Raw genomic sequence first — 72,089 nt, forward strand, 5'->3', positions numbered from 1 at the left:
TACACATTTAAAATTTTTAAATGTAGTTAATGTACATTGTATTTTTTACACACTTAAATTTAAACTTTTAAAATGTAGTTAACTTAAATGTGAGTACATTACAGGAAATTAGAAATTATCAGTATAAGAAAGATTGAGCAATGTTAAGATAAAGTTACTCATATATTTTTTTTAGTTCCAGGAATTGTGTATGTGTGTTTGTTTATAAAGAGAGAGAATTGGGGAAAAAGAGAACTTTCCTCTCTCCTTCTGCGTTCTTCGGACCAGCCTAAGGATTAAGCCAATATGAGACAGAGTAAGAGGAGAAAATCAAATTTAATTCTCTAGTACAGGAATCCCCCACACATGGGCGGTTCAGAGACACAAAGCTAAAATGAGATACATCCTGTGCTAAGGGAGGGGATAGGGACCTGGGACTTCCAAGGACAGGAGAGTCAGTCACAGGAGGGTAAGAAGAAGAACAGGTGTTTGGTATTTAGATGGTTGCCCTGCCATACAGATGAGACCATTTAGGTAAAATTTATTTCCCATAGTACCTCTTTTCTGCAAAATATTCCCAATTTAAACTCTTCTTGGTAGTTGAGGGAGGGGCAGGAGCTTCTCTTGAACCCGCAAGGTCTCAATTGCCTTTAATTGAAAATAACCCTCATGCAAAAGTGGCACATTTTGGGAAGGCTTATTCTTAAACCTTACAATACCATTTTGGGGAAAGAAATTTTTTTCTCTTATCTCATAGATTCTTGGCTTAGACACGCCTGTAATAAAAAGATGAACGGACAAAACAAACAGAAGTGTAATAATAGCATGTTGTCAGGGAGGAAGAAATTTTCCTCTGCCTTTTTAGGTTCTTCTGGCTGATCTAAGAAATAGATTGCTATAAGGCAGGTTAACAGGAGAAAAAAAAAATTAAGTTTAGTAACACGTGTACATGGGAGAGACCCAAGAAAACTTTACGCAGGCTAAAACCCTGTTGGAGTTAAACATTCAAATGAGGATGTTCTGCTTTTTTTACCTCTGGGTGAAGGCAGGAAAATACAGGTCCCAACTTAGGGTTCTATGCTCTTATGTCTGCATACCTACTTATGTATGTGTGTATGAGTGTTATCTACCTGTCTACCTGCTATCTATCTAGGTAAATGAATAAATAGATAGGACAGCAATAGATTTGGTAAATAAAATAACTGTCACTTACTGAGAACCTATTATGAGTTAGGCATTTTGTATACAATATCTCTAATCCTGACAAAGTAATTACTGTTGTGCCCATTTTACAGATGAGAGAACTGAGGTTCAGAAATGGTAACAGGCTCTTTTTTTGCTTTTTAGGGCTGCACCCACGGTATATGGAGGTTCCCAGGGTAGGGGGTCAAATCGGAGCTACAGCTGCCAGCCTACACCACAGCTACAGCAACGCCAGATCTGAGCCACGTTTGTGACCTACACCACGGCTCACGACAATGCCGGATCTTTAACCCACTGAGCAAGGCCAGGGATCGAACTGGCAACCTCATGGTTCCTAGTCAGATTCGCTTACTCTGCGCCATGACGGGAACTCCCAGAAATGGTAACTGTCTTGATCAAAGCCACGCAGCTACTAAGTGGGCCTGCTGGAGAGTTTCGCCTGATAGGTGTGAGCCCCAAATCAGTCCACTTTCCCTCTATCATGCTGCTTCCACATGCTTTCTTCTTCTGAGCAGAGGAAGTACAGCAAGCTTTGGGAGGGAAGAACTAATGGACCTCTTCCTTTATCATTTTGGTGCCAACGTGAGTATATGCCCTGTAAATTTGTCTTAAATGAAAACTGGAGGTTGGGGGAAAATGGGATGATATTGGTCAAAGGGTACAAACTTTCACTTATATGATAAATAAGTTCTGGGATCTAATGCACAACGTGTTGATTATAGTTAACAGTATTGTATTATATACTTGCAAGGTGCTAGGAAAATAGATCTTAAATGTTCTCACTGCCAGAAAAAAATGGCAGAGTTCTTTTGTGGCACAGCAGGTTGAGGATCCAGTGTTGTCACTGCAGTGGCTTTGGTTTCTGCTGTGGTGTGGGTTTGATCCCTAGCCTGGGAACTTCCACATGCTGCAGGCTGGGCCAAAAAAAAAAAAAAGAAAGAAATGGCAATTATGTGACAAGAGAGAGGTGTTAGCTAATGCTATGGTATGGTAATCTTACTGACATATTTAAATATATCAGATCAATAGGATATGCCCTTTAAACTTACACAATGTTAAATGTCATTTATATCTCAATGAAGCTGTGAAAATAAATAGATTAATATTGATTACATAATAGTACATGATTTAAGTGATGAAAAAGATAGTTAATCTAGTTCAATTGAATGTCATTTGACGTATTTCTTCAGGTAGACCTGGCTTTTTGTGTGGGGAAAAGAGCACACGTAGGGAAATTAGGAGTCATCGGTTTGTGATACTGATATGTAACAGGCATGATGCCTCTCTTTGCACAGATCACTGGCAAACGTATGCTAAGACACAAAGATTCATGCAGAAATGCGGAAAACAAAAACCAACACTTAAGGCCCAGTTCTCCAAACAGAAGAGGAAAGTCATAGGAACAAGAGGCAGCACAATTTCACTGAGCATTTGTCCACCTGGAGTATCAGAATGTTTGTCTAGCACAACATAGATAATCTGTTGCATATGTTATCTGTGTTCTAATACAGTAACACAGACCAGACAGTGTTTGTCTGCATGCTATGGGTGATCTATTTCTGCTGGAAAACTTGTAGCAGGGCTTCTTATCAAGGAGAAAATGCAGCTGTTTTTTGATGATAAAAATTGCTTTCCAGGAGTTCCCTGGTGGCCTAGTAGTTAAGGACTCAGAGTTGTCACTGCTGTGCTCACATTCGATTCCTGGCCTCAGAACTTCTACATGCCGCCAGCATGGCCAAAAAAAAAAAAAAATTGTTTTCCACTGACTGATTTCACTAATCAATCTTCTGCAAGGAATATCAAGAATAAAAGATGGGCACACTGCTGCTCACATGAAGAAAACGTAACTCACATGCAAAACACAGGAAGGCAACTCTTGAGAAAACGTCTTGGAAGAAATAAGTTGAGAAGTATTTCTAGTTTGCCAATTCACACTGAGTTTTGGGGGCACCAAAGGTTATGAAAAGTACAGAAAAAGACCTTACTGTGTACAGCTCTATATTTTTCAGATGTTTGATCACAGATTCCTCTTTTTTTATTTTTTACCTTTTTTTAACATTCAGTGTTTTTTATTTTTGAGACTCAATAGTATTCATAGTGGAGTCATATATTATTCTAGATTACCTTTTCTTGTATAATTTAAATTTTGCCCTTCTTTTTAAAATTTACTCTCATTGCTTGTTTTTATTTACCTCTCATTAACTTATTCCCAAGTCCTGATAGAATTGTAAATTTGAGTCTGTTCAAGCATATCACATATTCTGTTAGACATTGATCCTTCCATAGATGTGCTGCCATGGAGTCCGTTGACCTTTGTTTACTGTCCACATGGTGGTTTCAAGACCTGCTCAAATCTGGCACTCTGGGATGTCCCTTTCCCATCACTTTGAAAAAACTTTTTTGATTCCTCCATATGTGGCTCTCTGTTTCTTGAATTTAGGTCTTCCACTTTCATAGTTTATGTTCCAATTTTACTGGAATAAATCCTCCAGGAGCATTGCGGAAAAGGTAATATTTTTGAGGTCTTACATGTCTGAAGACATCTTTATTCTTTCTTTTGCTCACACTTGATGGATGGTTTAAGATTCCTCTTTTTTTAAATTATAGTTTTTTTGTTTTGTTTTGTTTTTGTCTTTTTGTCTACGGCGTATGGAGATTCCCAGGCTAGGGGGTTTAATCGAAGCTGTAGCCGCCAGCCTATGCCACAGACATAGCAATGCCAGATCCGAGCCTCGGCTGTGACCTACACCACAGCTCATGGCAATGCTGGATCCTTAACCCACTGAGCAAGGCCAGGGATTGAACCCGCAACCTCATGGTTCCTAGTCGGATAGTATAGTTTATTTTCTAATTTCTGCTATACAGAAAAGTGGCCCAGATATATACGTGTGTATATATATAATTTTTCCTCATATTATCCCATCATGTTCTGTCCCAAGAGATTGGACAAAGTTCCCTTTCCTATACAGTAGGAGTTCATTGCCCATCCATTCTAAATGTAATAGTGTGTATCTGCCAACCCCAAACTCCCAGACCATCTCACTTCTTCCCCTATCCCCCTTGACCCTCAAGTCTGTTATCCTTGTCTGTGAGTCAGTTTCTGTTTTGTGGATAGATTCATTTGTGCCACATTTTAGATTACACATATAAGTGATATCACATGGTATTTGTCTTTCTCTTTCTGACTTCACTTAGTATAAGAATCTCTAGTTACAACAGATAGCATTATTTTCTTCTTTTGATGGCCAAGTAATATTCCATTTTGTATATGTACCACATCTGTCAGTGGACATTTAGGTTGTTCCTGTGTCTTGGCTATTGTCGGTGGTGCTGCTATGAACATATGGGAGTATGTAAATTTTTGAGTTGTAGTTTTGTCCAGATATATGCCCAGATATGTGATTCCTGGATCATATGATAGTTCTATATTTAGTTTTCTGAAGAACCTCCATACTATTCTCCATAGTGGTTGTATCAATTTATATTCCCACCAACAGTGTAGGAGGCTCCCCTTTTTTCCACACCCTCTCCAGCATTTGTTATTTATAGACTTGTTAATGATGGCCATTCGGACTGGTGTGAGGTGGTATTTCTTTGTGGGTTTGATTTGCATTTCTCTAGTAATTAGTGATATTGAGCATTTTTTCATGTTCCTGCTGGCCATCCATATGTCTTCTTTGGAGAAAGGTCTATCTAGGTCTTCTGCTCATTTTTCAATTGGGCTGTTTGTTGTTTGTTGTTGTTGAGTTGTAGGAGTTGTTTGTACATTTTGGAGATTAAGCCCTTGTTGGTTGCATCGTTTGCAAATATTTTCTCCCATTCCATAGGATGTCTTTTTGTTCTTATGGTTTCCTTTACTGTGCAAAAGCCTGTAAGTCCAATTAGGTCCTACTGGTTTCTTTTCATTTTTATTTCTATTGTCTTGAGGGACTGACCTAAGAAAATATTTATAAGGTTGATATCAGGGAATGCTTTGCCTATGTTCTCTTCTAGGAAATTTATGGTGTCTTGTCTTATGTTTAAATCTTCAAGCTATTTTGAGTTTATTTTTGTGCATGGTGTGATGATGTATTCTGATTTCATTGATATACATGAAGCTGTCCAATTTTTCCAGCACCACTTGCTAAAGAGACTTTTTCCCATTTTATAGTCTTGCCTCCTTTGTTGAAGATGAATTAACCATATGTGTCTGGGTTTATTTCTGGGCTCTCTCTTCTATTCACTTGATCCATACATATGTTTTTGTACAAATACCACACTGTTTTGATTACTGTAGCTTTGTAATAGTGTCTGAAGTCTAGGAGTTATGCCTCCTGCTCTTCCCTACCCCCTCAGGATTGTTTTGGCATTTCCAGTTCTTTTATGGTTCCATATAAATTTTTGGATTATTTATTCTAGTTCTGTGAAAAATGTCATGAGTAATTTGATAAGGATCACATTAAATCTGTAGGTTGCTTTGGATAGTATGGGCCATTTTAACAATATTAATTCATCAAATCCAGAAGCATGGGCTATCTTTCCATTTTTTTGAATACCCTTTAATTTCCTTTATTAATGTTTTACAGTTCTCAGCATATAAGTCTTTCACCTCCTTGGTCAGTTTTATTCCTATGTATTTTTTGGGGAGAGTGCAATTTAAAAACTTATTGTTTTTTACATTCCTTTGCTGCTACTTCATTGTTAGTATGCAAAATGCAACCAATTTTCTTTTTTGTTTTTGTCTTTTCTAGGGCCACACCTGTGGCATATGGAGGTTCCCAGGCCAGGGATCTAATCGGAGCTGTAGCCCCGGCCTACGCCAGAGCCATAGCAACACGGGATCCGAGCTGCATCTGTGACCTACACCACAGCTCACGGCAACGCCGGATCCTCAACCCACTGGGTGAGGCCAGGGATTGAACCCGCAACCTCGTGGTTCCTAGTCGCATTCGTTAACCACTGCGCCACGATGGGAACTCCCGCAACCAATTTCTGAATGTTAAACAGATTCCTCTTTTTGTCCAACTCTTTGTATCATGTCCACAGACAAATGTGTTCTGAGAGACATGGGTGAGACATGCTGATGTCAGGAAAGACAGGTCCCCAAAGGAGTCCTATGACCAGAATCATGTTTAGAAAAAGGATCCTGTAGCAGCGTTTGAGATAAAGTAGAGAGGAGAGGAGCTGGAGGCAGGGAGGGCAGATCTGTGCAGAGGGTGAGGGGTGGTGAAGAGAGAAAGATTAATGCTAAAGCAAAAACCAAGGGAGAAAGCACAAGGCCTGGAAACATTGGCTAGACTGCTCCCTCCTATTTATAAAACAACAACTATGGTATGAAATACATCTTTTATATGTGAAATTCCTTTTGTCACATTTTGGACTAGTGTTCACTATAACATTCTAGGAGGTTCCTTATTTTTTGGTTTGTTTGCCCTGAACATATAGGTGGTCCCTGACATATGATGGTTTGACTCAGGTGTTTTTGGCTTTACAATGGTGCTAAAGAAACACACAATCATGGCAGTTCCCATTGTGGTGCAGCAGAAATGAATCTGACTAGTATCCATGTGGATGCGGGTTTGAACCCTGACCTCAGTCATTAGCTATGGTGTAGGTCAGAGACGTGGCTCCAATCGTACGTTGATGTGGCTGTGGCATCAGCAGGCAGCTGAAGGTCTAATTCGACCCCTAGCCTGGGAACTTCCATATGCCATGGGTGCAGCCCTAAAAAAAACAAAAAACGAAAGAAAGAAAGAAAGAAAAGAAAAGAAAGAAAGAAAGAAAGAAAGAAAGAAAGAAAGAAAGAAAGAAAGAAAGAAAGAAAAAAAGAAAGAAAGAAAGACAGACAGACAGACAGACAGACACAACAAGTGGAAAGCATACTCCAAATTTTGAATTTTGATCTTTTCCTGGGCTAGCCATATGCCCTGTGATCCTCTCCTGAGATTCTGGGCTATAGCAGCTCCCATTTAAGTGTATTAAATGGTTAATACACTTAAAGTATCCTGTACTCACTCAGCCATTTTCAGTAGTGTTCAGTAAACTACATGAGATATTCCTTATAAAGTAGGCTTTGTGTTAGGTGACTTTCACTACTGTAGCTAATATAAATGTTTGGAATGTGTTTAAAGAAGGCTACACTAGAAGTTCCCGCTGTGGAGCGATGAGATTGGTGGCATCTCTGTAGCACCAGGATGCAGGTTCGATCCCGGGCCCAGCTTAGTGAATTAAAGGATTCACCATTGCCACAGCTCTGGCATAGGTCACAACTGTGGCTTGGCTTTGATCCCTGGCCCGGGAACTCCACATGCCATGGGGCGGAGACAAAAGAAAGAAAAGTAAAAAATAAAGGAAGGCTTCACTAAGCTATGATGTTCATTTTTGTAGTTATGTGTATAAGTATATTTTTTACTTATGATATTTTCAATTCATGATGGGTTTTTCAAGATCAAACCCCATCATAAATTGAAACTATCTATATATAAAATGTATTTTCATATTTTATTGGAATACGATACTAGTTCATGAATTTAGTCACTGTCCCTAATAAAATGCAAATGAAGGGCAGGAGGGAGAAAGGGATTTACAAAATATATTCCTAAATTCCAAAATATATTCCTAAATCCTCATTTCTGACCATGGCTAAGGACGTACCAACCTCTAAGGAATCCCCCATACCATATTCCATGCCAGCTCCCCCACACAAGTGAGGCAGGACTTGACTCCTAACCTCCAGGAGAGGCCAGAGGGATAGTTTCTCCTCATCAGAGTCTGTGGAAGCTTATTATGTACCATGGAGCTGCAATGGCAGAATTAAGATGAAATTTCCATTAAGGGACCAGAGAAGAGAAAAATGCCACACATCACTGGAATTTCTAATTTTCCAATAATAGGGAATATTCACTTCTAAGCAAAGTTTAGTATCATTAAATTAATTTGAAAGGGTTACCTTAAAAAATCAGTCATAAACCTGATCATACTACATATATCTCTTACTCAAACTCTGTCTAAAATTAGTACCAGAACATTCTAGGCTCAGTGGCAGGTAGTGCTCTAGAACTTTTGTTGCCACTGCACCTAATAATTCTATGCCTGGTACTTACTCCAGGTTGAGTGCAGTAGATTTGTTCTATTCTTACCTGAGGGCAAAACTGAATAAGAAATGGAAGTTGCTGAGTACCCATCATGGTTCAGGGGAAACAAATCTGACTAGCATCCATGAGGACACAGGTTCGATCCCTGGCCGTGTTCAGTGGGTTAAGGATCCGGCTGTGGTGTAAGTGCAGACATGGTTCAGATCCCACGTTGCTGTGGCTAAGCTCCAATTTGACCCCTAGCCTGGGAAGCTCCATATCCTGTGGGTTCGGCCCTAAAAGACAAAAGGAAGGAAGGAAGGAAGGAAGGAAGGGGGGAAGGATGGAAGAAAGGAATGGAAGTTGCATTTTGAATTGAGGAAACGTATAAATGATTTTAGAAACTTGAATAATGAGAACATAGATTCTAAGTCACTCATAGAAGGCTTAATTTTTTTTTAACCTTTTCCATGTTGGAAGCAAGTTTTAAAAATGTGCTATGAACCTGTTATAAAGCATTTATAAAATGGCATTACAGGAGTTCCCGTCGTGGCGCAGTGGTTAACGAATCCGACTAGGAACTATGAGGTTGCGGGTTCGGTCCCTGCCCTTGCTCAGTGGGTTAAGGATCCGGCGTTGCCATGAGCTGTGGTGTAGGTTGCAGACGCGGCTCGGATCCTGCGTTGCTGTGGCTCTGGCATAGGCCGGTGGCTACAGCTCCGATTCAACCCCTAGCCTGGGAACCTCCATATGCCACGGGAGCGGCCCAAGAAATAGCAACAACAACAACAACAACAATAACAACAACAACAACAAAAAGACAAAAAAAAAATGGCATTACATAGATTATTCTCATGTCTTTTGAATGTGATAAGGACAGTTTTTGGTGATAAATTATTATAGAAAAGACAGTGCTATCAATTATTCCTTACATTTTAGTAGCATATTTCTCAATCTTTCTTTACACTAAAGTATAAAAAATAGTTATTTTGTATTGAAAAAATCAGTTGAAATAATAATTTCATTTTTTTCGAGACTAAATGGAAACATTTCACCTTTTAAAAATTCCATTTATATGTGTTGATGCAGATGAAAAGAACATGTTTGAATTCTATGCGAAAACCAGCCTCTAGATACAAAAGAGCTCTGTGAAAATATAAGTGAGGTAGAAAAAACTGAAAGTTGGAGATGGTACACAGATAATTTTAAAGCATCCTTTCTAGTCCTGTGCCAGGAAAGTGTCTCCAAATATTTATTCTCGCACATGTGCAGTGTATTTATGCCATCTTCTGGCAGTGTTCCCTTCAGCTAGGAATATTCAAATTAACAGGCTGTACTAGCATCAAATGATCTGCTATTCCCACGTAGAATCACTAGTTGTCACTTTCTAGGTTGAAAGCAGCGCTGTAAAAGTGGAATGAGGCCAAAATAATGGTACTTCTTAGTAAATAGAAAGAGGATGATTTTACTACATCTCTCTTCTGACAGCCTGCTAGTCTAAGTATGCCAGAAGCGATGCTAAACACTCAAAAAATAAAATAAAATAAACAAACAAACAAAAAACCTCCAGTGTAAAAGCTAAACACTTGCAAAATACCGAGTGTTTATGAGGGATGGAACAACCAAACTTCAATTTCGCACAAGTGCTGGTGAGAGGATAAATTGGAGAACAGGTTGGCATTATCCAATGAAAGTTATTAAGAGCATAGCTGATAATGCACATTCCACTGTTCAATAGGTAATGCTTATCCACATGTACTGAGCAGTGCTTACAGAATGTTCTAAGCAATACTGTTCTTTTTTGGCGGCTCCTGCAGCATGTGTAAATTCTTGGGCCAGGGATCAAACCTGCGCCACAGCAGCAACCCAGGCTGCTGCAATGACAATGCCGGATCCTTAACCCACTTCACCACCAGGGAACCCCAGCAGCACTGTTCTTTAAGGCAAGACAATGGAATGAGCCCAAATGGCCTCCCGTGAGTGAATGGACTAACTCATTCACTGGAGGAAGATGCGCCGGGATATTACACAACAGAAAAAGTCAATGTACAGCCGCCGCATGCATCCACACAAAGGCCCAAAAAGAGTCGCAGGAAAAGACATGCTCTAGGATTATATCCACATAGCACTCAAGGAGGTCAACCTGAGTAACAAATTGTTGATGGGTTCAACATATAAGATAAAAGCAAGAGAACAAGTCACGTGCATTTGGACGTGAGTACTTCTAGACCGAGGACAGGGAGGGGAGGTCCCCAAGGAGGGTACCGGGGACTCTGAGGTGCTGACACTATTCCGTTCTAAATTTGGTATTGGGTACACAAGCACTCATTTCATTGCCACGGCTTAAGCGGACATACTGCTTTTTGTCATCGTGTGCCGTTTCTCATAATAAAAAATATGATTGTGAAACCAGTGTGTCTCGGGGTTGGCAATCTTCTCAAGAGGAGAACTCTGTCTAGTGCAGCCCTGTTTCTCCAGAGTGGGGGAAATCATTATAGGTATTTACTGTGATTTGGACACAACATCCTGTAAGGACCTGCCTTCACAAAATTGGTTCTGACGGATAAGTTTTTAAACACATGGTTATACTTGTTTGGCTAACAGTGTTGAGGATTTTCCCCTGTATGTTCATGGGGGCACGTTGGCGTATTGTTCGCTTGTGACATCTTTGTCGGATTTGGGGATTAGGATAATGTTGGCCTCATGGAACGAGTTAAGAATATTCCCTCAGCGTCTATCTTCTGGAAGAGATCTTAGAGAACCGATAAATTGGTTCTTCAAATCATCTGGTCAGATTCGTCAGTGAACCCATTTGGACCTGGGCCATTCTGTTTGGGATGGTTATTAGTTGTGATTCAATTCCTCGGATAGCTACTGCCTTACTCAGATTGTCTACCCATTACTTTCAAGAAGAAAATGAACTCAAGGTACAAAGGAGCCAACCTGGATTTAGACTCCACCTAGATTTCTTTCAGATTATTTGTAAGTTTTAACATGGCTCTTCCCACATTTAGTTGGACAATGGTTTTTCTTTTTTTCTCATCTTTATGGAAAAGTACACAACTTAGTGTTCATGGCAGCTACTCTCTCTTACATGGTTTCACGATTGATTAAGTTACGCAGTTAGGAGGACATGGACAAGGAGGGTGAGGACGACCCTAAGGAACACCGAGTATTCTAGGCGAATCTCCAGCTCCCCGAGGGAGTGGCCCCACCACGGCGTAGCCCAGGAGCCCCGAGTCTTGAGGGTGCCCTTTGCATAAGTTGGCTTGCTTCACCGAGACAGTGGAGAGCACTTGTTCATTAGGTGCCCTGGGTGAGTAGACAGGTTTGTTAATGAGCTCTTGGTACGTTAAATACCATATAAAGTATTTCTGTAGAAAAGGGAGCCGAGCTAGAAAGCACAGGAGGCTTTCTCTCAATCTCCCAGGCTTTGGGTTGTCTCCTTGAACACGAGTGACACCACCTGTACCCACCGCAGGGCTCTTCTAGACCAGGGACTCTCTTGGGATGCCTTGGGGGGATGGGTGAGGAGCAGAGGGAAAGGGAGAGGAAACCCTATTTATAGTGCATTTCATCACCTTTGTAGCTATGAAGTAACATCGTGCTACCTCTAAACTACCCAAGCTAAAGTCCACCTTTAAATCAAGGCAGAGTACAAGATTCCTTCTGTGAAACCAGACTATTTTTACCACACAGCAAATGTCCAAGAACAAAGACATTTTTAAACGGATTGTAACGAAAATAAAGTTTAAAAAAATTCCTGCATGCCAGATGTCTTCACTCAACCTTGGTTAATTGAGTCATCTTGTACAGTTTTTGTTTATTATTGAGATCATGCTCGACAAACTGTGAGCTTGGAGTGTTTTGTTTTTTGTTTTTGTCAAGAGGGCAGTCTGAAAGTTAAGCCTCAAGGTGGAGAGAAAGGCAAGTCCTTATGCCAGGGGGAAAAAAGGTCAATCGAGGTGTGTTGCTAGAAAATGTGTGTCCCTTCCCTCTTAGTCCCAAAACAGTCTTTATGGGGATCATGTGAGACTAAATGTGACAGAAACAAAAACAGCAATAAAACGAGTACTTTTGTAAATGAGAAAAATTAAGTTATATATACTGTGTTTAAAAATGCCCTTTTTCTTTATACTGTTCCCCCCTTGTATTGCTGGCCTGCTCGCTCTCTCTCTCTCCCTCCCTTCCCTCCCTCCTCTCCATCCCTTCCTGTTTTTGCCCCACTTCCCTCTCTATTTTCATACAGGGGTTTAGCATTAAACATATGAAAATAGACCTCACATTTAAAGTATATCATAAATGAGAAATAGGAAGCATGGAATAACAAAGTATTGCATAACATCTTTCAACAAGTAAAGCCACGCCCTTTCTAATAGTTGTTATTTTAGTTTTAACTTGACAGGTTACATCAGTAACTTTAATAGATTGAAGAACAATTGTCATCTATTTATTTTCACTTGCTTTTTTTTTTTTTTTTTTTTTTTTGCTTTTTAGGGCTGCACCCATGGCATATGGAAGTTCCCAGGCTAGTGGTCAAATCAGAGCTACAGCTGCCGGCCTATGCCACAGCCACAGCAATGCCAGATCTGAGCCACATCTGCGACCTACACCGCAGCTCATGGCAACACCGGATTGCTGACCCACTGTGCAAGGCCAAGGATCGAACCCATATCATCATGGATATTAGTTGGATTCGTTTCCGCTATGCCACAAAGGGAACTCCCTTTATTATTATTATTATTTTTTTTTTTTTTTGACAAACTCAGAAACTTGAGAAACAACTTGGTTTTTCTGTGTGAGCATCTTGCTTCTTTCACTTCAAATGAAGCCTGTTTCTCATATAAAAAATAAAAATGGTATTTCAGGACAGTCGTGAGCATCAGCAGTGCACGTCAATTCAGTTTATGGAAGTTGATGTGGCCCCCTTAGAGGCACACACAAAATCTCATAACATATGACCAAAATAGTGTTCAAAGATTGAAATGAAAGTGACAGTGAATTGGTAAAAATATTCAAACCATCAAACCATGAAAGAAATGATTTCAGTAGGCACTAAAGAAAAAACTGTATTGAGAGGAACATAGATATCTGAATGTGTTTATGATTCTAATTTAGCTTTCTTATTTTATTAAAATTTATGATGTATCGTCTAGTAACAATAGTGAGTTATGAGTAATCCCACCTTTGCTTGTTTCACTCCAAGGTGCCAGTAAAATAAAATTAGAACTCTGCTATTCATCACCCTGATTCTATGTCAGGCACGAAAAATTACTCCCTGTAAGAGCTACCCCTTGTCTTTCAGGCTTAACTGTCAACTCTACTAATCAATAACTTTTATTTCTCTTTAAAGTTTTTATGTGTGAGTTCCCATTGTGGCTCAGCAGTTAACAGACCCGACTAGTATCCATGAGGATGTGGGTTTGATCCCTGGCCTCACTCAGTGGGTTATGTATCTGGTGTTGCTGTGATCTGTGGTGTAGGTCACAGACAGGGCTCAGATCCTGTGTTGCTGTGGCTGTGGTATAGGCCAGCAGCTGCAGCTCCAAATTAACCCCAGCCTGGGAACCTCCATATACCACACAAAGAAAGACCCAAAGATAACACCTAAACATAAGAACTAAAACTATAAAACTCAAAGGAAAACATAGCAGGAAGTTTTAAGACACCAGATTTGGCAATGATTTCCTTGATATGACACCAAAAATTCTGGGAAAAAAGAAAAAAAAAGATAAATTGCCATTCATCAAAATTAAAAACTTTTAGAGTGTTCCCATTGTAGTGCAGCAGAGACGAATCTGACTAGGAACCATAAGGTTGCATGTTCAATCCCTGGCCTTGCTCAGTGGGTTAAGGATCTGGTGTTGCCGTGAGCTGTGGTGTAGGTCGCAGACGTGGCTCGGATCCTGTGTTGCTATGGCTGTGGTGGATGCTGGCAGCTGTAGCTCTGATTCGACTCCTAGCCTGGGAACCTCCATATGCCATGGGTGTGGCCCTAAAAAAAAAATTAAAAGCTTTTGTGCATCAGAAGATAGTATCAAGAGTGTGCAGTGGCAATCCAGAGAATGGGAAAAAATATTTACATATCATATATCTAGTAAGTGATTAATATCCAGAGTATATAAAGAATACCTAAAACTCATCACCAATGACACAAATAACAAAAACACCCCATTTAAAAATGAGTGAAGATGGTGTTGCTGGGGCTATGGCACAGGCTGGGAGCTATAGTTCCAATTCTACCCCTTGCCTTTGAACCTCCATATGCCATGGGTGTGGCCCTAAAATGACAAAAAAAAAAAAAAAATAAGAGTGAAGAACTTGAATAGACATTTCACCAAAAAAGATAAATGGCCAACAAGCACATGGAACAATGCTCAACATAACTTGTCGGAGTCTAGCTCCAACAACCAGGTCCAGCAGCCAGGGTGTATACATCCCGAGAGGAGGTGAACGGCGTCGTCTTTTGCAACGGAGACAGCCTCTTTGTCCCTTCTTTCAGGGCGCTGGACTGCTCAAATTTTATTAGCATAGTAGTTGATTATATAGACAGTTTTTCACTACAGATTACATCACAGTGTTAACAGTACATTGGTTAACTATTAGGCTTTGTTTTTTGATCACATGGTACAGCAGCAATACGTCATGTTCTAAAATCTTCAGTTTAACTAAATTTAATGAGTACAATTCAAGGACAAACAGGCACAACGTATCATGTGGGAAAGAGGAAACTCAGCACAAACCATCTCATGGCCAGCTAATTCCCACAAGCTGAAGAAGTTACAGACACAAAAAATCTTGTCTTCAGACTAGTGTCTATCTTCAAAGTGTCCTTGTCAGGGAAACAGCATGAGAAAATACAAATCAACTTAGCTAGCTACCACTAAAAGTTTCTAAAATCAAGGACAAAACTCTCAGCTAGGTTTCTTTTGATCGTGAATAATATGTGTGTAACTTCTATAGACCTCATTAAAATCCGAACTCTAAAGTTTACTGTATAACTAGATAAACTACTAGTAGTGTTTATCTACTAGTGTTAGTAGATAAACACTACATTTTAATTAGGTTGGATTTAAATAGGGGAAAGTCCTTCAGGATGAAATTCTTATTGGATTATTATTGTAATTTTGTTAAATCACAAATCACCACGGGAAAATAAGAATGCGAAATGAGAATAATAAGCAAATAATCAGCAAAGACTGAGGAAAACTGAATAGCAAATAAAACAACAGGAAAGACTAGGTCACCCAAGAAACAATCCATGTTCTCCGGCGCCAACATGGAAATTGTTTTCCCAGGAAAGCCCCAATTCTTCCCCATCAACATCAACATGAGAGCCGTGTAATCTGAGGCCTTCCCACGGATTGCACTGTACAGGCAGGCCTCAGCCTGCCCTCGGTTTTTTACCATACAGACAGGCTTCTATCCTGACCAGAAGCCCACCTTTGGCTTGTACCGTTGAGGCAGGCCCCTTTTTCTAATTAGGAGCCTGCCCTTGGTTTTGTACCGTTCAGGCAAGCTCCCTTCCTTGGCTCCTTGTATCTTCTCGGCTCCCCGCAATAACTAATCATTAGGTAAATGCAAGTTGAAACTACAGTGAGGCACTACTTCTCATCTGTTAGGATGGTTAGGCTAAAACACAAAATAGAGGAGTTCCCATTGTGGCTCAGCAGGGTTAAGAATCCGAAGTATTCATGAGAATACAGGTTCGATCCCTGGCCTCACTCAGTGGGATAAAGATATGGTGTTGCTACAAGCTGCAGCCTAGGTCATAGATGTGGCTCAGATCCCACGTTGCTGCGGCTGTGGCATAGACCAGCAGCTGCAGCTCCAGACTCCTAGCCTGGGAACCTCCATATGCTGTGGATGTGGCCCTAAAAGAGCAAAGAAAAAAGAATGTGGAGAAGTGGGAACCCTCATGCATTGCTGGTATGAATGAAAAATTCTGCAGTCACTATGGAAGAGCATAGGAGTTCTTCTAAATATTACAAATGGAATTAGCATAGGAGGGAACTATGACATTTCTGGCTATATACCCCAAATAGTTAACATCAGGGACTTGACTGGATATTTGTACACCAGTGTCCCAAACAGCAAAATTCACGAGAGCCAAAAAGTGGAAACAACCTACATGTCCACCAACAGGTGAATAGTTTAACTAAATATGGGGATCGGGAGAAATTAGGAGGGTGGGAATAACACATACATATTACTGTATAAAATAGATGATTAATAAGGACCTACGGTATAGCATAGGAAAATCTACTCAGTAGTTTATAATAAACTATATGGGGAAAAAAATCAATATATTTATATATATATAGCTGATTCACTTTGCTGTACATTTGAAGCTAATACAGCACTGTAAGTTAGCTCTACGATAATTTTTTATAAAATGTGACCTCTGTGTATCACAACTCATGCAATCTTTTTCAGCTTTAAAAAGAAATTTAAATTCTGATACATGCTACAAGTTGGATGAGCTTTGAAAACAGTATCCCAAGGGAGGGAAGCTGTAGTGTCTTATGTGAGATACAGGAGAGAGGAAACTGGCTCCTGGAGCAAGGGGTAGTGGCTGGATGGCTTGAGCCTCTCCTGCCTGACCCAGCAGCCAGAGCAGGACCCTGATACCGCCCCTCCCCTCTGGGCTCTGCCTCCGCAGCAGGGAGGGGCCGGGGCAGAAGGAGCCAGCTGGGCAGTGCCAGGGCTGAGCAGGTGCTAGCAGAGCACCACTCTGGGCTGGCGGTAAACATCCTCAGCATCCCTGCCCACAATCCAGTTCCTGGCAGGCTGCCTGGTAGACCCACCTTTGAGGCATGGCGGGGAGTATGCAGAGCCTCAAGGGAGCAAGTCCCAGCAGCAGCAGCTCGTCTGCTTCCCTCCTCCTCGGGAGGTGGGGCTCCCAGCTCTCCCCACCTGCCTAGCGTCCTCACCTCCAGTGGGGAGGGCCTACTGCAGGCTCCGGGGCACGGCTTCAGACGGCAGTGCCAGGGAGGAGGTGCGTGGGTCGCTGGTGTTGACCCTGCTGAAGCTGGTCAGGCTGGTGTGTATCCTCCTGGTGCTGTGTCTGGACCTGCGGGCCGTGCTGAGCCCGGCCTGGGTCGCTGCCGACCACCAGTACTACCTGTCCCTGTGGGAGTCCTGCCAGAAACTCGCCAGCTTGGACATCTGGCACTGCGAGTCCACGCTCAGCAGCGGTGAGGGCCCGGCAGGCCACGACCCCTGCCTCCCACCCCTGACCGCCCTGTGCCTGCTGCCTGGACAGCTACCATTTCCCCCAGGCTTCTGTGTCCTCCACTCTAATCCATCTCATTACATCCTGGCCCTTTCTGGATCTTGAGGCTTCAGACACATCCCTTCCTGACCTCCACCCCACCTGTCTCCCCAGTCCTCGTCCTCAAACCCAGTGCCATATCCCAGGCCCTCTTCTACCCTGGGCATTCCTTGAGGCTCTGGAGTAAGATGCATGCTATTTTGGGTAAAAGGGAGAACCGTGTAGGTAAGTTTTTTTTTTTTTCCTTATGAGATACCCAATGAGTATTTAGGAGAAGAGAGGCACAATATATGCAGCTTACTCTCAAATGATGGAAACTGTGTGTGTGTGTTTCGAGGAGGAAAGAAAATAAAGAAAATGTGGCAAAATGCAGTTGTCAGGTATTGGAAAGTACTGATAAAGGGCATAGTTTGTACTATTCACATTTTCTGTAAGTTGTTTTTTGGTTTTTTTTTTTTTTTTTTTTTGTCTTTTTGCCAATTCTTGGGCCGCTCCCGAGGCACATGGAGGTTCCCAGGCTAGGGGTCGAATCGGAGCTGTAGCCACCGCCCTACACCAGAGCCACATCTACAACCTACACCACAGCTCATGGCCACACCAGATCCTTAACCCACTGAGCAAGGCCAGGGATCAAACCCGCAACCTCATGGTTCCTAGTCGGATTCGTTAACCACTGCGCCACAACGGGAACTCCAAAATTTTCTGTAAGTTTTAAGTCACTTATATCTTTTGACATACAAGCAACATGTTCATTGGTACCAGGTGCTTTCAACCCAATGCATTACAATCAAGGATTTGCCTTTCCTTTTAAGGAGAAAGATAAAGTGCACTGAAAAGTCATTAACTTTGTGAAAACTATAGAATATCTACAATGTATATTCCTTGAAAGAATGTACTATGAAGAACCAAATTTTATTTTTTAAAAACACGATAGAGTTCCCTTGTGGTGCAATGAGTTAAGGACCTGACATTGTCACTGTAAGGATTCTGGTGGCCGCTATGGCTTGGATTTGATTCCTGGCCCCAAAACATCCACATGCTGTGGATAACGGCCAGAAACAAACAAACAAACAAAATGAGCTATACTGTACTCCAGGGTCTCTGTGGTATTTGGTATAGGTAGTGAACATTCTAAATACCACTTAGGTCACAATTACAAGTAGCACTTTCGGAGTTCCTGTCGTGGCACAGTGGTTAATGAATCTGACTGGGAACCATGAGGTTGCAGGTTCGATCCCTGGCCTTGCTCAGTGGGTTAAGGATCCGGCATTGCCGTGAGCTGTGGTGTAGGTCACAGCCGAGGCTCGGATCCCACGTTGCTGTGGCTGTGGTGTAGGCCGGCAGCTACAGCTCCGATTGGACCCCTAGCCTGGGAACCTCCATATGCCGCAGGAGCGGCCCTAGAAAAGGCAAAAAGACAACAACAACAAAAAAAATAGAAACAAATAGCACTTTATTCCATTAAGAGTATTACGTAACTCATGATTGGTCTAGGAGTATGGCCAGCTATGTTACAATGCACATGTACACACACGGACCCACACAGACACACAATCTACTAAAGCAGTGAGAGCGAGACACAAGACCTATAGAGACGATTATCTTTTACCAATCTGATATTACTTGTTTCACATGTCAAATTCCTTTCATGGTTGGGACAAAGGAATGAATCCTTTTTTGGGTTTTTTTGTTTGTTTGTTTTTTGGGTTTTTTTTTTTTTTTTTTTGCCTTTCTAGGGCTGCACCCACAGCATATGGAAGTTCCTAGGCTAGGGGTCTAATTGAAGCTGTAGCCGCCAGCCTATGCCACAGCCGCAGCCAAGCCAGACCCGAGATGTGTCTGCAACCTACACCGCAGCTCATGGCAACGCCAGATCTTTAACCCACTGAGCAAGGCCAGGGATTAAACCTGCATCCTCATGGATACGAGTCAGATTCGTTTCCATTGAGCCACGATAGGAACTCTGGGAATGGACCTTTCTAAATGGCCACCTCTCATCATTTGCAAGGGTGGACCAATTCCATAGACTCTGCACCACCGCCCTGTGCTTTCCCATCTCAGTTCACCTTGGACGGCATGCGGTCCAGAGTCAAGAGAGGTGAGGAGGCATCTTCTCCGAGCAGAGGGGAGTTCTGATAGGTCTTTTCTGTCGTAGAGGTGAAAGGTTTTAGAACAGTGTCACTCTCTATTAGCCTCCTCTGCCTTTGCTCCCTGATCAAGCAGGGTCAGGGGATGGCAGGATCTAAAACGTTCCCCAACAAGGTCTCGTGCGAAACGAATGCCTCCCCCTTGCTCAGAAGCTCCATCTCAGCTCGGCAGGGTCCTGTGGAAACGTGCCCTCAAACACAGACCAGCCCCCGGAGAAGCCAACCAAGCTCTCGCACGGTATTTTCAGTTAGAGGCCATGTTCAGAAACCCACCAGGGAGAAGTTTTTGACCGACAGCAAAGCACACCATTTGAGAACGCGGGCCTCAAATACGTTTAACAAAGGGGGCGAATCCGAACCTTTTAAAAAGATGGCCAACATACTTACAGTTTTTTCATCATTTTCAAAAGCTTCTCTCGCTTCTTCAAATGTGCAGACTTCTTCTTTGCACTCACGCTCAATGTTGCCCTGTCTTATTTCCTCAAAAAATCCATTAGCTCTTGGGTAGCGTTTTAATACTGAATTGGCTTTTTCTCCTGTGAGGAAAACTAAAAAGAGATTCAATAATAAGCACAACATTGTAATCTTAGAAACATGTGGAAAGTCGAGACACAGGGTGAAATCGGCTCCCTGCTCTTTGGAAAGCACAGCCAACACCCTACACCTCTCTCTGCGGGTCAGCAAGGAGGTAACATCAGCTCTGAACCAGCCAGTCTGCTGCCTTCCTCCTCGTGTGAGTATGTCCTTTCAGTGGCAGCTGCCCTGGGCAGGGACAGGGACCTGATCCACTAGGCTGCGTCCAGACTTTAGCACCTTCCTGCCAACCATGGGTGTTTAAATATAGTCATAATAATACCACTGCTTATCCTCAGGACGGTAAGAGGAGGCCCTCGGGCCTTCTGCTCCTGAACAGCGGTAGCCGATCAAAATCCAGTCTCGGGACTCTTCGTCTTCGTCCCCCTAACGAAAAATAAATGAAACTCCAAGTGACCTAAGATAACCCAGATAAACCCAGAGACCCCTAGTTGCAGGCAAAGGCCATGCTGTGTAGTTATACTGTTGGCCACGGGGGAAGTCCGGCTGTATGAAAACAAGAGGTGACAAAACCGTTTTGAGAGGCTAAGATAAATGGGGCCATATCCACATCAAAGAAGAACTAACAGTTTTGTTCCTAAAAGTGCTTAAGTAATATATAGTGTGATGCTTTAACGTACCGAACCCCATTCGATTCTCTTTCAGAAAAAGTTCTTCTGCCTGACCTCTAGTGATACTGCACACAGTTAAGATGCACACCCATGGTAGCCTGTGCAATAAAAGGCAATAGCAAATAGTGAATACACATACACACATACACTTATGGAGAATTATTTTATTTTTCTATACAAGTAAATATGAGCTGTAATTTAATTACATAACTAAAAAAAATCTTTTTATGCTGCAAGCAAAAATGTAATGCCATTGGAACTTAATCCCCACTTATGTCAAGGGTTTGGAAAATTTCTTAGTCTTATGAACTTCTAAGATTGTGAAAGGCACATTAGGGGCATTTCATGATTTTTTCAAGTCAGTACTAAGAAAGTTTGTTAAAATATGTGTTTTCCAAAGGACATGTGGAAATAAATGAAGACTAGAAAGAGGGTGGCTTTTAAAAAAAATGAATAGGATACCAGTGAATTTCAATTTTCCTTCATTATTGAAATGTGTTTTTCATGGGATATGATATATTGATAACTCACCTACTATTTCTTCAGTATCCAAATTAGAATCCGCCTCTGGTCCTTGCAGGTGGTTAACAGTGGTCAGCCCACAATGACAGTTTCCGTGCTTCTGCACTTCATCAGGGTAGCCTTCGTGAAAACTGACTTTGAGTGTGGCTAAATGATGGAGTCAGCCCATTCTCTCCCAATAAAGTAATGATAAACTGGAGAAAACAACCATTTCAGTTTCTCTGGAATGAATAAAAAGCATGTATGTACAGGAGTTCCCGTTGTGGCTCACTGAGTTACGAACCAGACTGGAATCCGCGAGGATGGGGGTTTGATTCCTGGCCTCACTCAGTGGGTTAATATCTATCTGGTGTTGCCATGAGTGGTGGTGAGTTGCTATGGCTGTGCCACAGGCTGGCAGCTGCAGCTCTGATTCAGCCCCTATCTGGGAACTTCCATATGCTGCAGGTGCAGCCCTGAAAAGCAAAAAAAAAAAAAAAAAAAAGCATACAACATATGAAGAATGTTTATTCAAGCCCACATTATAAGGGAGACAGCTTCTACAGAAGAAATCCAGGCAAAAATTGTAGATTGCAGAATCTAAAATGCCTACTTTTGTGAAACTATTATGACAAGCAATAAATGTAAACTCCCTGAAAGGGCTTAGATGGTATCCTTAGAAGACGAGGACATTGAAGCAGCTGTTATTAGTACATGCCAAACAATTAGGCAAACCATATTTAAAGATTAAAATGCGAATGTGAATACAATGATTTTGTCAAATAGAGGGTAAATTAAGTTGTCCAATAACATTAAAAGGAATGGACTTGAAATGTAGAGCTACAAGAGTACAATGATCAAAATGAAAAAATTCACCAGAGTCTTCATAGCAGATTTGAGCTGGCAAAGAAAAATCCATCAAGTGTAAGGAAAATTGCTGTCACATTTGGAATGGATGGGCAGTGGGGTCCTACTGTATAGCACAGGGAACTCTGTGTGATTGGGTCACCTTGCTGTATAACAGAAATTGGAGAAATATTGTAAATCAACTATGATTTAAAAAAAAACAAAAAGCAGTGCAGCCCCTTTGGCACCTTGATTTCAGCCCACGGAGCCCTGTGTTGGACTTCTAGCCTCTGGGGCTGTAAGATAATAAATTTATACTGTTTTAAGCTAGAAAATAATAATAAAATAAAAAGATCAGTGCCAACTAAGTCCAAAGGAAGCAGGGTAAGGAAATATTAAAATTAGATCAGAAAAAGAATAGAGAAAAACCATGCAAAAGTCAATATAGATTTCTTACGAGGATTTCTGAGTCATAATCTGTTGTGCTCAATGCTCTGACTGGTGGATGGTGAAGTAACAAGATGTTTCTGGAATCTCAGGCGTCAACCTTCTGGTTTCAGCATCTTATTTCTACATGCTTATGGTTAGCAGGCAGTTAATATTTTCTGCTTTGTGGGATTTTAATACCTCCAAAGAAACTCAAGGATATGACTCAGGGTATTAGCTATAGCCCTTGAGAAGGACCAAAAGGTCCTTGACTTTGTTTTATAGTTAAACTATTATTATTTTCTCTTGGTTGACTGTTTTCCTTTGTTTCTGCACATTCTCACTTCTCTAAGGACATCTGTTCTTTGGAATTCAGGGAAGGCCTGGGAGGCTAATGCTCTCTACAAACAAGAGGGGAGCAGGGGGGACACAGGGGTTCTGCCCCAGGAAGGACTGGCAGAGTCATACCTGATTTCCACCTGAGCTCCAGATGCAGTCTTCTGGCACTTGCAAGATATTTCCACTCACATATGTAATAAGCACCTCAGATTTTACAGGACATTCCTTTTCCAATCCTTTCTTTCTCCTGGCTATGTCCCTGGAATAATAATAGCAACACCTTCAACATAGGCGTTCAAGTCCAATCATTGGAATGTAGACTCTTTTATCCCATTTCCCATTCCTCACCTCTGGCCCATAAGCAAATCTTGGGTCCTTGTCCAAGATCTGGAATGTGTGCAGGTCTCTTCATTCCTGTAGCAACCACCACAGTTCAAACATCATTGTCTCTCTGGACCCGCTGCAGTGTCTCCTAGCTTGTCTGCCAGCCTTGAGACTTACCACTCCCTACAGTCTTCAAATCAGCTGGAATAATTGGCTGAAAACTCACAGAGATTTATTCTACTTTATATTAAATATGACAAATGTGACCTTAACCTCGACTTTATATTTTTCAGCCCTTCTCATGAGGTAATTTGAGGGGTTGTTTGGGGGTTTTTTTGGTACCATCTTACTTTAATGGAAGAAAGGGTCCAATGGAAAGAAAGAAAGAGATATTTGGATGCTTTGTGAGGGCAATATGCCCACTAGCATCATGACCTGGGAAATCACCCCCACGTGTACGGGAAAGTCAGCCTATGGCCGGGTGACCATTATCACGTTCTCTCAGGGTGAGCTTGACAAAGAGGGACTCTGCCATACCTGTCCTAGGACCCCCAGGCTGCTACCCAGAAGCAACAAAGGATAACGTTGGCATAATTCAATGAGCCAAACGTTTTCAGGTCAGGTTGAAAACACCCTTCATTTCATATCTTTTCCAATTCCATTCTTCACTTCTTCCTAAGAGGCAACCAATAGTATGAATTCTGTACTTCTGTTTGTTTTTTTTTTAAATATCATCTTACCCCGCACAAACACCCACACACATTAGGGCCTCAGATGAGCCCGCCCCCTCCCCCCACTTTGCTCATAAGGGAAGGCTGTGTTGTGTTTTCCAGGGTTCCATGGAACACCTCCCCCCTCCATCTGTGGGGATCCTGAGCTGCACGTGGACAGGGCACGTGTCGGTGGAGAGACTCCTGGATGCCCGTTTGAAGACTTAAAAGGTGAGACACTGGCACACACATAGCAACCAGAGACCTTTATTTACTGAAGAACCAGTAACTTTACGGGAAGAAATGGCAAAAGGGAAAGAAGGAAGACCTGAGTGAACTTTGTCTGCAAGGGCAATATTGTGGGGGCCACGCGGGCATGGTGGCCTTGGACAGTGGCCCCGTGGCTCCGGGGAGGGCAGTCCAGGGTCAGTCCTTCTTGCGGCGGTCACCCAGGGTGAGCTTCTCAAAGAGGTACTCGGCCATCTCAACCTCCGGGGCCCCCATCTGGCTCAGCGTGGTGACATGGTCCCCCAGCTCTTTGATGAACTCGACCTGCTGGTCCAGGTAGCGACTCTTGAGGAAGTGACAGAGCTGGGCGTCGCTCTTGCGGGTGGCCAGCCGGTGCAGGTCGAGCAGGCTCTGGTGGACGCGCTTCTCCAGGTGCAGGGCGCACTGCAGGGCCTGGAGGCCGCCCCCCGAGGCTTCCAGGTCGGGCTTCCTGATGTTGCGGAAGCGGAGGCGGCCCCCGCGCCGGTTCTGCAGGCTCATCAGCTCCTGGGCGCACTCGCTCCGCTCGTGGGAGCGGCGCAGGAAGCAGCGGGCCAGGGGCTTCGCGGCCCCGTCCTCGTGGTCGAAGGAGAAGGCCATGACCAGGTAGGCGTAGGAGGCGTGCAGCTCCAGGTTGGCGTGGCAGTTGAGGGCGGCCTCGCACTCGGGGTGGAAGTTCTGGCGCACCTGCGAGGGCGGCGTGATCACAAGGCCGGGCGGCGGGGGCGCCAAGGCGAAGGGGAAGGCGGCGCGGAAGGCGGCGCGGAAGCGGGGGCTGCGGGGCGGGCAGCGGCGGGGGCGCCGGCGGTGCCGGCCGCCTCGGAGCGTCCCCAGGGCGGGTGATGGGGAGGGCCGGGGCCCGGTGGGCTCCGGGCCTGGCGGCGGGGTCCTAGGGCGCCGGCTCTGGGATGGACCGGAAGCCGCGTGGTTGTGCGGCGCAGGCGAGGGGGGCCTTGGGGACCGTTACAGGAAGTGGGTCGAAGGGCGGAGGGGCGGGGTCGAAGGGGGCGGGGTCGAAGGGGGCGGGGCATGACCCCTGTGGGGCGGGTTCCTTGGAAGCCTGGGCGAGGCAGGGCGGCTTTGACTGCCCATCTGGCGTCTAACGAATGTCTCATTGTGCAGCAACATTTTCAATTTGTGAGAACTTTATCTTTTCCTCTTCTTTCCTTCTGTAGCAGCCTTTTCTTCTTTTATACATCCATTTTCTTCCCTTAATATTTTGAGAACGTGAATTTGACATTTTGGTAAAATTCTATTCTTTCTGTTTCCTGTATTATATCTGGGGTTCCCCCCCGTCCACCCCAGAAACAGCTCATTTTGTTCATGATCTTCTCTTTTACTTTCCGCAAACATTTGGTAAATCCTTTCTTCGTTTAAATTTAGGGATAAAGGACTCCTTTGATTGGCCTTGGTGATTAGGATGGATCTGCTCTAGAGTTGTGAGGTCCATTTCTCTAACAGTCTCCTTGGAATGGGAGCAAAGAGCGTGTCAGTTATTCAGTGCCCTTCTCCTTGAGGGTACCTGGCATGGAGCTTGCAGGTAGGCGAAGGATCTAAACTTTTGTCAGATTAAAGATGGTATTTCTGACACTGGAAGACAAATGTTTTTCCTTTTGAGGTAGCTTTGTCTTGTTCTTTCCCTTCTGTTCAGATTTACAGTTGTCTTAAACTTAGTGCATTTAGAGTTCAATTTTGGGAGATTAAAGGTGGTCAAATGTGCTTATGCCCAGTGAAAGTAGAGGTGAGAGAGACAGGGCAGGGTAAGACAAATGTGTTGTCCCCAGGGTAGCTTTTTCATGTCACAGTTGACCTAGGACCTTTCCTGGTGCTGCAGTTTCATTTGCTCCTGTTCTGAGAGTTTGAATATGAGGGGGTTTTCTTTTGCAGATGTTTCAAGTTTTTTGAGTTAACCAGTCTCATAACCTCTGCTTTTCCATTCTATCAAGGATTCCTTACAGTGTCCGGTCTCCTAGTGGCACTCTCCACTGATTGTGTTTGTGTCTGTGTTGTCTGAGTGTATACACTTTTTGTTAACCACAAGAATTCATTTTTTTTTACTTTTTAAAAATTAAAAATACCTATATTTTGAATAGCCAACTTTTTACATCATTCAGAAGCCACAGAATTCTCTCTGGGTGTAGCTCTTGGGCAATATTTGATATAATTGGGATGAGAAAAATAGACAAATTAAAAAATCATATTCATGTTAAGAAAAATTACAGCATCAGAGTAATTTTAGAAACATATTCCTTAATAGCATTTATTTTTTCAAGTTCACACAACATTTACAAGGATAGACCATATTGTAGGCCACAATTTATCAATGAATATGAACTCACTCCTATCCTAAAAAATAAGTTCTCTGATTATAATAAAATTCCATTAGAAGTCATTAACATAAAAATAAGAAAAACACTCAAATATTTGGAGTTGAGCTATACATTTCCAAGAAACCCAAGGATTAAAGAAGAGATCAAAGGAAATTAAAAATAATTTGAAATTGAATGAAAACAAAAAAACAGCATATCAACCTTTGTTGGATATTGCTAAAGTAATGCTTACATGTTAATGTATAGCATTAAATTCCTATGTCAGAAAATAATGCCTCAAATCTCTTAACCTAAAAAGTAGAAAAGGAAAACCAAAATAATCCCAAGTCGAGCAGAAGGGAATTTTTTAAATAGAAGCAGAAGCCGGTAGAAAGAAAACCACACAAATAAATAAAAGCAATAGTCAAGTCAGTGATAACAAAGCAGGATCTTTAAGAAAGTTAAACAAGATAAACTCCTAGACAAACTAATCAGGAATAAAAAAAGGGAGAAGGAAAGAGAAGGCACAAATTAGCAGTGTCAGGAATGAGGGCATTCACATCACTGCAGATCACTGCAGTATACTCACTCAAAAGATGATGAGGGAATGTAATCGTTACATTATGATAAAATAAATATATATTTCAGTTTTCATCTCAAGCTCCAGGTGGGTCTTGAACCCTAGTAATTTTCTAAGTGGTAAGGATCATTGAATAATTTCTTCTTATAATACATAGTGTTTTACCCCAGCTCTAAAAAAAGCTTTGGAATGATAAAGGTGAAAGGAGCATCTTTTGTTATTCATAACAAACTTCTTTCAACCATGTGAGTTTATGATAATGAGGTGACACTTTTTGGAAATCACCTAAGGATGGGACATTTGTTGTCAGGGAAAACAACATTGTGGTGAGAGGACTGTAATTTTTAGCCCTTCCTTCTGACCTTCAGAAGGGAGAGGAGCTAGAGGTTAAGTTTATCACCAATGACCAATGATTTAATCAGTCATAATGAGGCTGCTATAAAAGACCTAATGGAAGGGGTTCAGACAACTACCTGATTAGTGGACACAAGGAGGTACTGGGAGAATGATGCTCCATGCCCTGTCCCCTCTTCCTTGCCCCGTGATATGCTTCTATCTGGCTGCTCTTGAGTTTTATCATTTTATAATAAACTGATAATCTAGTAAGTAAACTGTTTTCCTGAATTCGATAAGCCATTGTAGAAAATTCTCAAACCTATAGAGGAGGTCACAGGAACCTCCAATATATAGCCTCTTGGACAGAAGCACCACTAAGAACTTGGATTTGCAGTTGGTGCTTGAAGAGTGGGTGTAGGGTAGCAGTCCTGTGGGACTGAATCCTTAATCTGTGGGATCTGCTCTAGTTCCAGGTAACTTGTGTCATGATTAAAGATTAGGATGCCCAGTTAGGGTTTGGAAAGTCCAAGAATTGATTGGTATGGGGGAAAAAAACCCCACACTTTTGTTGTTAGAAGTTGGAATATGGGCTTTATGCCAATAAATTTAACAGCATAAGTAAAATTAAACTGCAAGCTAATCTGATGTTTGAACGTAGATACAAACATCCTAAATAAAAATTTACCAAAACAAATCCATAGTAACCACGTGTGCACCTGTAAACAACATTGTTCACTCAGCAAGAGATATATATACCCTTTACAGCCCTTATCTATTAAATAAATTGAATTTTGTAGTCAGAATCTTCCCACAAGGAAAATTGAGGTTTAGATAGCTTTGCTGATCAATTCTGCTAAACATTTAAGTAAGAAATAAGCAAATTATACAAACTGTTCCAGGAAATTGAAGAGGTAAGTATACTTCCTGTCATCCTGTGAGGCCAGCATTAACTTGATACCAAAACCAGGCAAAAAATTACAAGAAAACTTCAGATCAGTATCCTTCCTGAATGTACACACAAATACTCTTTTTTTGGTTTTGTTTTGTCTTTTTAGGGCTGCACCCACGGCATATGGAAGTTCCCAGGTAAGGGATTGAATGCAGCTGCCAGCCTACACCACAGCCACAGCAACACCAGATCCAAGCCGCGTCTGCGACCTACACCACAGCTCACAGCAACACTGGATCCTTAACCCACTGAGCGAGGCCAGGAATCAAACCTGCCTCCTCATGTATACTAGTCAGATTGGTTTCCGCTGAGCCACAATGGGAACTCCACGTACAAACGTTCTTAACAATTCATATGAAAATGGAATCCAATAATGTACAAAATAATAGTATACTGTGGTCAAATGGAGTTCATTCTAGGAATGCTAGACTAGTCCATCATTAGAAAAATTAATTGATATAATTCATCATATTAACAAACTAAACAAGAGGAATCATATAAAAGCATCTCAGTAGATTTATAAAAACCATTTAGAAAATTCAAATAGCCATTCTTGATTTTTACAAGAAATCTTAACAGATTGGGAATTGGATAGGGAACTTTCTCAGCCTGATGTATAACTTCTACAGAAGATCTACACCTAGCATCACACTTATTGATGGAAGATTGAATGATTTCCACCCTAAGATTGGCAACAATACAAGAATGTCCACTCTCACCACCTCTAATTAACACTGAGCTGCCCATCCTAGCTTATGAAATAAGGCAGGCAACGTAAATAAAAGGCACACAAATGGGAAATGAATACATAAAACTATATCTACTTGCAGACAACATAATTGTTGACATAGAAAAACCTTGAAGTGTGTACAAGGAAGCTACTAGAAGCAATAAATGAGTTTAATAAGATCTCAGGTTATGAGGCTAGTATACAAAAACCCATTTTATTTCTAAGTGCTAGCAGTATACAATTGAACAAAAGAAAAAACATTAAATACCATTTAAGATTGCACCCCAAAAAATCCCACATGAAATACTTAGGTATAAATCTTATAAAATGTGTGAAGATCTGTACATTGAAAACTACAAAACCCAGTAAAAAAAAAAAATCAAAGACTACCTAAACAAACAACATGGATTAGAATACTCAATATTGTCATGTCACTTTTCCCCAAAACTGATCTATATAGTCAACAATATTCCAATTAAAATACAAGCATGACTTTTTGTAGAAATAGATAAGCTAGCTAATAAGCTAATATACAGCAACAACAAAATTAGAATATCTGAAAAAAAGTGAAAAAAAACCCAATATTTGAAGACTCACACTATCTAATTTCAAACCTTACTATAAAACTAGAATATTCAAAACGGTATTGCACTGAAAAATATTTTACATAAGTGAATGGAACAGAAATAGAGATGAATAGAGCAGAAATGTACCCACATCTGTATGGTCAATTTAACTTTGAAATAGGAAAGGCCATTCAATAAGGAAGGACATTCTTTTCAGTGAATGGTGAACAACATCTATCTGCAAAAAATAGAAATGAAAAAACTTAATTCATTTATTTTGGAAAATAAAACTTAACACAGTGTTCATCACACAACTACACATAAAAAATGGAGCTATACAAGTTCTCAAGAATGCATAGGAGGCGATCTTTGAGACCTCAGATGAGGCAAAAATTTCTTAGATGGCACCAAAACATGATCCATAAAAGCAGAAAATAATAAATTGAACTTCATTAAAATCAATAACTTATATAGAGTTCCCACTGTGGCTCAGTGGAAACTAATCTGACTAGGATCCATGAGGACACAGGTTCGATCCCTGGCCTCTCTCAGTGGGTTAAGGATCCAGCATTTATCATGAGCTGTGGTGTAGGTCACAGATGTGGCTCATATCTCACATTGCTATGGCTGTGGCGTGGGCCAGTGCCTGAAGCTCTGTTTCGACTCCTAGCCTGGGAACCTCCATGTGGATGGGTGCAGCCCTTAAAAAAAAAGACAAAAAAATAAAATTAATAATTTATGTTCTTAGAAAAGTTCCATTTAGAGAATGAAAAGACAGTGCACAGACTGGCAGAACATATTTACAAATCACATATCTGGTAATGAACTTGTATCTAGACTACGTAAAGAACTCTCAGTAATAACAAAGGAGAGAAAAAGTGAGTGAAAGCTTTGAACACACATTTTACCAAAAAGTGAAATACATGGATGACAAAAAAGCACATGAAGATATGCTTAAAATCATTAGTCAATAGTGGGATGGACTGGGAGTCTGGGGTTAATAGATGCGAACTCTTGCATTTGACAATGGATATGCAATGAGGCCCTGCTGTAGAGCACAGGGAACTATGCTCAGTCACTTGTGATGGAACATGACAGAGGATAATGTGAGAAAAAGAATGTATGTATATATGTATGACTGGGTCACTTTGCTGTACAGTAGAAATTGACAAAACACTGTAAATCAACTATAATGGAGAAAATAATCCTTTAAAAAATTTTTTTAAAAATCATTACTCAGTAGAGAATTTCACATTAAAACCACAATGAGCCATCACTGTACAACTGTTCGGCTGTCTAAAATTGAGGCACTAGCAATAAGGATGCAGACCACCTGGAACTTTCATTTAATGCTGATGGGAGTGAAGAGTGGGGCAGTCACATTGGCTTATGGTTTGTCAGTTTCCTTTAAAAGTTGACATACATTTACTACATGAAACAGCAACTTTACTCATAGTTATTTATTCAGGTGAAGTGAAAAACCTATATTCGCTCTAAAACCTCTCTATGGATGTTTATACTTCCTTTTTTGTCATTGCCCAAATCTGTCAAAAGCAAATATCTTTCAGCTGATGAATGGAAATACAAACAATGTTATATCTATATCATGGAATTCTGCTCATAAAAAGGAATGAATTACTGACTGATTCAACACTGTGGATGAATATATACTGCATTATGCTAATGAAAGAAGTCACGTTCCAAAGACTACATACATACTTTGTTTATATGACATTCTGAAAAAGGCAAAACTCTTATGGACACTGAAAATAGGTAAGCTTTCTGAGGACAGAAGAGAGGTTTACTACCAGGGAACACAAGATGGGCATTTGGGGAGTAATGAAACTCTTTTATATCTTGATTGTGGTGGTGCCTAACAAAACTGTATGTTTTTGTCAAAATTCTTGGAATTGGACATCAAAAAGCATGAATTTTGTTGCATGCAAATTATAGCTTAATTTAAAAATTCAACTAAATCAGGGACAGAAGAGAAGAAACTAGGAGTTGAGCCAGGGAAATACAACAGCAGACATGTACACAAACATACACATATACACATACTCACATATATAACCTAAAAGCACTTACAAAGAAATAGTCAACTCAGTACACATTCATGCAGAGTCACACGGATCTAGGAGAGACCGCAGAGAGTGATGGCTTGAAGCCAGAACTTCATTCCCTGCTCAGGAATCGAACCTGGGCAGCCTGAGGGAAAACTGGAATCCTAGCCACTAGACCCCCTGGGGCTAGAGGTTAAAAGCAGAACTGCCAGGATTCCTGCCCCCTCCTCCCCCATTGAAAGCAAGAATGTTTCAAGGAGGCAAAGAGTGTAGAAACAGGTGCAAAGTTTATTATTAGAGACACAGGACAACGTGTGGGAGAGCACACCTTTTAGAAGCAAAGCAGCACGCTCAGAGAGGAGTGTGGACACCCCTGCTGGGGGAGGGGGTTAAGTCACTTATATAGGGGCAGTTCTTCCAGGTCTTTGTTTTCCTTCGGGCCAATTATCTGGCTTTGTTTCTCACACCTGATTGAACCCAGGGCCCTCCCAGATATGCTTGTGCATCTTGTGGTGGAGATGGATTCCAGAGCAAGGGCCTATGGGAAGCTTACCAGGACTTATTATGGCCTGGTGCGCCCTCCCTTTCCGACCCTGCGGAGTATTTCTGCACGTGTGGAGTTGGGGGTCTCCCTGGCCCTGAAGATAGGAGGTATGTGACCTCTTGCGCTTTTGCCCAAGCAGGGCTCAGCCCCTCTCTGCCCCTGCCATTACCATTGTTTCAAGCGTCCACAGAAGACAAAGTCCAGTTATTTGCCCTATTCCTGTTGTTATTTCTATCTTGAAGTATAAGCAAGTGGCTGATGAGAAATGTCTATCCTGGAACTTACCTATCTCCTGCCTCACTATGAGTGGCAGAGTGATCCACACATGCCCTAGGAAGACAGTAAGCCAATGCTAAGTACTTCCTGCAGCAAAAATAGTAACTGGGCTGAGAACTATTGACAGTGTAGCTTAATTTTTCCCCAGTTTCTGTGTAAAAATTTCATGCAATATAAACTAAAAAGCCTAACATAGTTCACATCAAAATATGGATAAAAAATACTTTCAGGATATATTTCTACTTTTTAAAGTAATACTTGATGACTCCTTTAAAGTTAGTGACATATTAAAAAGTGTTAACTTCAGTTTCAGAAAAAAAGAAACAGTGACTAATGCGTACTTTCTATTCTGATGACTTTTATGTAGCCTTTCTGACCATATCCTCATTGTATGGGTGTAATGATATGAGAATTTTGTTGACTGTAATTTCTTGGGGGAAGAAGATTATACTATTTTTATGCTTAAGTTTTATCCTGCCTATAAAAAGAAAAAAGAATTACTATTTCTTCTGGATAGGGAAGCAAATCTGTAGCATAAAATAAAATCTGAAGAAATTCTTTATCATGTAAATTATTTTCATTTTCACAAGACTTCTGAATATATTGGACTCTTTATAGGAAATAAATTTTTAATCAAGAAGTGATAGAGCATTTTAGAAAACAGCCTTGTGCAAAGAACACTATTATCAGAGACAAGGAACTGCAGAAGATTTATGGAGAAATTACTCCCCTAAGGAGACTCAAAATTTGAAAAGTCCATTTGATGACTCAAACAGATAGAAACAGACTCAGAGAGAAAACAAACTTGTGGTTACCAAATGTGAGAGCAAAGAGGCAGAGATAAATTCAGTGTATGGGATTAACAGATACACACTACTCTATACAAAATAGATAAGCAGTCAGGATTTGCTGTAATGCACAAGGAATTTACCTATTGTGTTATAATAACCTATAATGGAATATAATTACAAAATATAAAATCACTATGCTGTATACATAGTGTACACACAGAAACTAACACAATATTAAAAATCAGCTATATTTCAATTAAAAATTCATAATAATTACAACAGATTTAGGATGAGAAGAGCTAATAAGAATCTACTTATCACTTGGTAAGCCCTGAGCTGTACACAAACTTTCTCTCTTAAACTTTAGAACAGCAAATCTATAAAATGGTACCATGTATACAAATACAATTGGTAAGCTTTTTTTTTTAAACAAAATATTATCTTTTTTATTTTCCCCAAGGGGAAGAAATGGGGAAACTAAATTCAAAACTAGCAATATTAATACATATATATTTTTCGGTCTCAACATTTTTTTCCTTCTCATTTACTTCCTTTTTTTTTGTTATTTCCTCAATACAGTTTTTTTTCTACTGTACAGCATGGTGACCCAGTTACACATACATGTACACATTCTATTTTCATACATTATCATGCTCCCCATCATAAGTGACTAGACATAGTTCTCAGCTCTACACAGCAGGATCTCATTGCTAATCCATTCCAAAGGCAATAGTTTGCACCTGCTAACCCCAAGCTCCAGATCCACCCCACTCCTTCCCCCTCCCTCTGGGCAACCACAAGTCTATTCTCCAAGTCCATGATTTTCTTTTCTGTGGAAAGGTTCCTTTGTGCCATATATTAGATTCCAGATATAACTGATAGCATATGGTATTTGTCTCTCTCTTTCTTACTTACTTCACTCAGTATGAGAGTCTCTGGTTCCATCCATGTTGCTGCAAATGGCATTATTTCATTCTTTGTTTATGACTGAGTAGTATTCCATTGTGTATATATACCACATCTTCCTAATCCAATCATCTGTCAATGGACATTTGGGCTGTTTCCATGTCTTGGCTATTGTGAACAGTGCTGTAATGAACATGTGCATGCATGTGTCTTTTTTAAGGAAAGTTTTGTCCGGATATGTGCCCAAGAGTGGGATTGCTGGGTCATATGGCAGTTCTATGTATAGTTTTCTAACGTACCTCCATACCGTTCTCCATAGTAGCTGTAGCAGTTTACATTCCCACCACCAGTGCAGGAGGGTTCCCTTTTCTCCACACCTCCTCCAGCATTTGTTATTTGTGGATTTATTAATGATGGCCATTCTGACTGGTATGAGATGGTATCTCATGGTAGTTTTGATTTGCGTTTCTCTTATACTCAGGGATGTTGAGCATTTTGTCACGTGCGTGTTGGCCGTCTGTATATCTTCCTTGGAGAATGGTCTATTCAGGTCTTTTGCCAATTTTTCCATTGGGTAGTTGGCTTTTTGCTGTTGAGTTGTACAAGTTGCATGTATATTCTAGAGATTAAGCCTTTGTCAGTTGAATCATTCAAAATGATTTTCTCCCATTCTGCCTATTGTCTTCTTGTTTTCTTTTTGGTTTCCTTTGCTGTGCAAAAGCTTGTTACATTGATTAGGTCCCATTGGTTTATTTGTGCTTTTAAGTTGCTTTGGGAGACCTGAGAAAATATTCATGATGTTGATGTCAGAGAATGTTTTGTCTACGTTCTCTTCCAGGACTTTGATGGTGTCTTGTCTTACATTTAAGTCTTTCAGCCATTTTGACTTTATTTCAGTGCATGGTGTGAGGGTGTGTTCTAGTTTCATTGCTTTGCATGCAGCTGTCCAGGTTTCCCAGCAGTGCTTTCTGAAAAGACTTTCTTTTCCCCATTTTATGCTGTTGCCTCCCTTGTCAAAGATGAATTGACCCTAGGTGTCAGGATTTATTTCTGGGTTCTCTATTCTGTTCCATTGGTCTGTCTGTCTGTTTTGGTACCAGTCCCACACTGTCTTGATGACTGTGCCTTTGTAATAGTGCCTGAAGTCTGGGAGAGTTATGCCTCCTGCTTTGTTTTTGTTCCTCAGGATTGCTTTGGCGATTCTGGGTCTTTTGTGGTTCCATATAAATGTTTGGATTGTTTCTTCTAGTTCTGTGAAAAATGTCCTGGGTAGTTTGATAGGGATTGCATTGAATCTGTAGATTGCTTTGGGTAGTATGGCCATTTTTACAATATTGATTTTCCCAATCCAGGAACATGGAATGTCTTTCCATTTCTTTACATCTTCTTTAACTTCCTTGATTGAAGTTTTATAGTTCTTGGCATATAGGTCCTTTACCTCCTTGGTCGGGTGTATTCCGAGGTATTTGATTTTGTGAGGTGCGATTTTAAAAGGTATTGTATTTTTGTATTCCTTTTCTAATATTTCATTGTTAGTATACAGAAATGCGACTGACTTCTGAATATTAATCTTATATCCTGTTATTTTGCTGAATTTGTTAATCAGTTTAAGTAGTTTTTGGGTTGAGTCCTAGGGTTTTCTATGTATAGTATCATGTCATCTGCATACAGAGACAGTTTTATCTCTTATCTTCCTATTTGGATGCCTTTTCTTTTTTTTCTTATGTTGAATATATTTTATATTTGCACATGTCCAATATAGTAATCACAAGACACATATGACAATTGTATAAATGAGAAGTGACTAATAAAGCCAATTTTTAAGTTTTATTCATTTTAAAACACATACATTTCTATTTCTTATATTTATTTTTATTTTTCTACCTTTTTTTTTCCCACTGTACAGCAAGGGGATCAAGTTATCCTTACATGTATACATTACAATTACATTTTTTTCCCCACCCTTTGTTCTGTTGCAACATGAGTATCTAGACAAAGTTCTCAATGCTACTCAGCAGGATCTCCTTGTAAATCTATTCTAAGTTGTGTCTGATAAGCCCAAGCTCCCGATACCTCCCACTCCCACCCCCTCCCATCAGGCAGCCACAAGTCTCTTCTCCAAGTCCATGATTTTCTTTTCTGTGGAGATGTTCATTTGTGCTGGATATTAGAGTCCAGTTATAAGTGATATCATATGGTATTTGTCTTTGTCTTTCTGGCTCATTTCACTCAGTATGAGAGTCTCTAGTTCCATCCATGTTGCTGCAAATGGCATTATGTCATGCTTTTTTATGGCTGAGTCGTATTCCATTGTGTATATATACCACCTCTTCCGAATCCAATCCTCTGTCGATGGACATTTGGGTTGTTTCCATGTCCTGGCTATTGTGAATAGCGCTACAATGAACATGCGGGTGCATGTGTCTCTTTTAAGCAGAGTTTTGTCCAGATATATGCCCAAGAGTGGGATTGCGGGGTCATATGGAAGTTCTATGTATAGATTTCTAAGGTATCTCCAAACTGTTCTCCATAGTGGCTGTACCAGTTGACATTCCCACCACCAGGGCAGGAGGGTTCCCTTTTCTCCACAGCCCCTCTAGCACTTGTTATTTGTGGATTTATGAATGATGGCCATTCTGACTGGTTGAGGTGGTATCTCATGGTAGTTTTGATTTGCATTTCTCTTATAATCAGCGATGTTGAGCATTTTTTCAAGTGTTTGCTGGCCATCAGTATCTCTTCTTTGGAGAAATGTCTATTCAGGTCTTTTGCCCCTTTTTCCATTGATTGATTGGCTTTTTTGCCCTTGGGTTGTATAAGTTGTTCATATATTCTAGAGATTAAGCCCTTGTCGGTTGCATCATTTGAAACTATTTTCTCCCTTTCTGTAAGTTGTCTTTTTGTTTTCTTTTTGGTTTCCTTTGCTGTGCAAAAGCTTTTCAGTTTGATGAGGTCCCATGGGTTTATTTTTGCTCTTATTTCTATTGCTTTGGGAGACTGACCTGAGAAAATATTCATGATGTTGATGTCAGAGAGTGTTTTGCCTATGTTTTCTTCTAGGAGTTTGATGGTGTCCTGTTGTATATTTAACTCTTTCAGCCATTTTGAGTTTATTTTTGTGCATGGTGTGAGGGTGTGTTCTAGTTTCATTGCTTTGCATGCAGCTGTCCAGGTTTTCCAGCAATGCTTGGTGAATAGACTTTCTTTTTCCCATTTTATGTTCTTGCCTCCCTTGTCAAAGATGAATTGACCCTAGGTGTCAGGGTTTATTTCTGGGTTCTCTATGCTGTTCCATTGGTCTGTCTGTCTGTTTTGGTACCAGTCCCACACTGTCTTGATGACTGTGCCTTTGTAATAGTGCCTGAAGTCTGGGAGAGTTATGCCTCCTGCTTTGTTTTTGTTCCTCAGGATTGCTTTGGCGATTCTGGGTCTTTTGTTGTTCCATATAAATGTTTGGATTGATTCTTCTAGTTCTGTGAAAAATGTCCTGGGTAGTTTGATAGGGATTGCATTGAATCTGTAGATTGCTTTGGGTAGTATGGCCATTTTTACAATATTGATTTTCCCAATCCAGGAACATGGAATATCTTTCCATTTCTTTACTTCTTCTTTACCTTCCTTGATTGAAGTTTTATAGTTCTTGGCATATAGGTCCTTTACCTCTTTGGTCGGGTGTATTCTGAGGTATTTGATTTTATGAGGTGCAATTTTAAAAGGTATTGTATTTTTGTATTCCTTTTCTAATATGTCATTGTTAGTATACAGAAATGCGACTGACTTCTGAATATTAATCTTATATCCTGTTATTTTGCTGAATTTGTTAATCAGTTTAAGTAGTTTTTGGGTTGAGTCCTTAGGGTTTTCTATGTATAGTATCATGTCATCTGCATACAGTGACAGTTTGATCTCTTCTCTTCCCATATGGATGACTTTTATTTCTTTTGTTTGTCTAATTGCTGTGGCTAGGCCTTCCAAAACTATGTTGAAGAGCAGTGGTGAGAGTGGGCATCCCTGTCTTGTTCCAGATTTGAGTGAGAAGGCTTTCAGTTTTTCCCCATTGAATATTATATTTGCTGTGGGTTTCTCATAAATGGCTTTGATTATATTCAGGAATGTTCCCTCTCTACCCACTTTGGCGAGGGTCTTGATCATACATGGATGTTGGACTTTGTCAGATGTGTTTTCTGTGTCTCTTGAGATGATCATATGATTTTTGACTTTTTTTTTTGTTAATGTGGTGTATGATGTTGATTGATTCACGTGTGTTGAACCATCCTTGTGAACCTGGGATGAACCCTACCTGGTCATGGTGTATAATTTTTTTGATATGTTGTTGGATTCGGTTGGCTAAGATTTTGTTGAGAATTTTTGCATCTATATTCATCAATGATATTGGGCGATAGTTTTCTTTTTTGGTGGTATCTCTGTCTGGTTTTGGAATGAGGGTGATGGTGGCATCATAGAATGTCTTTGGGAGTATTCCTTCTTCTTCCACCTTTTGAAAGAGTTTCAGGAGGATGGGCACCAATTCCTCTTTATATGTTTGATAGAATTTGCCTGTGAAGCCATCTGGTCCTGGACTTTTATTTGTGGGGAGTGTTTTTATGACTTCTTCAATTTCATTTCTAGTGATCGGTCTGTTCAGTTGGTCTGCTGCTTCTTGATTCAGTTTTGGCAGGCTGTAAGATTCTAGAAAATTGTCCATTTCTTCCAGATTGTCAAACTTGTTGCCTTGTTCATAGTATTCTCTTATGGATTTTTGTATTTCTGCAGTATCCGTTATGATTTATCCTTTTTCATTTCTTATTTTGTTTATTTGAGTTCTTTCTCTTCTCTTTTTAGTGCGTCTGGCCAGGGGATTGTCAATTGTGTTTACCTTTTCAAAGAACCAGCTCTTGGTTTTATTAATATTGTTTATTGTTTTTTTGAATCTATATTTTATTGATTTCTTCTTTGATCTTTATAATTTCCTTCCTTCTGCTGATTTTAGGTCTTTTTTGTTCTTCTTTTTCTAATTCATTTAGGTGGAGGGTTAAGTTGTCAATTTGGCATGTTTTTTTTTTGAGAAAGGCCTGTATCGCTATAAATTTCCCTCTGAGCACTGCTTTTGCAGCATCCCATAGATTTTGAGAGGTTGTGTCTTCATTATCATTTGTTTCAAGGTAGTTTTTAATTTCCTTCTTGATTTCCTCATTGATCCATTGGTTTTTTTAGTAGCATGTTGTTTAGTCTCCATATAGTCAGTTTTTTCTCATTTCTTTTCCCATGGTTGATTTCTAATTTCATGGCATTGTGGTCAGAGAAGATACTTGAGATAATTTCTATTCTCCTAAATTTATTGAGGTTAGCTTTGTGCCCCAATATGTGGTCGATTCTTGAGAATGTTCTATGAGCATTTGAGAAGAATGTGTATTCTGATTTTTTTGGATGTAGTGTACTGAAGATATCAATTAAGTCTAACTTTTCTATTGTTTCCTTTAGGATCTCTGTTGCTTTACTGGTTTTCTGTCTAGAGGATCTATCCATTGATGTGAGGGGAGTATTAAGGTCTCCTACTATGATTGTATTCTCATCAGTATCTCTCTTTATGTCTGTTAATATTTGTTGTATGTATCTCAGTGCTCCTATATTTGGGGCATATATGTTGACGATAGTATCATCCTCTCCTTGGATGGATCCCTTAATCATTAAGTAGTGTCCTTCTTTATGTCCTTTGTTTTAAAGTCAATTTTGTCTGATATGAGCGTTGCGACTCCTGCTTTTCTGTTGTGTCTATTGGCGTGAAATATTTTTCCCCACCCTTTCACTTTCAATCTATATGTATCCTTTTTCCTAATTTGAGTTTCTTGTAGGCAGCATATTGAAGGTTTTTGCCTTTTTATCCACTCAGCCACTCTGTGTCTTTTGATTGGGGCATTCAGTCCACTGAGATTTAAGGTGATAATTGATAGATGATTATTTACTGCCATTTTGAACCTCGTGTTCCAGTTGATTCTATGGTTCTCCATTCTTTCTTTTTTTTTTTTTTTTGGTTGGATGGTCTCCTGTTATTATCTGCTTGAGTGGTTTTTTTTTCATTTTTTTTGAATGCAATATTTGCTTTTGGCTTGTGGTTGCCCTGTTTTTTAAGTATGCTAACCCCTTCCTATAATTGTGTCTGTTAGCCTAATGGTCCTGTAAGTTCAAACACTTCATTACTATATTAAAATTAAGAAGAGAAACATACAAACAAACAAACAAAAGGGTTATTTATTTCCTATCATCCCTTGGCCACATTTTATGATTTTGATGACTCTTTTTTATTTTTTTCTTTTTAATTTTATTTTGTTTGAACCATGTTCATGATTAAATCTGTATGCTGGCTTATTTGAGTGACTGCTCTCTGATTGTGGTTTCCTCAGTCCTAGTTCCTCCTCTTCTTCTTCTTCTTCTTTTTTTTTCTTTTCTTTTTTCTTCCCTTTCCTTCCTTTCTTTTTGGTTTAGAGAAGCCCTTTCAGTATTTCTTTAACCTGGGTTTTGTATTGCTGTATTCTTTTAGTTTTTGTTTGTTGGAAAAAATTTTTATTCCCCCTTCTATTTTAAAGGATATTCTTGCTGGATAGAGTATTCTAGGTTGCATATTTTTTCCTTTTCGCACTTTAAATATCTCTTGCCATTCCCTCCTGGCCTGTAGTGTTTCTGTAGAGAAGTCAGCTGATAACCTTATGGGGGTTCCCTTGTAGGTAACATTCTGCTTTTCTCTTGCTGCCTTTAGGATCCTCTCTTTATCACTAACTTTTTCCATTTTTATTATGTGTCTTGGTGTGGGTCTATTTGGGTTCAACTTGTTTGGGGCCCTCTGTGCTTCCTGTATCTTGAACTCCGTATCCTTTAGATTTGGGAAGTTTCCAGCGATAATTTCTTCAAATGTATTTTCCATTCCCTTATCTTTTTCTACTCCTTCTGGCATTCCTATTATGCATAGATTGGCCCGCTTTATATTATCCCATAGGTCTCTTATATTGCTTTCCTGTTTTTTGATTTGGTTTTCTGTCTGCTGACCTGATTGGGTGATTTCCATTATTCTATCTTCCACATCACTGATTCGTTCTTCTGCATTATTCATTCTGATTTTTACTGCCCTTATTTCAGTTTGTATCTCTGCAAATGAGTTTTCTAGTTTTTCTTGGCTCCTCCTTATATTTTCTAGTTCCTTTCTGAGGGTGTCTGCATTACTGTTCATATCTTCTCTTAATTCCTTCAGTATTTTCACTATTTCTCTTTTGAGCTCAAGGTCTGTCAGGCTGCAGAGGTCTGTTTCATTGTTGACTATTTTAGGTGAGTTCTCCTGTTGGTTTGACTGGGGGTGGTTTCTCAGCTTCTTCATCTTGCTTATTGTTTTCGTTTTCCTGGTGGAGTTGTACTCTCCATTATCGGGCAGTGTTTGCCTTTTCACTGCCATGGAATGTTTCCTGAGGGCTGGCATTGTGGGTCAGTCTTTTTTGAGGCAGTGTGGTTTTTCTGGAGTGTTGGTGGGGCTAACAGGGTCTCTTTGCAGCAAAGGAGGACTTCCTGAGGGCAGACAGGACTGGGAGGTCCACACTACGTTGGGAGCAGATTTCACTTGGTCAGGCAGAGCTTGCTCTGGTGTTTTTAGGCTGTGGGGTTCTTGCAGGGGGTTGGCGGTGTTTGGCAGCTGTTCCACAGGAGTGCAGCACCCCCCACGGGCTGGATCAGCTCTCTGGGTCACTGAGAACCTAAGATGCTCTTCCCCAGGGCAGCCCAACTCAGAAGGACAGCCTGAGAATGTAGGCAGATCTTTTCACAGTCTGGCCAAGCTTATTGTAGCTTTTCTGGGCTGTGGGGTGTCCTGCCTGGAGCTGGCAGTCCTATGCAGCTGATCTGCAAGAGCTTGGCACCCTCTGAGGGCTTGGGAAGCTAGCTGGGCTGCTGCCAACCCAAGAGGCTCCTCCCCAGGGCAGCCCGACTAGGAAAGACCGTCAGAGAATTAGGCAGATCTTTTCACGGCCTGGCCAGGCTGTTGCAGCTTTTTTGGGCTGCTGGGGGTCCTGCCTGGAGCTGGCAGTCCTATGCAGCTGATCCGCTGGAGCTCGGCACCCCCCGAGGGCTTGTGTGGCTAGCTGGGCCTTCTGTTTCTTTTGTTTGATTGCTGTGCCTAGGACTTCCAATACTGTGTTGAATAACAGTGGTGAGAGTGGGCATCCTTGTCTTGTTCCAGATTTTAGTGGGAAAGCTTTCAGCTTTTTTTCCATTGAGTATTCTATTTGCTTTGGCTTTGTCATAATTTTATTATTTTAAGGTTGGTGCCCTCTGTACCCACTTTAGTAAAAGTTTTTATCATCAATGGATGTTGGACTCTGTCAAATGCTTTTTCTGCCTCTATTGAGATTATCATGTATGTGGTTTTTGACTTTTCGTTTGTTAATGTGGTGTATGACATTGATTGATTTGTGTATGTTGAACCATCCTTTTGAATCTGGGATGAATCCCACCTGGTCATGGTGTATGATCTTTTTTATATGTTGTTGGATTCGGATGGCTAAAATTTTGTTGAAAATTTTTACATCTATGTTCATCAAAGATGTTGGCCTGTAGTTTTCTTTTTTGGTGGTATCTTTGTCTGTTTTTGGAATTGGGTGATGGTGGCATCATAGAATGTCTTTGGTAGTGTTCCTTCTTCTTCAACCTTTTGAAAAAGTTTAATGAGAATGGGTATAAGTTCCTCTTTGTATGTTTGGTAGAATTCACCTGTGAAGCCATCTGGTCCTGGACCTTTATTTGTAGGGAGTGTTTTTTATGACATATTCAATTTCATTTCTAGTGATTGGTCTGTTCAGTTGATCTATTTCTTCTTGATTCAGTTTTGTCAGGCTGTAGCTCTCTAGAAAGTTGTCCATTTCTTCTAGGTTGTCAAATTTGTTGGCATACAGTTGTTCATATTATTCTCTCATGATTTTTTGTATTTCTGTAGTATCCATTGTGACTTCTCCTTTTTCATTTCTTATTTTGTTTATTTGGGTTTTTTCTCTCTTCTTGGTGAGTCTAGCCAGAGGGTTGTCAATTTTGTCTACCTTTTCAAAGAACCACCTCTTAATTTTATTGATTTTTTGTATTTTTTTAATCTCTATTTTATTGATTTCCTCTTTGATCTTTATTATTTCCCTCCTTCTGCTGACTTTAATTTTTTTGTTCTTCTTTTTTCTAATTGATTTAGTTGTTGAGTTAAGTTGTTGATTTGAGATTTTTCTTCTTTTTTGAGGAGTGCCTGTATTGCTATGAATTTCCCTCTGAGCACTGCTTTTGTGGCATCCCATAGATTTTTTGAGTGGATGTGTCTTCGTTATCATTTGTCTTGAGGTATTTTTTAATTTCCTTCTTGATTTCCTCATCAACCCATTGATTTTTTAGTAGCATGTTGTTTAGTCCCCATGTAGTCAGTTTTTTTTCTCATTCTTTTCCTGTGGTTGATTTCTAGTTTCATGCCATTGTGGTCAGAGAAGATACTTGAAATAATTTCTATACTCTTAAATTTGTTGAGATTAGCTTTGTGCTCCAGTATGTGATCAATTCTTGAGAATGTTCCATGTGCACTTGAGAAGAATGTATATTCTGATTTTTTGGGATGAAATGTCCTGAAAATGTCGATTAAGTCTAACTTTTCTATTGTGTCCTTTAGGATCTCTTTTGCCTTATTGATTGTCTGTCTAGAGGATCTGTCCATTGATGAGAGTGGGGTGTTAATGTCTCCTACTATGATTGTATTCCCATGAATTTCTCCTTTTATATCTGTTAGTATTTGTTGGAGATATCTGGGTGCTCCTAGATAAGGGGCATATATACTGACAATTGTAATATCCTCTTCTTGAATGGATCCTTTAACCATTAAATAATGTCCTTCATTGTCTTTCTTTATGGCCTTCGTTTTAAAGTCTATTTTGTCTGATATGAGTATTGCAACTCCTGCTTTCCTGTCTTATCCATTGGCCATGAAATATCTTTTCCCATCCCCTCACTTTCAATCTATATGCATCCTTTGCTCTAAGGTGAGTTTCTTGTAGACAGCAGATTGAAGGTTTTTGCTTTTTTATCCAATCTGCCACTCTGTGTCTTTTGATTGGAGCATTCAGTCCCTTGACATTTAAGGTGATTATTGATAGATACGTATTTATTGCCATTTTAAACCTTGTTTTCCAGTTGATGTTATGTTTCTCTTTTCTTCTTTTCTCTTTTGGGTTGGATGGTTTCCATTTATTTTATGCTTGAGTACTTTTCTTCTCAGATTTTATGAAAGTAAATGTTCGGTTTTGATTTGTGTTTGCCCTGTTTTTTAAATATGTTAACCCCTTCCTATATCTGCTTGCTTTAGCCTGATAGTCATATAAGCTTAAACACCTTATTAAAATACAAAAAAAAATCCGTATTTTCTTACTTTCCTTCCCCACATTGTATGACTATGATGTCTTTTTTTTTTTTTTTTTTTTGACATCTTCATGTTTAGATCTTTATGCTGGCTTATTTGAGTTATTGCTTTCCGATTGTGGTTTCCTCCATCCTAATTCTTCTTTTCTCTCTTTTTTTTTTAATTTATAGAAGCCTTTTCAGTATTTCTTTTAGAATGGATTTAGTATTGCTGTACTCTGTTAGCTTTTGTTTGTTGGAGAAATTCTTTATTTCCTCTTCTATTTTAAATGATATTCTTTCTGGATAGAGTATTCTAGGTTGCAATTTTTTCCTTTCGGCACTTTAAATATATCTTGCCACTCTCTTCTGGCCTGTAGTGTTTCTGTAGAGAAATCAGCTGATAGCCTTATGAAGATTCCCTTATGATTAATGCTTTGCTTTTCTCTTGCTGCCTTTAGAATCCTCTCTTTATCTTTAACATTTGCCATTTTTATTATAATATGTCTTGTTGTGGGCCTATTTGGGTTCAATTTGTTTGGGGCCCTCCGTGCTTCCTGCATCTTGATGTCAGTATCCTTTAGATTTGGAAAGTTTTTCGCCATAACTTCTTCAAATATATTTTCAATCCCCTTTTCTTTTTCTCCTCCTTCTGGAATTCCTATTATGCATAGATTGGCCCACTTTATATTATCTCATAGGTCTCTGATATTGCTTTCATGTTTTTTCATTTGGTTTTCTGTCTGCTGTCCTGTTTGGGTGATTTCCATTTTTCTATCTTCAGTGTCACTAATTCGTTCCTCTGCATCATTCATTCTGCTCTTTATTGCCTTTAGCTCAGTTTGCTTCTCTGCAAATGAGTTTTCTAGTTTTTCTTGGCTCCGCCTTATATTTTCTAGTTCCTTTCTAAAGGAATCTGCATTACTGTTCATATCCTCTCTTCATTCCTTCAGTATTTTCACTATCTCCCTTTTGAACTCAAAGTCTGTTAGACTGCCAAGGTCCATTTCATTGTTGACTGCTTTAGGTGAATTCTCCTGGTCCTTTAACTGGGAATGAGCTTCTGAGCTTCTTCATCTTGCTTGTGTTTTTCTTTTTCTGTGAGTTTGGGGAAGCCAAACTGTAGTCTTATAAGGCTACTTCTATGCAAGAGTACCCCTTTGTATTTTGGGGGGAGATGCTATTTATTTTTGATGTGGAAGTTTGAATATTTTCTGTCTCTTTCTTTGGTGTGAGCAGGCTGTTGTTCCCAGGATGCTCAGTGTGTTTTCAGGGAGTAGGAGGCAATGGGTAGGGCCAGAAGTCAGTGCCTGGTCATTGGGCTCTCAACAGCAGCAAGGACCTGCAGGAAGGTGTCACAGGCTACTCCTAGTTGCAGGGCCCTGGGGAGTGGTAATAAGCTCTAGGCAGATCTTCAAGGTGACCAGAGCATTTGGCAGTAGCAAGAGCAGGGTGCGTGAGTTCCCAGGGGAGTGAGAGCAGCAACAGCTTGTGTTTGATTGCAGTGCCCTCCTCTGAGGTTATTGGAACTGCATGTGGTGCCTGTTCAGGGACCCCTATTGGGAGCAGGCCATGACCATCTCTAGAGTCAGTGATAACTGTGATAGTTTTCCCCCACTACCTGTAGACCATGCATGAAGCAACCCATCTCACTTAGCCCACATATTAGGTGTTGTAAAGGGTGCTCCTCATTGCAGGATCCTGGAACGTAACAGAGACCAGGCGTGTGGGTACTGCCCAGAACATTTTGCAGTGGCACCAGCGGGGCAGGTATGTTCCTGGGGGTGTGAGAGCACCAACTGGTGGTATTCTGTCACAGTGCCCTCCTCTGTGGTGCCCTTGAGGTGAAAGGGGCTGCAAGTGATTTTTGTTCAGGTATCTCCAATGGCAGTGGGCCATGCCCACCTCTGGAATCAGAGATAACTGTGGTGGTTTGCCCCTGCTGCCTGCAGACCATGCAAGAAGCACCCTATCCCCCTTAGCCCATGCAGGAGGTGCTGCACCAGTTTCTCTAGTTGTAGGGTCTTGGGAAGGGACAGTGACCAAGTGTGTGGGTGTCACCCAGAGCATTTGGCAGTGGCAGCTGCAGGATGGGTGTGTTCCCAGGGGAGTGAGAGCAACAGCGTATGGTGCTTGGTTGCAATACCCTCTTTTTCTTTTTGGCAACCCCTGAGGTGACTGGGGTTGCTGATGGAGCCCACTCATAGGCCCCCAGTGGTGGCAAGCCACACCTCCCTCTGGCCTCTGAGATGACCGCCGTGGTCTGTCCCTGCCACCTGTAGGTAGTGCAAGAGGTACCACTTCGCACTTAGCCCCCTTATGCCCTTAGTCCAAACAGTGGGTGCCTGGCCACTAGTAGCCTGCACAAGAAGCGCCTAATCTCCCCTAAATGAGCAAGAGACATCTCTCTGCCCTGCAGAGCCAACCCCACCCTCTAAACCTATGGGCATGCGCATGCTCCAGCGCAGGGAGTTTCCTATGGTGACCTGCCCCTCCTCCTCTCCCCCCCCCCAGCAATGGCGCCTTGCCTCTCCTGTGGGTCTGGACCTTCTCCTGGGTTCCCTCTGCTATAGCATTCCCCTCCTCAGCCTGTGGCGTACCGCTCCCCTGCCCATGGTGCACTGTTCCTTAGCCCCTCGTGCCATCCCCAGTCCTCTCCCAGGACTGACCTCTGGAGCCTGAGTCTCAGCACCCAGCCCCTGCCCAAGCATCCCAGGCTGTGGTGTCCAGGCCAGTGATTCAGATGGTCTGTGCGGCTCTCACTCTGCTTTGCTGTTCTCAGTCCAGCTGCTATGCTTTTCTCAGCAACTTTGAGGTCCACTGACTCGGCTGATCTTTCGTCAGTTCGGTGGCTTCCCAGGAGGTGGGTTCCTTTTCTCCTTCACAGCTCCCTCTTGGAAATGCTAGTCCTGTCCTGATTCCTTTTCTCTTTTTTTTCTTTTGTTATACCCAGTTATGTCAAGAGTTTTTTGCCCTATTTGAAGGTTTAAGTTCTTCTGCCAGCATTCAGTAATGTTCTGTGTGAGTCGTTTTACACGTAGATGTGTTTTTTTGATGTGTTTGTGGGAGAAGGTGAGTGCGACCTCTTACTCCTCCGCCATCTTGCTCTGCCTCCCCCAACTGGTAGGTTTTAATAGTCCTATTTTAATAATAAATAAACCAAGACCCAACTAGGTAACTAAGTGTTCTGAAGTCATATGCAGTGGCAGAACTAGGAAACTTTTGAATCCAGGTCTACCTGATACAAAGTTAGTTTGTCACTCAAAGATACAGTTTCTGAAAAGGGGAGTTCCCACTGTGGCATAACAGGATTGGCAGCGTCTCTGAAGTGCTGGGACACTGGTTGATTCCCTGGCCCTGGCACAGTGGGCTAAGGCAGAGTGGGTTAAGGATCTAGTGTTGCCGCAGGTGTGGCAGTTGTGGCTCTGGCCTGGGAACTGCATATGCTGGAGGACAGCCAAAAAAGAAAAAACAAAATTCTGAAGGGGGTATCTAGTTGTTAGAACTAAGAGGGTCTAAAATAGCATTGTCCACTACGAATATAATATTAGCCACAAGTGCAGGCCATATATGTAATTAAAAATTTTTAGTCCGCATTACAAAAGGTAAAGACAATAGGTGAAATTAATTTTAATTATGTATTTTATGTAATCCAATATATCCAAAAAATTAAAACTTCAAGCAGCAGTTAATATAAAAAATTAACGAGGTATTTTACATGCTTCTTTTTGAGCTAAGTCTTTGAAATCCAGTGTATATTTTATACTTACAGCACATTGCAGTTGGAGTAGTCACTTTTCAAGGGCTCAGTTGCCACATGTGGTTAGTTCCTATCATACTGATCAGAGCACTTCTAGAGGCAAATATGGCATCTTTGAATTGGGCTGGATGAGCACCTTCAAATTGGGTTGCTGGTGTGGGCAGTGGCAAGGAAGAAGGTTGTATTATCTCCCGGGGCCTACAAGTAGAGAAATGGGAAAATATCAGAAGCTGCTCGGGTCTGACTAGGAAGTGTCTTATTACTCCCTTCCTGAAAAAGCTAAGAATTTGAGGAATCTAATCAAAGCAGGGGTGCAGGAAATTCACTCTTCTTAGGGATTAATCCCAAGGAGAGGCCAGTGTGTCAGTTTAAAGACCCATGGCTAGGGTGGTCTTTTGGAATAGAGGTCCCTGTGGGACTCTGTTTCCCCTCCATTATACCAAAGGACGCCAGATCAAAGACATGATACAGAACAAATTTTCCTGATAGGCTCTGGGCCAAAATGAATTGATCCAACTTCCCAAGTCTTGGGCCTTTGAAAGGTCTGTTTTTGCATGGCTAGAACCAGATGGTTATACAATGACAGCCAAATTAAAATCTCATGTTCTTCTTGCCAATTTTGTTCCCAACTACTTGGCCCTAGGGAAGATATAGAAAAGTCTCTTTCAGGCTAAGATTGCTCTCGAGTAACATAATTTTTCTTTTTTTTTTTTTGTCTTTTGTCTTTGTTGTTGTTGTTGTTGCTATTTCTTGGGCATATGGAGGTTCCCAGGCTAGGGGTTGAATCGGAGCTGTAGCCACCGGCCTACGCCAGAGCCACAGCAACGCGGGATCCGAGCCGCGTCTGCAACCTACACCACAGCTCACAGCAACGCCAGATCGTTAACCCACTGAGCAAGGGCAGGGACCGAACCCACAACCTCATGGTTCCTAGTCGGATTCCTTAACCACTGCGCCACGATGGGAACTCCTTTTTTTTTTGTCTTTTGTCTTTTATTGTTGTTGTTGTTGCTATTTCGAGTAACATAATTTTTCTTTTCTAGCTGATCTTAATGTTTCTTTTAATTTGATTTGATGTGTCAAACATATGCAGAATGAGAGAAGAACTGGCCCTGCTTTTGCCCTTTTAGTAAGGACGGTTTGCATGTTTATCCTACAAATTGGAAAGTGATAGACATACCATATCCTACTATTCTCTAGAGGTGCTCTGTTGTTTTCTTCTCAGGTGAAATTCGGCAGAGCAAGAATTTGAGGGAAGAATTGTGATGATGGCGATCATTGTGGGATTTGGGGAGCATGCTGCCATAAGCAAGAGATAAAGAGGTGTGTGTGTGTGAGAGAGAGAGAGAGGGAGAGAGAGGAAGGGAATAAGCCATAGCCAACATGTTCTGTCTTGATTAAATGGAATCCACAGAGCTCTGGAGAGCTCAATCCCTGTAGTAGGACCTGTTATAAGGACACAAAGTGTATGTTAACTAGTAAAGATTTCTTAGAGTTATGTCATATATGTCTTGCATATCTGGAACTTTATTTTCATTCTCTCTTTCTTTCATGATCATTTTCACTTTCTCTCTCTCTGTCCTTAAGCTTCCATATATAGAGATATAGGAAGTGGAGAAATATTCAAGAAGATGGACATTCCTCATTACTTAATAATAGAGCAACCTAGGTAAAGTGGAAACAAATTTAATGGTACAGTGCCAAAAATCAGACAGATATATCACAAGAAAGGAAAACTCCAAATCACTGTTGCTTATAAATATAGACAATCTTCAACAAAATCCTAGCAATCCTAGAAAGGATTATACTGCTTAATCATTTGGGATTAACCCCAGAAATGCAAAGTTGGATCAACATTAGAGAATCAGTCAATGTAATATATCATATTAGTAGAATGAAGGCCAGAATACTTGTGATTTTCTCAATAAATGGGATGAGCAAAAGCCAACAACCTTTCATGATTTAACAAAACAAAACAAAAAGCCACAAACTGAAAATACAAAGCAACTTCCTCAACCTGAGGAAGGGCCCATCTATGAAAAACTCACAGATGACATCATGCTTAATGGGGGGGAAATTGAATGTTTCTGTCTTAAGATCAGAAGCAAGAGAAGGATCCCTGCTATTGACTACTCCCATTCAAAATTTTACAAGAGGATCTGGCCAAGGCAATTAATTAGACAAGAAAAATAAATAGAAAACATCCTGTTTGGAAAGGGAGAAGTAAACCTATCTCTATTTTTGGACAATATAATTTTTTTTTGTCTTTTTAGGGCTGCCCACAGCACATGGAGGTTCCCAGGCTAGGGGTCTAATCGGAGATGTAGCTGCTGGCCTACACCACAGCCACACCAGATCCATGCCACGTCTGCGACCTACACCACAGCTCATGGCAATGCTGGATCCTTAACCTACTGAGCGAGGCCAGGGATCGAACCCAAAACTTCATGGTTCCTAGTTGGATTTGTTTCCTCTGTGCCAGGACAGGAACTCCTGGATGATATAATCTTGTACATGGATAATCCCAAGGAATATACTAAAAGCCTATTAAAGCTAATAAATGATTTTAGTAAGATTGCAGTATTCAAGGTCAATCTACCAAAAGTAATTGTATTTGCATACCCTAGCAAAGCATAATCTGAAAATCAAATGTTAAAATCTCAATTACAATAGCATCAAAAATAATAAAAATGGAAGTTCCCATCGTGGCTCAGTGGTTAACAAATCTGACTAGGAACCATGAGGTTGCGGGTTCAGTCCCTGGCCTCGCTCAGTGGGTTAAGGATCTGGCGTTGCTGTGAGCTGTGGTGTAGGTTGCAGATGCGGCTCGGATCTGGTGTTACTGTGGCTGTGGTGTAGGCTGGCGGCTACAGCTCCGATTAGACCCCTAGCCTGGGAACCTCCATATGCTGAGGGTGTGGCCCTAGAAAGGATTTGGCCCTAAAAAGACAAAAAAAAAAAAAGAGAGAGAGAGAGAGAAAGTCAAAGGTGATTGACACAGTGATAGAAAATACTTACAAAACATAATCTGGTAAGAACTTACATCCAAAATATATAAAAACAAAACCTCTTATAACCCAACAACAAAAAGATAAATAACTCAGTTTGTAATGGGCACAGGATTTGATATACAGACTTCCAGTAGCTACATAAAAAGATGCTCCACATCATTAATTATTAGGGAAATTAAAATCAAAGCTATAATGAGATACTCTACATACACTAGGATGACTATAATAAAAAAGATAGACAATAAAAGTGTGAATGAAAATGTGGAATTATTGGAAACCTTGTATTGCTATTGGGAATATAAAATAGGGTAGCTACTTTGCAGAACATTTTGGCAGGTCTTTAAAAGAGTAAATATACAGCTAAAATATTACCCAGCAATTCTACTCCCAAGACACATAAAAATGTATGTTCACACAAAAACTGTATTTAAATATTTATAGCAGCATTGTTCATAATTTTTTTAAAAAATTGAAAGAAACCAAATGCCCACCAACTGATGAATGCATGAACAAAATATGGTTTGTATAACAGAAAATGACTTAGCAATAAGAAAGAACAAAGTACTAAAACACAGATGAACCTTGAAAATTTATGCAAAAGTGAAAGACACCTCTCGAAAGAAATCACATTTTATTTATTCTGTTTGTATGAAATTTACAAAATAGGCAGATCTATAGAGACAGAATGTAGATTAATGGGTGCCTAAAGCTGGGGTCAGAGAGGACTGGAGAGTGGCTGCTAATCGCTATAAGGTTGATTTTAGAGCTGATGAAATGTTCTATAATTAGATTTTGATGATGGTTTTATAATTCTGTGAAGTACTAAAAACCCGAGTTTTTCACTTTAAATGGGTGAGTTTTATGTTATTTGAATGACTTAATACTTTCAAAAATTAAAAATATAATCCTTGGAGTTCCAGTTGTGGCTCAGTGGGTTACCAACCTGACTAGTATCCATGATGATGTGGGTTCAATCCCTGGCTTCACTCAGTAGGTTAAGGATCCAGTATTCCCATGAGCTGTGGTGTAGGTTGCAGATGCGGCTCAGATCTGGCATAGGTTGGTATCTGCACCTCCAGTTTGACCCCTAGCCTGGGAACTTCCATATGCTGTGGGTATGGCCCTATGAAGAAATAAAAAATTATTTCTTCTCTAATGTTGAAAAATAAATTCCTAATATGACACTTTGGCCATTCCAAAATCTTTTGTCATGATTGGAGGGATGATGAAGGTGAGTTGAAGCACATTCTTTGCTGACCGTCTCTAGTTTAGGCCAAAAGAAGTCTTTGAAGTACATATCAGTTTAACTCAATTCTTCTTTACCTTTAGTTAATCCTTTTATTTAGTTAATCCTTCTTTACCATTAAGAAATAGATTCTATACTTAAACATAACTTCTTTCAGTCTTTTAACCTGCAAAAGCCTATCACTCCCTGCTTGCATAGTTTTAACTTCAGATGTTAATGTATCACATTCATTGTACTAGTAGTTAAATGATAATTACCACTTGGGGGTAAGTTATTCCTACTGTGCATGAATGAGTTAACATATCAGGCCTGAGACTGCTATTTTTAGAAAGGCCTCCTTGCAAGTTTGGACCTTGCCTGGTATCTGGGAACCTGAAGTTGGGGAGTGCGTCCACCCTTCCCTAAGTAAAAAAATGTCTCGTTGTGCCTGAAGTGTGAGAACAGTTTAATGTATACTGAACACATGTTTTCTTTCTGTGTGTGTGGAGTCTTTCTTGGTACTTACTAAGCAGAGGGTTCTTACATGTCCAGCCCCCAATACAGATTTTGAGCCCCAAGTCCGTCAAGAGCTTCTCTCATGGACAACCTTTCACAGGTGTGGTCACAGGTCTTGTCTCAGCTTGTTGCTGGAGGAATTAAGTGTGATCTTTGTGAATCCACTGGAAGTAAGGTTCCACTTGGTGTCCTCCTGACTGTCCTGTGTCTTTTCCCCCTGCTGATTTTGCTTTGTAGCCTTTCTATGTAGTAAATCATAGCCTTAAGTATCATTGTGTGCTGTATCCTTTGAGTCATCCTTGTGAATTTTCAGACCTGGTGATGGTCCCGAAGAGCCCCCAGTATAATGGACACTGCAGGAGGATTTACTGGGATGACCCTGGTGCCTTGAAATATGGCAGCGGCACGGATAGAGAATGGAAAGCCGAAGGGGTGGGAGATGACAGCCCTTTGCTTCCTGGGTGGGTCGGGAGGTATCTATGGTATGAAACAGCTGCTCAGCTGCTCTCTGTAGTGAGAGGTGTAAGCTAACTATGGAATTTGAAAATGATAGATCCAATACCAGGAGAGTTGGCTTGCTCCATCCCCCTGCCGGCTGCTTTTAGCCATGTAGGTTAACTGAGGAAAAATGTGTAAAAAGCTTTTGGTTTTTACCCTTCCTCCAGACTACAGGAGAAAGGCCCTCAAATTTCCAGAGGTAAGCTTGAGCAGGCCATAAAATATTAAAAAGTGTGCATTTTTCTTTCCTCCAAGTGGGAGGAAAATGGTTAAATTCAATTCCCGGGATTGGAGCAAAGCTTTAGATAAATGGGGGGGGGGGGGGGAGAAGGGTGGGAAGGGAACAACTATTTCTTTAGTTTAATTTTAATTATATATTTTATGTAATTTTCCCCTGGAATATAAGGATTGTTCAGCATATGAAAATCATTTAAATTAAAAAGTGATTGAGGAGTTCCTGTTGTGGTTTAACAGGGTAAGGACCCAACGTAGTCTCTGTAAGGATGCAGGTTCGATCCCTGGCCTCACTCAGTGGCTTAGGGATCCAGTGTTGCCATAAGCTGTGGTGTAACCCTCAGCTACAGCTCCAATTCGACCCCTGTCCGGGAACTTCCATGTCTTACACCTTTCTCCCCGTACACATACCCTGGAAAGGCAATCCAATTATTAAATGCAAATAGCTGTGCTCAGAAAAGGATTAATCTACTCCCAGGGTAAATGATCAGGATGAAAAAGATAGGAGGTTACTTAAGGTCATTTTGAATTTTTGCCATCTCCAATTCATTGGAAGCAATCAGTAAAAATTGTTGTTAAATCTTTGAATGTTTAGAAGAGTTCACCAACAAAACCCTCTAGCCATGGGCTTTTCTTTACTTAGTGATATGTGATTACTGTTTCAATCTCTTTACCAGCTGTAGGTCTGTTCACATTTCTATTTCTAAAACTGTAAACCTCCTATAAGAAAAGATAGAGGGGGCGTTCCTGTCGTGGCTCAGTGGTTAATGGATCCGACTAGGAACCATAGGTTGCGGGTTTGATCCCTGGCCTCGTTCAGCGGGTTAAGGGTTTGGCGTTGCCGTGAGCTGTGGTGTGGTTTGCAGACGTGGCTCGGGTCCCTCATTGCTGCGGCTCTGGCATGGGCCAGCGGCTACAGCTCCGGTTAGACCCCTAGCCTGGAAATATCCATATGCTATGAGAGTGGTCCTAGAAAATGCAAAAAGACCAAAAATAAAAATAAAAATAAAATGGGCAAAGGACTTGACTGGACATTTCACCAGCCCATAGACATATGAAAAGATGCTCAGTGTTATGAATCATTAGGGAACTGCAGATCAAAACCACAGTTGAAAGAGGTCACATCCATTAGGTGGCTGTAATTAAAAAAAAAAAAAGTAAGAAATGTTGACAAGCGTGCACAAATTGCAACTCTTGGACACTGTTGGTGGGGAAGGAAAATGATGCAGTCACAACTGAAAACAATATAGAAGTTCCTCAAAACACTAAAAATAGATCTACCACATGATCCGGTAATCCCAACTCTAGGTATTTTTCCAAAATAATTTAAATTGGGATCTTTGGGAGATATTAGCACTCCTGTGTTCACAGCAGCACTACTCACAGTAGCCAAGATATGGAAACCGTGTAAATGTCTATCTCAGGATGAATGTATTTTGTAAATGTATTATGTACATAAAATGGAATGGTGTTCAACATTAAAAAGAAGGTAATCCAGCAACATGGAATAATACAGATAAACCCTAAGGACATTATTCTGAGTAAAACAAGCCAGGCATAGAAGAAAGCCTGGTGCATTATTTCACTTGTATAATGTGTCTAAAATAGTCAAACTCAGACTCAGAGAATAGAATGGTGGAGCTCCCATTGTGGCTCAGCAGGTTATGAACCTGACTAATATCCATGAGGATGTGGGTTCAATCCCTGGCCTCGCTCAGTGGGTTAAGGATCCCACATGGCTGTGGCTGTGGTGTAGGCTGGCAGCTGCAGCTCCAATTTGACCCCTAATCTGGGAACTTCCATATGCCACAGCTGCGGCCCTAAAGAGCAAAAATAAATAAATAAATAAATAAATTTTAAAAAAGGAATAGAATGGTCGTTGCCAGAGACTGGAAGAAGATGAGAAATAGGGAGGCACTCTTCAGCTGGTATCAAATTTCGGTTATGCAAGATGAATAGTTTCTAAAGATCTACTTGTACAAGCTTGTGCCTACAGATAAATATATCATATTCTACACTTAAAATTCTGTGGAGAGGGTGGGACTCATGCTATCTATTCATACTAAAAGTAATATAAGGAAGCTTACTTGGTAGAGGAGATTGTGTTGACATGATCAGAACTTCACTCTTGCACAAGGAATGTTTGAGATATCTGTTAACAGGTGGGAAGGCAGAATATGTGGGTCCAGATGCTGGCAGGTCAGTAGTCGAGGTGATGGAGATGCGAGGTCTTCTACGGATTCCTACACCTTCCTCATGCGGTAGGAAGCAGGTCACTAGCTGGCAGAGGGGGTGGGCGAGGAGGTGTTGGAAGCTTGGAGAGAGAAAAGTAGGCATAAAATAGTCATCTAGGACTTTGCTACCCGCTGGTCACCCGTGGCGTAACTTACCCGGAAGCCTGTTAGAAACACAGGCTCTCATACTCCATGGCCAGGTCAGAAAGTGCATTTATCAGGATCTCGGGGGATTTAGAGCCCACTGAAGCTGGACTTACACCTTATGGGGCGTGGCTAGATGGGGGAAGAAAAGCCTGACGGCCCAGCTGCGTTAAGGGCCCACTGGAGGCTTGCAGCACAAATTTCCAGAGAGACCTATCTGCATGGAGGTGAGCCTGACTCCAGCCAAAGGCACTATGGGCACAGCTGCAGGGGAGGCAGAGAGCTGGCTGGGATGAGGGTTTTGGTTGTTTCAGGGACATACGTTTGCATAAGAATGAGTCAAGGGAGTCAAGAATATAGGAAATGAAATGTGTATAGACATGGTGGAGATACAGATAATTTTTTTTCTTACTGATACAACTGACTTTTTCCTGATAGGAATCAACATTTTTATATGATACACATTTAAAGAACCCTGATTTATACGCTATTGGGTAAAACTTTACTTCCCCCAGGGTGTTTATTTTTAGCAGAGTTTTGGTGAAAGTCCACCTATTAGTAAGATGCAGAGAAATGAGTGTTTAATGGTGTAACATGAGAAGCTTCAGTCAGTTGGGACTAAGGAACTTGCTGGTGTACATTGAAATGGCATCTGCAATTCAACAGAGTCCCTCACGAGGTAGCGTCCTGATGTCTGCCACATGACCCCCAAAGGTTAGTTCTAGAGGTGCAATTTCAGGCATGGATCTTGCCAGTGAAGAGGTTTGTCTCCACATGGAGTGCCTGCCTGTAGGAGGCGGCGTTAGGAAAGGAGCCCCCAGGGCTTGGGAGCATCCCCAGGTTCCTGGGACAACACCCAGAATGAGATGCCCAGACCCGGGCAGAGGGCACTCTTGTCCTTCCTCTGGCTGTCCGCTCAGCAGCCTCCAAGCCATGGGCACAGTGGGAAATGTCTAAATGAAGACACCCACAGGGCCAAGCAGTTTAGAGTAAAAAGAGATGCTCTAATCTCAGTTTCAATGTCGCATGCAGCCTAGAGACACATGGTCATCCAGCTGTGTGAATACTTCCGTTACTGGGGAAATAGTCTTGCCCATGCCAGCTGATTCCATAGGTGGGCTGTCCTAACTCCTCTTTATATCGTCTCTGCATCTGCCTCCCTAAAGCTGCCTCCACTGGTCGTAGTTCTGCCAAATGGAGCAAAAGACCCTCACCAGGACTCATTTCCAATTTTCCAAACCTCATTTCAAGAATGACAAGAGTGCTCATATGTCAGTGTCACTTTGGTGGCCCACACTGCCTGCTGGACTTCCCTTATTTACTCAAGTCTGCATTAGAATCAGAACCTTAGAAATGCAGAGACTTTCCAAATGATGTTGGAGGTTTCAGAATATCCTGGCAGTTCTTTGTCGATTGATCTGGACATGACACTCCCATTAATTTATACTAAGCTTCCATTCGTTTTTCCAATGGCTCAGTTAACACTGTTCATTCATATTAAGGCACAAACTCCCCTGGGTGTTTCACATTGATTGCCATCATGCTGGTTCTCTTCCACCCAGTATAGTAATTCATCTTTGGAATTTAAGGCCAGGCAGTTGTTTGCCTAGTAGGTTTCGCCTTGTTGCCTTCACCTCATCATTTTCTCCCAGCAGGTTCCGTAATACCTGGTTTTCCACTATCTGAGTTCTATTGGAGCCTACTTTTCTGCAGAAAAGTGTTAAACGAAGCAGGTCTGAGCCTCTTATCCTCAGAAGGGATACCAATTTGCAAACTTGTCACATTGTCCCTAGGCTGATGTCTGGGAACTTGGGTTTCAGTAGGGTTCTTTTTTCTTTTCTTGCCAGATACTACCATGTATTAGAAGATTATTGCAATGAAGACAGTGTGGTATTGGTGTTGGGATAGGATACTGAGGTGGCAAAAGGAATGACTCCTCCTTAGGATGGTACAATTGGTGCTGGGGTAATTGGTTATTCATCTGCAAACAAGTGAACTGTCTCTCTACCTTGCACCCTACAGCAGAAATAAATATATACAGACTACTATATATAAAATAGATAAGTAACAAGGGTCTACTGTACAGCACGGGCAAATCTACCCAATGCTCTGTCATAACCTCTTTGGGAAAAAGGATCTAAAAAATAATGTATGTATGTATAACTGAATCTTTTTGCTATATACCTGAAAATAACACAATACTGTAAGTCAACTATCCTCCAATAAAATTATAATAAAAAAAGATCCTCAGGACACCATCAAATTCCTAGAAGAAAACATAGGCAAAAGACTCTCTGACATCAACATCATGAATATTTTCTCAGGTCAGTCTCCCAAAGCAATAGAAATTAGACCAAAAATAAACCCATGGGACCTCATCAAACTGAAAAGCTTTTGCACAGCAAAGGAAACCAAAAAGAAAACAAAAAGACAACTTACAGAAGGGGAGAAAATAGTTTCGAACGGAGCAACAGACAAGGGCTTAATCTCTAGAATATATAAACAACTTATACAACCCAACAGCAAAAAAGCCAATCAATCAATGGAAAAAGGGGCAAAAGACCTGAATAGACATTTCTCCAAAGAAGAGATACTGATGGCCAGCAAACACTTGAAAAAATGCTCAACATCGCTGATTATAAGAGAAATGCAAATCAAAACTACCATGAGATACCACCTCAACCAGTCAGAATGGCCATCATTCATAAATCCACAAATAACAAGTGCTAGAGGGGCTGTGGAGAAAAGGGAACCCTCCTGCACTGGTGGTGGGAATGTCAACTGGTACAGCCACTATGGAGAACAGTTTGGAGATACCTTAGAAATCTATACATAGAACTTCCATATGACCCCGCAATCCCACTCTTGGGCATATATCTGGACAAAACTCTGCTTAAAAGAGACACATGCACCCACATGTTCATTGTAGCGCTATTCACAATAGCCAGGACATGGAAACAACCCAAATGTCCATCGACAGAGGATTGGATTAGGAAGAGGTGGTATATATACACAATGGAATACGACTCAGCCATAAAAAAGCATGACATAATGCCATTTGCAGCAACATGGATGGAACTAGAGACTCTCATACTGAGTGAAATGAGCCAGAAAGACAAAGACAAATACCATATGATATCACTTATAACTGGACTCTAATATCCAGCACAAATGAACATCTCCACAGAAAAGAAAATCATGGACTTGGAGAAGAGACTTGTGGCTGCCTGATGGGAGTGGGAGGGAGTGGGAGGTATCGGGAGCTTGGGCTTATCAGACACAACTTAGAATAGATTTACAAGGAGATCCTGCTGAGTAGCATTGAGAACTTTGTCTAGATACTCATGTTGCAACAGAACAAAACGTGGGGAAAAAAATGTAATTGTAATGTATACATGTAAGGATAACTTGATCCCCTTGCTGTACAGTGGGAAAAGAAAAAAAATTAAAAAAAAAGAACCATCCGGAGAAAACTTTCTCGTTGCTTTCTCTCCTTGGGATATTTTTCTTTTAATTAAAAACAAACCAAAGTGAAACAGAACAAATAAAAATAAAGTGATCTGGAATAATGGAGGCAAGTGGAATTAAAGAAACTTTTCCATTCAAAACATTGTCTAAATAAATGTCTAAATTCATCAGAAAAAAAATTAAAAAAATAAAATTAAATTAAAAAAGATTCTATGCGGGTCAATGACTGAATGGGAAAGGTAGAGCTTTTAAACTTTTGGAAGACAATGTACGATGCCATTGTTATGACTGCGCAGTAGGACAGTGAAGCTTGGTTCACCAAACACATGTCACAAAAAAATGATAAGTTCAACCATATTAAAGTTAATAATGGCTGTTTATTGAATGATACCTTAAAGATAGTGATCAGATAAGCTACAAATGAGAGAAGATATTTCCCATACCTCTCACCTACAAAGGATGGTTTACAGAATAAAGAACCTCAAAAAGCAGTATGATAAAGACATAAACAACCTGGTAGAAAATTAGGCAAATGAAAGGAACTGTACGTGTTCCTTAGGGAGGTGCTTTGAGACTTGAGTCCCTATAAGCTGGCTTCTCTGTCCTTTTGTCATGGCTTTGAGGCTTATTAATGCTCCAGTTCCATGTTCTAAGGTCATTTGTACTTTGCCTTTCTTGGCCCTAGAATCAGCCATTTCTCCAAGGAGCCCGGATTCCTTTTAGGGAAGAGGAGTAAAGGGGAACCAAGACCGGCGTGCTAAGTGTAATTATGACTACTGTGGTGTCACTCCTCCCATGGCCTCTCTGCGGACAGACAGGGAATATTTGTATACACACATACATGCACAGACATGCACACCTACACACTGCTATTTATGTTTATTTCCACACCCACCTTCAGTGCTGAAAACCATTGCATTCACACCAACACCTCCGTTTCTAATCCATCAGCACAAAGTTCAATCTCATTTTCTCCCTGGATCTCATTATCCTTAATAAAGTCACTTATTTGATCAAGTCCCTTATATGCACCAACCTCCCCCTGCCACTGCACCACCTCCCTCACAGCCGTGCCTTCCTGACCACAGGTATACTCCAGGCTGCTGTAGCTGGACAGCACACATGTAGGGGTAGGGGCTTAAGGAGGACTGTGACAGACTAAACTTTAGAAGCTTGTTTCTGTATCTTCACTTTTGTATGTGAGTAATAATGACCTTGAATATTTGATGATGATGTCCACCATTGAATAAAGCAGTACTTCTCAGATGTGTTCTGAGAGTTCTTACCCCACAAGACTCTACTTGAAAGAAAGAGCATGAAAGTGAATTATTTGGGGGAATTTTCAATAAAATTGACTTAGCCTAGACCTCCATATATTCCCATAACACAGTCCATAACTGACACACTTCCCAAGCATGATGTAGCTTCTCCTTTCTTCTGTGCACTTCTTCAAATATGCAATAGAATTGTAGAAATAACATAAAAGATGCCCATCTCTCCTCTACCCAGATGCATTCAGTGTTAACTTTTTGCCATTCTTGCTCCAGTTCATTTTCTTTTTTAAATGAATTAAACATTTTGGGGTCAGAAGCTTCTTTTGTTTGCCTCCTCAGTGGCATTCTTCAAGCCCCTTCCTCCCAAGAGGTAACCATTGCCTTGGAGTATAGCTTATGTTTCCTGTCTGTATTTTTCCACTTTTTCAATCTGCATAGTTAGTGTTGTTTTCGGGGTGTTTAATATTTACAGAAGTGATTGGAGTGTTGTATTTTCCGCAACTTCCTTCTTTGAGGTGTAAAATTTACCCATGTAGATATCAATGCAGCTCTTAGTTAAATATCCTGATTATTTATATTAATTAATGTTAGGCCTCTTTCACCATCTATTTTTTTATTGATTTCTATTGTTTTGGTTGTTGTATATTGTTATGGTCATTGTATTTTGCTAGAAAATTTTTGCTGTGCATATACTTCTAGGAAGTTCCTTGTTTCCTTATGTACTTTAAAGTTTCTCTTAGCCAGATACCTGCTAGTTGAATTGCTGTGTTTTATAGTATGCACATCTTCTGGCATGTTTTATAATGACAGATGAATCCACAAACTCTTGTAATAGGTTATATTCCCAAGAGATGTTTGTGACCACCTTGATCACAGTCTTTGCCAATATTTGGTATTATCAAACTTAAATATCTTTGTTTTGGGGACTTGCACTTCTGAAAAGACAGAGTGGATGTATTTATCTCTATTTCTTTCCACTAAATGAAATTAAGCACTCTTGGACATTATCTATAAATTAAACATAGGAAGTCTTTAGTTTCTCTTTGGCTCCTGAAATGTCCCATTCATTTCTGAATCTTTGTGCTCTGACTTTCCCTCACTTTATCAAATACCTCTGTAGTTTGGAACCCAGCTTTAAGTAGAGACACTCCACCTTTACCATCTGTAGGAACTATGAGTTCCACTTCCAAGATGACAGTGTGAGGATTTCTGCACACCTACACCCCAGTGAAACAAGCAAAACTGGTAAAAACTATAAAAACAACCATTGAACATCTCTGGAAATTGTCTTCATAACATACAACAAATGAAGAAACATTTATTTAAGAAAATACACCAAAACTTTGAAAGAATAGTGAGAATTTGTGGCATGAGCCATAATCCACTTATTACACCTGTAAAGAACTCAGCTTAAAAGAATTTTCTCTCTGGCTTTGCATGACTAAGACAAAGCTCCCTCTCTCATCAGGTCCTAATTAAAGCTTACCATATCTCACTGGGAGCAGTATACACGAGTATTTCTCACATCCTCCTGCCCCAAGTTGAAAAGGCTAATTTCCTGGTGATTATAACCAAGGGATCATAGTTCTCTTCCTTAACACAGCCCCTACCCCTAGGATGGAGGCTCTACCTAAGGCAGGACAGGGTAAGAATACTGGGCCCTCCTCACACTTAGAACAGAGATTCCATGCTGGAAGAGATGCTGAGAAAACCAGAGGCTACCACCCCATGCAGTTCCCAGAGTAGCAGCTAAGAAAGATTGCACAGAGAGAGAGGCTGTCCACTAAAAAAGAAAAAAAAAAGAGTACTGTGTTCTCTTCAAAGGAACTGACTGTTTTTGAAACAGAGTCAAGAGAAAGTTAAAGCCTAAGGCTAGCTTCAAAAACATTAGCTCCACTTAATTAAGAGCACAGGACAACTCTTCCAGCATATAGCACCAGGGAAAGAAATAGAGCCTTCCTGGGATGATAGCAAACCTAAAAAAAAAAAAAAAAGCCTCATACACTACCCCACTACCCATGCCAAAATTTAATTAATCAGATTAGTAAGCAATGTATACCTGAAGGCATTGTAGTAAACAGTAGAGTAATTGGCTGATAATTAGTGGAGCCTTAAGGTCAGGGTATAATACCAAATGAAACAGACAACTTAGTGAAGAGATCAGGAAAGAGAGAGTTGGAGAGAACCCTACTAAAACCACTGTCATATCAGGGTTATTATGTATATTCCCAAGGTTGAACCTACCTAGGATCAACACCAAAGACATCATATTACTCATACTGTGGGGGAAACAAACTTCACTAAAATAGCCAAGTCCCAAACAAACAAACAAATAATAAGACAAACAATCCCTGGAGAGGGAGAGGGGACTCAGTATTCAGTGTTGCTATAATGTATTACCTAAAATGGTTAGATTAAAAAAAAAACCATGAAATACATGAAGAAAGAGGAGTGTATAACCCATAAATTTTAGTAATAAGACTAGGATGCTGTTTGGTAAATTTCTAAAACTGTGGAAGTATCTTTTGAATTGAATAATAGGTAGAACCTAGAAAAACTTGATACAAATTATGGGAAAAGTCTAGACTGACTTCAACAGATTTTTTTTTAATATAGCCATTAAAAGCACTTCTGGTGACAACTCTAAAGAAAGCGAGGAACATGGTAGAGAAAGCACATATCATCTTAGAAAGTACATACATCATTATATAAACAGAATATTGGTAAAAATAAGGAATATTCAAGGCACTTCTGGTGAGGACTCAGAAGGAAATTGGGTACATGTTATTGGAAACTGAAGGAAAGGCAATCCTTTGTGTATAGTGGCAGAAAATATAACTGCATTGTGTCCTACATTTGTATGGAAAGAAATCTTGTAAGGAATGATCTTAGTTACTTAGCAAAGATGTCCAAGCAAATTGTTGAAAGTGTATTGCTTTCTTCTTGCTGCTTAAAGTAAAATGTGAAATGAAAGAAATGAATTGAGGGGAAGATTATTAAACATAAAAAAACCTGACTTCTGGTTTCTGGTTCCACATGTCACCACTCCATTCCAACAACAATGAAAACACTGAACACACTGAAAAATCAACAATTCTTTTTGAATCCTTAAGTGACAGGAGAACACAAGCCAGTCAGCTACCCCTAAGGTTGAAGAGACTGACAGGCAAATACAGGTAGTGATGGATCATCATAGCAGAGACTCATAAGTAGATAAGCCAAGGGAACCAGTTTCTGGGGTAGGAAAACCTCAACTGTAATTGGTGACTTAATGGAAGCTCAATGTGGACAGTTTCTGAGTGTTAAAAACTCCAGGGGAACCTAGTAATAAGGAAGTCTTCACAGTATCATAAAGTTTACTACTAGGAGCTTAAACAGGTTTTTCACAATAATGTTATGGGGTTTGTGGGAGAGGAGTCTCCTTCTGTTTCTAGCGGGGGGAAGATGGAATGTTTATGTAGTAGGAATACCAGAAGCAGAAGAAAGAGAGAAAGGACCTAAATATAATGATAATTGATAATAACTAAGAATTTGACTCATTTTAATGTCAGATGCTAAGCCACGGATCCAGGAAGCTCAGAGAACACTAAATACATTAATGTCAAGAAAAAGTATACCAATACATATAATTTTCAAATTGCAGAAAATCATAGATAAAGAAAAAATACAGAAATAAGCCAAAGAAAAAATGCTCCTTACCTAGAGAAAGAAAGATAAGAATTACATCCAACTTCTCTTCAGAAACCATGAGAGTATAGAGAAGTATTTCAAATGTTGAGAGAAAAAAACACCCCTCCAACGTAGAATTCTGTACCCTGCAAAATTATCCTTCAGAAGTGAAAAGGAATTAGGGATATAAGATTAACAGATACAAACTGCTATACATAAAGTAGACAAGCAAGAAACTTTTGTTATATAACACAGGGAACAATATCTTGTAATAACATAATGGTAAAAATCAGAGAAAATAAATATAACTTAATCACTTTGCTGTGCACCTGATGCTAACATGATATTGTAAATCCAGTATATTTCAATGTTTTAAAAAGTGAAGGGGAAATAAGACTTTATTAGCGATAAATTGAGGAAAATTGTTGCCAGTAGACTTACCTTTCATGAAATAGTAAATTAAATTCTTTAGAGAGAAAGGAAATAATGTAGGTCAGAAACTCAGAACTATAAAAAGGAAGAGCACTGAAGAAGGAATAAGGGGAGGTAAAATGAAAACTTTTATTTTTTTTTCTTAAGTGAGCTAACATATAACTATTTGCTCAAAATAATAATAACACTAATGTATTCAATTACTTATATATGTACATATCTATGCTTATGTATACTTAAATGTAAGTGAAAGGAATGACAGCAGTGCTATAAGCTGCAGAAGTAGAAATAGAATTATCTTGTTATTATAAGGTGCTCACACTACCCATGAAGTTGTATAAGTGTTATTTGAAAGGTGATTCGTAGAAGTGATGTGACAAGGATAGTGGAATAGTAGACCCTAGCCTCTCTCCTTCCACAAAGATCAATAATTAGACAGCTATCCATGAAAAAAAAAACCAACAACAGTTCAGAGAGAGCTCAGAGAGCTACAAGAGAACAAAGATAAACAATATAATGAAATAGAAAAATAATTCACAAACAAAATGAGAGGGTCCACAATGAGAAAACATAAAAAAGAACCAAGCAGAAATTGTGAGGTTGAAGAATAAAGTAACCACACTGGAGAATTCAACGGAGAGCTTCAGTATGTACTGGGCTAAACAGAAGAAATAATCAATGAACTCGAAGACAGAAAATTTGAAATTATGCAATCAGAGGAATAGATGGAAAAAAGAATGAAGAGAAATGAGGAAAACCTACAGGACTTAAGGGATATCATTAAAAGAAACAATCTTCACATCACTGAGGTTCCTTCTGGGGGAGAAGAGAAGGAGAAAAAACCAAAAAGTTTATTTAAAGAAATAATGGCTGAGAACTTCGCAAACTGGGGAGAAGTTCGGATAATCAAGTTCATGCAGCTAATAGGTCAACCTAAAAATTTCAATCCAAAGTGATTTTCTCCAAGAAATATTATAATACAGTTGACTTAAACCAAAGACCAAGAAAGAGTTTTTATGAAGTAGATCTACTGATGGCTAACAGATACATGAAGAGATGCTTGATGTTACTAATCATCAGGAAATAACTGTGAACCAAAATCACAATGAGATACCATATCACCTTACACCTGTACAGTTGAGCATCCAAGTGTCTGTCAGTAGATGAATGGATAAATAAAATGTGGTGGGTGTATATTTATATATACACAATGGAAACTTATTCAGCCATTAAAAAGAAGGAAATCTTACCACTTATGACAAGGATGGACCTTGAAGGCATTAAGCTAAATGACATAAGTCAGACAGAAAAATACTGATTTCATTTATATGTAGAATCTAAAAAAAAAATTGAGCTCATAGATACAGAGAACAGATTTGTATTTGCCAGAGGAGAGGGGTGATGGAAACAAAATGGGTGAAGAAGGTCAAAAGATATAAATTTCCAGGTAAAAATAAAAAGGCATGAGGATATAAGGTACAGCACAGTGACTATAGTTAATAATACAGTATTACATATTAGAAAGTTACTAAGAGTAAAACCTTAAAAGTTCTCATCATAAGCAAAAATTATTCTTAAGTATGTATAATAATAGATCTTAATTAGATTTATTGTAGTGATCATTTTGCAATGTGTACAAATATTGAATCATTTCTTTGCACACCTAAAGCTAATATAATGTTATGTCAATTATATTTCAAACCAAAACAAAAATAAGAACAATGAATTCAAAAAATATTTGTGATACTAAATTTTAATTATTCTTCAAGAGTTAACCAACTTCTTTTTGACTTTGACCAAACATTGAATTGTATTTAAAATACATTTACTTGAAATTATTTTCTCCCGTTCTGTAAGTTGTCTTTTTGTTTTCTTTTTGGTTTCCTTTGCTGTGCAGAAGCTTGTCAGTTTGGTTAGGTCCCATTGGTTTATTTTTGCTTTTATTTCTCTTGCTTTGGGAGACTGACCTGAGAAAATATTCATGATGTTGATGTCAGAGAATGTTTTGTCTATGTTCTCTTCCAGGACTTTGATGGCGTCTTGTCTTACATTTAAGTCTTTAAGCCATTTGACTTTATTTTCGTGCATGGTGTGAGGGTGTGTTCTAGTTTCATTGCTTTGCATGCAGCTGTCCAGGTTCCCCAGCAGTGCTTGCTGAATAGACTTTCTTTTCCCCATTTTATGTTCTTGCCTCCCTTGTCAAAGATTAATTGACGATAGGTGTCAGGGTTTATTTCTGGGTTCTCTATGCTGTTCCATTGGTCTCTGTGTCTGTTTTGGTACCAGTCCCACACTGTCTTGATGACTGTGCCTTTGTAATAGTGCCTAAAGTCTGGGAGAGTTATGCCTCCTGCTTGGTTTTTGTTCCTCAGGATTGCTTTGGCAATTCTGGGTCTTTTGTGGTTCCATATAAATGTTTGGATTGTTTCTTCTAGTTCTGTGAAAAATGTCCTGGGTAGTTTGATAGGGATTGCATTGAATCTATAGATTGCTTTGGGTAGTATGGCCGTCTTTACAATATTAATTTTTCCAACCCAGGAACATGGAATATCTTTCCATTTCTTTACTTCTTTAACTTCCTTGATTGAAGTTTTATAGTTCTTGGCATAGAAGTCCTTTACCTCCTTGGTCAGGTGTATTCCCAGGTATTTGATTTTTTGGGGTGCGATTTTAAAAGGTATTGTATTTTTGTATTCCTTTTCTAATATTTCATTGTTAGTATATAGAAATGCAATGGATTTCTGAATGTTAATCTCATATCCTGCTGCTTTGCTGAATTTGTTGATCAGTTCAGGTAGTTTTTGTTTGAGTCCTTAGCACTGACAAGGGCTTAATCTCTAGAATATGCAAGCAACTTATACAACTCAACAGCAAAAAAGCCAACAACCCAATGGAAAAATGGGCAAAAGACCTGAATAGACATTTCTCCAGAGAAGATATACAGATGGCCAACAAACACATGAAAAAATGCTCCATATCACTGATTATTGGAGAAATTCAAATAAAAAATACCACGAGATACCACCTCACACCAGTCAGAATGGCCCTCATGAATAAGTCCACAAATAACAAATGCTGGAGGAGGTGTGGAGAAAAGGGAACCCTCCTGCACTGGTGGTGGGAATGTAAACTGGTACAGCTACTATGGAGAACGGTATGGAGGTACGTTAGAAAACTATACATAGAACTGCCATATGACCCAGCAATCCCACTCTTGGGCACATATCCGGACAAAACTTTCCTTAAAAAAGACACATGCATGCACATGTTCATTACAGCACTGTTCACAATAGCCAAGACATGGAAACAGCCCAAATGTCCATTGACAGATGATTGGATTAGGAAGATGTGGTATATATACACAATGGAATACTACTCAGTCATAAACAAAGAATGAAATAATGCCATTTGCAGCAACATGGATGGAACCAGAGACTCTCATACTGAGTGAAGTAAGTAAGAAAGAGAGAGACAAATACCATATGCTATCAGTTATATCTGGAATCTAATATATGGCACAAAGGAACCTTTCCACAGAAAAGAAAATCATGGACTTGGAGAATAGACTTGTGGTTGCCCAGAGGGAGAGGGAAGGAGTGGGGTGGATCTGGAGCTTGGGGTTAGCAGGTGCAAACTATTGCCTTTGGAATGGATTAGCAATGAGATCTTGCTGTGTAGCACTGGGAACTATGTCTAGTCACTTATGATGGAACATGATAATGTGAGAAAATAGAATGTGTACATGTATGTGTAACTGAGTCACCATGCTGAAAAAAAAAATTGTATTGGGGAAATCATTTTAACAAAAGAAAAGAAAATCACATGAATAAAATAAAATAAATTCCAATAAAAGTACATTTACTAAACAAAAAACTTTGTTAAATATGATGTAGAAGACAATTGATAACATTATGGCACTAAGTCTAAATCAGAAGCAGTTTGTCATGCTCTTTTAGAAATTGCTGGTGATTTAGTTAAAGATCCGTAGACACACCAATATATTTATTAATGATGTAGACCTATAGAGAATAATAATGTGCAATATCTAGATCATAATATACAAGAATAATATATAATGACATCACAATATAACCATTACTACTAATACATTGTAGTTGATACAATAGTATTATCATTTTTTAAAGTTGCCAATATTGAAAGACTATGATAGCCTTTTTTTTTTTTTTTTTTTCAGTTTCTTTAGGGCCACATCCATGGCATATGGAAGTTCCCAGAATAGGGGTCGAATCAGAGCTGTAGCTGCCAACCTACACCACAGCTCACAGCTATACCACAGCTCACAGCAACGCCAGATCCTTCACCCACTGAGCGAGGCCAGGGATCAAACCCACATCCTCTTGGATACTAGTCTGTCTCATTAACCACTGAGCCACGACGGGAACTCCCGTCATAGGTTTTTTTAGAGTTGTAGACCAGGGCTTTGGAAGGGAGTTAAATAGTAGATATTTTAGGCCTTGTGGGCCATATGGTCTTGGTTCAATTACTCTACTCTGCCATTGTGATGTAAAAGCAGCCACAGACACTGTGTAATCAATTGAGCATGGCTGTGTTCCAATAACATTTTGTTCATGGATACTCAAATTTATATTTCATCAAGTTTTCATATCACTCAGTACTATTCTTTTAACATTTTCCAGTCATTTAAAAGTGCAAAAAACCATTCTTAGCTCATGGGCTGTGCAAAAACAGATAGTAGGTCAGATTTAGTGTTTGAGCCATAGTTTGCTAATTTCTGTTATATAACATGTATTTTGAAAAATTGTATAAATGAATTACTATAATTACGTAAAATTTTACAATTGAAATTGATTGATGAACATAGTAGGGAATAACAGATGGGACATCATCATGCAGCTTTAATATACTGCACACAGTTCCAAATACTTATCTCTCAGTTTATATTTAACTCTGTCAGTGCCAGTGGAGAGTTTATTCTCAAATTGAAAATTTGCTCAACATGACTCAACTATTAAATCACAAAATAATATAGTCTAACCCAGTGGCCATTTCTGTAGAATAAGACATAGTCACAAATAAAAATGCTGTAATAAATATATTTGCTAAGGAAGAATGAGATGTAATTATTTTAAACAAATCACTGTGTTGTAGTTAGTTGATGTTCTTAATTATTGACTTTACAATTTCGAACTTTGTCAGCTTTTTTAAAAAATTTATGACCTTACCCGTGGCATATGGAAGTTCCGGGGCCAGGGATTGAATCCAAGCTGCAGCTGCAGCAACATCAGATGCTTTTATCCTACTGTACCCTGCCGGGGTTGAACCTGCACCTCTGCAGTGACCCAAGCCACTGCGGTCAGCCTCTTTTTATTTATATACTTATGCATTTATTTATTTATTTATTTATTTATTTATATTTTGGGGTCCTCCCCCATGGCATACAGAAGTTCCCAGGCTAGGGGTTGAATTGGAGTTGTAGCTGCCAGCCTATGCCTTCCAATCTGGATGCATTTCCCCCCTTTCTCTTTGTTAAGCTGGCTAATATCTCCTGAAAATATTAATTAGAAGTGGTGCGATCAGGCATGCTTTCCTTATTTCTGGTCTTAGAAAGTGCTCAGTGTTTCACCATTAAATGTTAGTTGAAGTAGCTGTTTATTGGGTTTATGATGTTGCATTCTATGTTCCATTTGCTGAGAGTTTTATCACAAGTGTACATTAAAATGTGGAATGCTTTTTATGCACCTCTTGAGGTCATAGTTCTTTCTCCTGTATTCTCATATTATCCTGAATTAAACCAGTTAGTTTTTGAGTATTGTATCAACCTTGTATCCCTAGGCTAAACCCTAAATATTCATGATGTGTTATCCTTTGTGATATATTAATGGATTTGGTTTACAGTGTTGTTAAGGGTTTTTCTATGTATATCTATGGGGGATATTTGTGTGTAGTAATTTTTTTCCTATAATGACTTTGCTTGGTTTTAGTAGCAGGGTAGTGCTAGACTCATAAAATGAATTAGAAACTGTTTCTACTTCCTATATTTTCTAAAAGAATTTGTTTATGATTATTGGTACTTCTTATTTAAGTGTGTAATAGAATTCATCAGTGAAAAAACCTATCCTTGGCATTTTTTTGGGAAAGGTTTTAATGAAAAATCCGGTTATTTTCATCAATATAGAGCTGTTCAGATTTGTGAGTTTTATAAAGAATACTTTTTTTGTAGTTGTTATGACTGAGAAATAAAGCCTCTACTGACCCCAAAAAAAGTTACCTCCAAATGGACCACAGGCCTAAGTGCAAAGTGCAAAATTTGTGGCATTCTTAATCTCTCCAGAATGCTGAAATTAGGAGACTCACTGTTAGGAAAGGATCTTGTGGAGAGAAAGCCAAGGATGTTCTTGGGCAACCTTTAGCTAGTTGTGAAATTATTTCATGGATCTCCTCAGTCATATAAAAAGAAGCCAGGAATAGAGATGAGATTTTCCAGGACAGATCTGTGGAAGACCATCTTGTCTAATTGAATGAATCCCTTTGATATGCCTCAGAAGCCCACAATATTTTTAGAATCTTATACCAACAGAAATACTACCGTCTTGGACTGAAAGGGACAGAGAGAAGATGAATTAAAGGAGTTTTGTAAGGCTTCCAAAATTCTGTAGGAAGGCAACAGGCTAATACAGCTACTCAGACACAAACATATGCTGCCCTTTAAGAAAGATGAAGAATAACCTCCAGAGTTCCTGTCATGGCTCAGTGGTTAACAAATCTGACTAGGAACCATGAGGTTGTGGGTTCGATCTCTGGCCTTGCTCAGTGGGTTAAGGATCCGGCCTTGCCGTGAGCTGTGGTGTAGGTCACAGACATGGCTTGGATCCTGAATTGCTGTGGCTGTGGTGTAGGCTGGCGGCTACAGCTCTGATTCGA

The 72,089-nt window shown here is 40.1% G+C and overlaps 2 protein-coding genes across 2 annotated transcripts; both read right to left on the reverse strand.

Annotated features, from left to right (window-relative positions):
* Positions 1-19,565: 19,565 nt before the first annotated feature.
* LOC125117998 (transmembrane gamma-carboxyglutamic acid protein 1-like) lies at positions 19,566-20,483 on the reverse strand. Its single transcript, XM_047764179.1, has 3 exons — positions 20,436-20,483; positions 20,015-20,240; positions 19,566-19,654 (listed from the first exon to the last, which is right to left on the reverse strand). The coding sequence occupies exons 1-3, from the start codon at positions 20,481-20,483 to the stop codon at positions 19,566-19,568; spliced, it is 363 nt and encodes a 120-aa protein (XP_047620135.1).
* A 3,781-nt stretch (positions 20,484-24,264) lies between these two features.
* On the reverse strand, positions 24,265-25,723 carry LOC125117999 (ferritin heavy chain-like). The gene is made up of 2 exons (XM_047764180.1): positions 25,614-25,723; positions 24,265-25,225 (listed from the first exon to the last, which is right to left on the reverse strand). Exons 1-2 carry the CDS (start codon positions 25,721-25,723, stop codon positions 24,433-24,435), a joined length of 903 nt encoding a protein of 300 aa, XP_047620136.1. The 3' UTR covers positions 24,265-24,432.
* Between the last annotated feature and the right edge of the window lie 46,366 nt (positions 25,724-72,089).

This window comes from Phacochoerus africanus, chromosome X (assembly GCF_016906955.1).
Source record: "Phacochoerus africanus isolate WHEZ1 chromosome X, ROS_Pafr_v1, whole genome shotgun sequence".
Lineage (NCBI taxonomy): Eukaryota > Metazoa > Chordata > Mammalia > Artiodactyla > Suidae > Phacochoerus > Phacochoerus africanus.

What these genes read in the sequence shown, in the direction of transcription:
- LOC125117998 (XM_047764179.1), bottom strand. Translation starts at nt 20,483, where the DNA reads ATGGTTGGCAGGAAGGTGCTAAAGTCTGGACGCAGCCTAGTGGATCAG. An exon ending in GACGCAGCCTAGTGGATCAG is followed by an intron (nt 20,241 to 20,435) that starts GTCCCTGTCCCT and finishes CATGTTTCTAAG; the next exon opens with ATTACAATGTTGTGCTTATT. An exon ending in GTTGGCCATCTTTTTAAAAG is followed by an intron (nt 19,655 to 20,014) that starts GTTCGGATTCGC and finishes CCTCTACGACAG; the next exon opens with AAAAGACCTATCAGAACTCC.
- LOC125117999 (XM_047764180.1), bottom strand. Translation starts at nt 25,723, where the DNA reads ATGGACCTCACAACTCTAGAGCAGATCCATCCTAATCACCAAGGCCAA. An exon ending in TTACCAAATGTTTGCGGAAA is followed by an intron (nt 25,226 to 25,613) that starts GTAAAAGAGAAG and finishes ACGGTCCCCAAG; the next exon opens with GCCCCCCTCGCCTGCGCCGC.